General features: G+C 40.2%; 1 protein-coding gene across 2 annotated transcripts; it reads right to left on the bottom strand.

Moving 5' to 3' along the window:
* Window positions 1-12,193: 12,193 nt before the first annotated feature.
* On the bottom strand, window positions 12,194-43,140 carry B4GALT1 (beta-1,4-galactosyltransferase 1). Of its 2 annotated transcripts, none has more exons than XM_053462025.1 (7): window positions 42,864-43,140; window positions 42,259-42,533; window positions 20,268-20,503; window positions 15,476-15,663; window positions 14,638-14,760; window positions 13,379-13,483; window positions 12,194-12,442 (listed from the first exon to the last, which is right to left on the bottom strand). In XM_053462025.1, the coding sequence occupies exons 2-7, from the start codon at window positions 42,530-42,532 to the stop codon at window positions 12,307-12,309; spliced, it is 1,062 nt and encodes a 353-aa protein (XP_053318000.1). In that variant the 5' UTR covers window position 42,533; window positions 42,864-43,140; the 3' UTR covers window positions 12,194-12,306. The 2 variants fall into 2 exon arrangements, with proteins under 2 accessions (XP_053318000.1, XP_053318010.1); XM_053462035.1 differs by lacking the exon at window positions 42,864-43,140 and adding an exon at window positions 42,753-42,830.
* Window positions 43,141-72,089: the final 28,949 nt, after the last annotated feature.

Here is a 72,089-nt window from a genome sequence, read left to right on the forward strand (position 1 = left end):
GAAATCAAAAGTATTAAAAGGCCCAAATAAATTAAGGTTATTAGACATAATGGAATCAAAACATTTGCCACTGCAAAAAAATTTGCATAAAGTTGCATATAACTAAGTTCAATACGACTTGGTCTGCCAGTGCGGGTGTAAAGGGGTCTCCATTAACAGGAAGGGCTATGAAACCAAAGAAAAAAAAAAAAAAAAAAGTCACGGGCGAATATAGTGATATAATACTTACCTTTTTGTTTGCAGCTTCCCAAATAACACTATTCCTCAAAGTGTGGGCACATCGATATACAAAACAGTTGGGGCGCAGAACATAAACGGGGAAAATAAAAATAATAGTGAAATATTGCAATCAGATACTAGATGCTACACACTCCATCTAGTGTCTGATTACAATATTGCACTATTTTTATGATTTCTGGGCCTAGAAAGTTTTGTCCTCTGATGTGACTACAAATTCAGGAAGGTGTTTTATCTTTGGATAAGTAAAAATTAAATTGTTCACTTTATTCCTACAGTAAGTAAAGTTTAAGGAAACAGAAGATCAAGCACACAACAGGATAGGCCCTGCCACACCAACACCCAAACACAAGCACCAGGACCAGGACACGGATCAAGACGGGTTAAGCTACACAAAGCATAAAAGATGCTTCACCCTTTGTGTATTGATGCCCCAGCCAGGCCTCCCCTTTAGTATTAATGTATTCCCCCTACACCGTTGTGTATTGCCCCTGCATGTGTATTTATGCCCCCACACCCTTGTGTATTGATTTATGTGATGCCCCCAGCCAGCCCCTCTTTGTGTATTGATGTTGTGTACTTATAACCCTCTGCCCCCTACTTTTTGTATTATTTAATTGTTGTCCCAAGGCAACCCCCCCCTTTGAATATGGGTCCCCTTCCACCTATCACCCCAACTTTTTTCTTTTTTTGTTCTTGGCTTTCTTTCCCTGCAGGCTGCTTTCCTTCGACATGACCTTCGAACTTTTCTGTCTCAGCACCCCCCCTTGAGCATTACATCATGTTTTGAAAGGGGCAGGATGAAGAGCCTCACTGAGGCACGCCGGCAAAACAACCCGAACAATTCCCTATCAACTGTATTTATAGGAGTGCACTTCTTGTTCTTTTCGAAGATCAAGGATTTGTTTTGTTGTTGTTGTTTTTTTTTTATTATTTTTACTGCTCTGTCCAAGCTCTTTTGAAGAAGTACAAAGAAATGAGCAATGAGGACGGTAGATGCTATCTTTGGCCGACCACTACGTCTGAAGTCCTCTCAGGCCTCAACATCGACAGCCTTATCTCCTGTTCACCAGTAGGGATATGGTTCTGCCTGAGCAAAAAGGCCATGATGCCTCTCGCATAACTGAAAATGGAATATTGTCTCAACATGCACCATTACATTCCATACTGCTGTTCAATAGTTTCCTTCTCTCTACAAACCATTGAAAATTAACAACAGAAGTTAGGGCAGAGACCCATAAAAGGATCTTTTTTGTGGTTCTACTGATCTATTGAATCCCCAAACTTACTATTTTTATTTAAAACTAAAATCTGATAATACATTAACAAATTGATCATGTTATTTCCACTACTTTTTCCAGGTCCATTGTTATAGCTAAACGTAATTTATTATCAGATGGATACACGAGATTAAGGCTTTCCTGCAGTTTTTGAGATATCAAACGAAGAACAAATAGAACAGGAGCTCAATACCAAGCCTAGAGTAAATAGTTATGAGGTTTTAGTATTGTATTTTGCCGAGGATGAAACGCTCACCTTTTATACCAAAGAACTCCATTTGAATGGTATTTCTAATATTGTTTGTATATGCCTTAAATATATCTTAAAGGTAAACTAAAGCCTGTGTATTTACTTTAACGCACATGACAGCTGAGTCACCTTATATTTTACCTTTTTTGCACGCAAATATGAGATTCATCAGATTTTTTATCTCTATAGATTTCCTCTGTTTCTCAACGTCCAAGCTACTTAACTTGCAGGTGGTATGTATAGATATATAGATATATATATATATATAGATATATATATAGATATATCTATATATATATATCTATATATATATATATGATATCTTTTTTGCACTGAACTGTTTTGTTCAGGCTATCATGCAATGTTATTATCTAAATTGCTGAATTTTTTTTTTTTGTTTTGACATTCTTCCAAATTCTAGTAAAGAGGTTGCTAATATAATCATTGTAAACTACAGACATCAAGCATATTTTATAAATGTTACTTCAATGTAACTTTCTGTAATTCTTAAATGTGGCATACTTGAAAACAATGCATTTTGAGCATGTACGGGCTTTGTCATTAAGGGGTTAAGGTCCACACCCTAGACACATTTTTAAAAACACGTTTCCTTTTTTTTTTGTTATTTGAAATGTTGGAAAGTACACATATATGCATAGTGAGTAAAATTGTGCTTTTGCCATGTTCGTTTTCGGGAGCGTTTTTTCTTTATAAAGGAAAAATAGTCCTGGGACATTCCCAAAGAAGAAGTCCCCTGACATCTTCTGGGCCCACCTTTCATTATAGAAATAATGCTGATTGGCCAGAGTAAGAAAAGTAAGGAAAAACAGGTTGCTGGAATCAACCATTGCAGCCAGGCCCGGACTGGCCATCGGGCACACCGGGCAAATGCCCGGTGGGCCGGGCAACGGCAGGGCTGCATTGACTTAGGGGCTGATGGAGCTGCAGCTCCAGGCCCCTACCCTACCTACGGCCGCATTAACGCAGGGCATAAGGGGCGCCTGCCCCTTAGGCCCGCCGTAACTGCGACCGGGTCCGCCACTCTAAAGGGCCGGGAAGTCCCCACCAAGGCCGGCCTTACGTGTCTGCGGCCGCACAGGATTTAAATTAAAACATCGGGGGTTTTTTTAACTTTATTTAACATCCTCCATTTCACATGGAGGATGTTAAATAAAGTTGAAAAAAAACCCCGATGTTTTTATTTAAACCCTGTGCGGCCGCAGACCCCTAAGGCCGGCCCCTTAGAGCAGGGCCGACCTTTGGGGTGTGCGACCGCACAGGGCGCCACACTCCAGGGGGTGCCAACCTGCGGCACCTGGCACCCCTCCAGAGACGGACAGTAATGTCCGCCGCTGGAGGAGCAGGCTCGCAAGGGAGCGGTATCGGAGGTCTTTAACAGACCTCCGGCTCCCTTGAGTGATTTTAAGCCGGGTTCAACCCGGTTTAAAATCACTCAAGGGAGCCGGAGGTCTGTTAAAGACCTCCGATACCGCTCCCTTGTGATCTGCGCGGCAACAGCTGCTGTGTGCCGGGGTTTCTTGCCAGATCCCGGCGCACAACACTGAAGCCGCGCCCACCGCTGTCCGTGCCCTCTGACCCGGAAGAAGACAAGAACTGAAGAAGAGGATCGAAGAGGAGGAAAAGAAGCTGAAAGAAGAAAGGAAAGGTAGGAAAGCATTAAGTGAGAGTGGATTGGTGTATATGTGTGTGGATTGGTGTATATGTGTGTGGATTGGTATATGTGTGGATTGGTGTATATGTGTGGATTGGTGTATATGTGTGGATTGGTGTATATGTGTGGATTGGTGTATATGTGTGAATTGGTGTATATGTGTGGATTGGTGTATATGTGTGGATTGGTATATGTGTGTGGATTAGTGTATGTGTGTGGATTAGTGTATGTGTGTGGATTACTGTATGTGTGTGGATTAGTGTATATGTGTGGATTGGTATACGTGTGGATTGGTGTATACGTGTGGATTGGTGTATGTGTGTGGATTGGTGTGTATGTGTGTGGATTGGTGTATATGTGTGTGGATTGGTGTATACGTGTGGATTGGTATATGTGTGTGGATTGGTGTATGTGTGGATTGGTGTGTATATGTGTGGATTGGTATACGTGTGGATTGGTGTATACCTGTGGATTGGTGTATACCTGTGGATTGGTGTATATGTGTGTGAGAGTGATGGGTGTTATGCTGTACCATTTCCAATGTCTTTTTCATGATCTAATTATGCTCTAAAAGTACATCATAACTCCCATCACTCTATACTGTTCCATACAGTGGCAGAGCTGGGAGGCAGAGGCCTTGCACCCCCACCGCAGGACTCCTGAAAGGTAAGTGAACTTCAAAGAGGGAGAGGGTAGATAGTTAGGAGGGGGTAGTTGCGGCGGGCTTAAGGGGCTCTGCGTTAATGCGGCCATATAGGACCAGTCAGTCCGGTCCTGACTGGGCCTATTTTAAGGTGGGGGCCTGGAGCTGCAGCTCCATAAGTCAATCCTGCCCTGGCACAGGTGCAGTCGCAGTTGCTGCTTGCTCCGGCAACAAGGTAAGTAGGATGAGGGAAGGGGGTGCAGTGAGAAGGGGCAGAGGGGGGTTAGATAGTGAGAAAGGGGGAGAGGGGATAGATAGAGGCGGTACATATTGAGAAGGGGGTTACATAGTGAAAAGGGGGAACATAGTGAGAAGGGGCAGATAAGATGAAGAGAGGGGGTAGTGTGAATGCGTATGAGAATGAATGAATAAATGTGTGGATGAATTGTGTGAATGCGTATGACAATTAATGAATTCATGTGTGGATGAATTGCTTGAATGATTTGTGAGACTGCATTAATGAATGTGTTAGTGATTTGTGTGAATGATTAAATGCAAAGATGGTACATGAAGGGTGGGCTTTAACAATAAATAAATAAATAAATATGGGCTGCTCAGGCTTAAATGCCCGGGCCTATTTTTTGTCCCAGTCCGGGCCTGATTGCAGCCATTTCCATCAATGGGACCACCCTTATTTTGCTAGTTCTAACTATCAGTTATTGATACGAACTCTCCTATACACAGTCCCTCCAACTCGTCAACGAGCGCCAAAACATCTTTTATGGCAGCAACTAGACGTGGCGACTAATAGACAAATTAGTTTTTTTTTTCGGCAGGAAGGGGGCCCTTGTTTTCATTGATTCGTAGGATTGCACGAAACAGGCAATTTTTGTTAAAAAATTAAGTGTGTACAAAAAAAATGAACAAGTCTAGTTACCAATGTGACAATGCATTTTTTTATTTATATAAAATTTAAAACTTCAAAAATAAAAACTAATGGTGCTAAAAACCAAACTAAGTCGGAATTGGGTTCTAATCCATATTGTCTGACATGGCATCAGTACGGCTTTCCCCTCTTGCAACACTCCCTTCCAATGCCTACACAACCCCTACACCCTTATAAGACATTTTCTTTGTGATGAAAAGTAAAGAAAGTAAATGACTCCCATTTGCTAGTTTATAGTTTCTATATACGATTGTAGTGCTTCACATGCCAGCAGCATATGATATGTATATACACCCTGTGTATCCAGAACCAGGAACATTTGAAACACGCCAGTCTTATTGTACTGTAGCCACATTCTCTGTCAGTTAAGGTACCCAGGTCAGGTAAATATGATAACATTTTCTGGATCAATAGTAAATCATTATAATGTAATTTTCACACAGAAAATAGTTCCATGTATCTCAAACATTTTGCTTGCAAATGATATACTGTACTTGACTATAAACTATTACCGTTTGGGTTTTTTGTTTTCTGTCTTTTGTTCCAGAACTTTTTACAGCATAATTTAAATGAAAACACTCTTAATTACAATAGACAGATCCTGTCTAACAGGATATGTCAATTCCTGTTCAGTATTATTTTAACATCGCAATCTTTAGATTAGAGGGTGTGATGAATCCTAAAATAAATAATTTCATTTCAATGTGACTAATCTTTGTAAACTCTTACCACCTGCAAAACCCACTTTGCATTTTTTTTTATTCATTGTTCTGTCGCACTGGATAATTTAAGGATGTCTCTGTTTGAATAAAGGATCTAGAGATATGGAGGGAGTACTTGATCAGAGCCAGAGACTATACAAGAAAAACAAACGGATGATATGACAATTCAATTGGAAAAAAAATCTTGGAAAAAAAAGATGATAAAACACAATGTGACATTTTGACTTTGGAACAATATTTAAAATATAAAATTATTCTTCCACATTTGATAAAGATGATAACTGGTTAATAAATTAATGAAATTTTATACTTAAAAATTGTACCTCAAATGTAATTAATTTAATTTAAAAATGTAGGAAAAGGGCACTTCGTAAATTGGATCAGAAAATAAATAAGACTAGCTTGCACCATAAGGCAAGGTAAAAAAGAAGCCATTAATATAAACAATAAGAAGTATGATGGAGATTCCAACATTTCGATCTAATTTTAGGATTAGTGGTAAGTCTACATTTACCGTATTTGCTCGATTATAAGACGAGGTTTTTTTCAGAGCAAATGCTCTGAAAAATACCCCTCGTCTTCTAATCGGGGTCGTCTTCTAATCAGACCTTAAATAGAGGTCTGATTAGGAGACTAAGATCCAGATCCCCCGCACCGCTGCAGGGGACCTGGATCCTCCTGTCTCACCTGACCACCCCCCCCCATCATACACACACTTACCGGTGCTTCCTGCTGTGTTGCCGGGGCAGCGGGTTGACGTCTACGCGATCCGCGTAGACAACGTCCGCTGCAGCCGGAAGGAGGTGTGGCTAGCAGCGGGGGTTGTCTGCGTCCGTCGCATAGACCTTCCCCGACTGTCAGAGATCAGAGTTCCCCGCACCGGTGCGGGGAACTCTGATCTCTGACAGCCGGGGAAAGTATACGCGACGGACGCATACAAACCCCCGCTGCTAGCCACACCTCCTTCCGGCTGCAGCAGAAGGCGACGTCAACCCGCTGCCCCGGCTGGAAGCACCGGTAAGAGAGGGGGGAGAGAGGGGGGAGAGCGGGGGAAGGGGGGTGAGAGAGGGGGGAGAGAGAGTGTGTGTGTGTGTGTGTGTTAGTTAGTTAGTTAAATGGGGGTATAGGGTGTGTGTGTGTGTTAAATGGGGGCATAGGGCATTTCTGGAGTGGTGTTAAGGGGGCATTTAATAGAGCACTCTGCCTCCTGAAATGCCTTATACCTCCCTATATGCCACTCTGCCCCATAATATGCCTTTTAACCCCCTAAATGGCAGAGTGGCATATAGGGGTATAAGGCATTTCTGGAGGCAGAGTGCTCTATACAATGCCTTTTAACTCCCTTAATGCCACTCTGCCTCCTGAAATGCCTTATACCTCCCTATATGCCACTCTGCCCCATAATATGCATTTTAACCCCCTAAATGCCAGAATGGGATATAGGGGTATAAGGCATTTCTGGAGGCAGAGTGGCACATAGGGGGTCAAAAGGCATACCATGGGGCACAGTGGCATATAGAGGGTTAAAGGGCATATCATGGGCCACAGTGCCATATTGGAGTGGCAAGCCTGGGGGCAGATGTGCGTAACTGGGGGACAGGTTGGAAAATACAAGAAATAAAAACAAAAAAAATCTTTTTCTCAATCATAGCTTTTATTAAAAAAACTAGTTCACATGAATTAACATTTACTGGTAAAACTTTTTTCCTTTGGGGTCGTCTTATATTCAGGCTTTTTCTTTTTTTCCTAAGTTAATATTCAGATTTTGGGGGGTCGTCTTATAATCGAGCAAATACGGTAATAGGAGGAGCAATGGTCATTTTAATTTAGAAAGGCACAAAGAAATAAAGAGGTTGTACATGCAATCAACGCTATGACTACACATTCAACTCTAAAACAGTACAAGGCAGTTCAATATAGTGGCATGTGAAGCATGTAAGTGTTTTTGGAATATTAAAATATCCAAGAAAAAAAAACCCAAACATTTCAACAACAAAATTGTAGTAACTCTTAATATGTGTGCAGTATTCAGCAAGGTTAGTAACCGTAAGTATTATGGTTCTGATAGCACTCTGATTATACAGTTGTCCTTTGGTAGCACACTGTAAAGCAATACCCTGTAATCTTGCACCAGAAACTCGATACAAATGCTCACTTCTGTATGGTAAAATGAAAGAAAATCTTGTATACTCGTAATGGTTGCCGTCATGAAATGTACCCCCTGGGAGGATTAATAAATGCACCTGGCTCCACCAAAGACAGCCCCCCCCCCCGAGGTTGAGTAGGCAACTGAAACTAAGGTGAAGTAGTAAGGGATGAGACTGATTCAGAATACAAGACTAATTGAAAAGGTCAGGTAGGCCACAATTAAGCCAAGGTATTGCATACAATTATTATTAACATAAAACATACCCAGAGTATGAGCTAATTAAACTTCCAAATGAATACTAGCGGCTATGGAATTTACCCAGACGCTTATGTCAGGATTGGCAAATCAAGAAAAGATGCAATATAGCTGGACTAATGCACCTAATTATGCATGGAACTGCATCCAAGAGGGTTACAGCTCTATAGCATGGGATGAGACGTGTGAGCATTGGGATTCGATAGACATGACAGGTGTATGCACCTATCTTAAATCAAAAATGTTATGCCATTTCATCAAATGTTACCGATACATGTAGATATGCACATTTTATGGCCTGTTTGAAATTTCTACCCACTGCCATTAATGTAACAGGTACGAATAAGTGAGAAACTTCACAATCAAAATGAGCGAGCAGAGATAATAAGATGGATCAGAGGAAGTGTAGCACAGCATTTTACCTATACATGCAATTAATAAGCAAAAGGTAGATTTAAGCTTGACTGCATATATCTGAATTCAACATCTCTATAGAGATTGTAAGTCATGGTGAACCTTTTGCTGGTTTTCATGAGCTCATTAATAAAAGCCCCCATAATATATGGATTTTGTTTTTACTCTGGAATATAGCTTATGCAAAATAACATCCTATAACGCGTCTGTTTCATCGCATTAAGGTAAAAATGAAATATCCCTCACCAGATCCCATAGCAAAGCATTGGTAATACACTAAGCCAAGCATTAATGTGGTAGGCCTCTGCCCTTAAAAGGTCCTGCCTGTGCCATCACTGGTCCAGGGGCCGGCCGAGCAGACGGGCACCTAATACGGTTTCAGATAAAATAAAATACATCTGGGTAGGTTAACCTTTCCAATGCCAAACCCCTGTGTTAGCCCAACACAAGCTTTGCATGACACCTCTCCCCTTTATGATGGTGACAAAGCAGTTAAGCCACAAAGCCGGTCCTTTTGTCTACCTACGCTCTAGTCTCTCTCTGACAAAGCAAACTGTCAGCATTCTCATGGAATCTGATCTTCCATGCTGCCCATTAACAATATATTGCTGTGGTCCTAAATTGCATTGGAGCAGCTTGCTATACTTTTCAGATACTCTGTCCAGGGAGGGGGACTGTGAGAAGTTATAACCAGGAAGTTACAAGCACACAAGCATGGCTGTAACATCTGCAAATCCCACACCATAGCTAAGCACTCACCTCCATTCCATGAATCAACCTCTTCCTTTGGCAGTAGTGTCTTATTTATTATTGGTTTCAAGGTCCAACACATCCTTTTCCCTGTCCTGCTTGAGATATCTGAAAGTGAACCATTTTCAAGCAAGGCAGCAAACAGGTGTCCTTTGGACTGAACCTCCTGTATGGATCCCAGGCTCTTGGCCTCACTTACACACTCAGTGTGGCTAAGAGTTCCGTGCCGACGAGTCAACGGTTTTCTCTTTTCATCAATCCATACTATATTATCCGCTATAGTCCCAGCAGCTTGCTTGCTTGTTACCACAGCTACAGTGGAAACATTGTTTGTCCCTACTCAAAGAACACGCAAAAGGAGTAACAGGGTGAGAATTTTCCTCCCCTTTATCTCCTCATCCTGCATCAGCGCAAGGGTTAAATCAAGCCCTCCCCCTAGAACATTTAAACTAGGTCTTGGCTCTTGACATACATGGACATCACATTGCAAATAACCCTTGTTGTCACTTTGATGAGACATTACCGATACTGCGTTAACCCAACACAGGCTCTGCATGACACCATTACAGGCACACCTTTCCAGTGTTGTGTTGCTTAGATCTTATGTTTTTTCTGTATCTTGTGTATCTTTACTAAATCAATAACATTAAAGCCCTTTTGACAAGAATAGTTTGTTCATATAGTGATTTATGGTGCGGAAATAAGAAAACAACTCAAACATTGTGAATGGAAATTTATTATACATTGTACAAAAATAACTTTGCATTTGTATGCATATTTTTAAAGTAATGAACAATCTATACCAATAGATATATATTGCGGAACCTGGATTTTTTTTTAAATTCACACATACAGGGAGTTAAGGCTCACAGAAATATTAAGTCTCTGTTTTGCTCCCTGCAGCATTTGTACATAGAATATCAATTATTGTAATCTGCTGCACAGACACACAAGCATTACCCTTTAAATGCTGTGCACAAGTGTGAAATACTGCAGTCAGCAAGGCACATGAAAAGTTAGAGGGTGAACCTTTGATTCCTTTAAAATTAAAAAGTAAAACACGATATGGATTTACATAACACATTAACATATATAAGGCACTTCAATATTAACGACTACTGAAATAGGTAAACTAAAAAAAAAGGGTGGTGACCAAACATCCCTTTTTCATGAATAAACGCAGTTTCAGTACTCAAACATGTGTAAAAAATGAAAGCATGGTTATATACTTTTAAAAAGGAGAAGTTGATATCTTCATATTGTTGTTAGTTATTAAAGGACAGATATTACGTGTCCATAAGCTCTTTAGTGTCTTTTGGCTGTTTAGGCAGTAAGGTTGTATATTACTTACTACTTATATATGATATCTAGTAAGGGAGCTTAAAGTGAAACCGAGGGTAAAAAAAAAAAAAAAAAAAAAAAAAAAAAACACACTCAAGACCACCAATTGAAGAGCAGATTCTATAAAATAATTGAAGTGGTAAAGTTTAAAGACACAGGAGAATATTTATGCATTCATACAACTTGTTTGTCAAAGTACGATGACACAATTTTCTCTATACAATTTTAATCTAAACAATTCAAGGGGAAAAGTCACATCGGACTAAGTCAAATAGACTCAAACACTGTACGTATGTTATTTCTAGTAGACATTTCATACATACATACACTCTGATCTATAATGCCCTGCTCAGAGCTGGCGGGGGGCGTAGAGTAGCAATTTAATAAGGCAGCAAGATTGCACATCAAATACAGAATGCCCCAATAGTAAATAGGTGTGGGAGAAAAACAACACACACATCTGGAATGTGACTATACTATATTATATACCACCTCAACTGCAGATTACTCTATCAGGCCCTTCAAGATAAAGCCCATACATGTATGGGCTCACAATGAACAGTCTTTAATGGGTTTAAGGACAACCTTTTGTCCTTAAGGGGTTAAACAGAGTCCTGTAAGGGAAAGATCACAGTTGAGAGGATGCCATGGTTTTAACTGCATGACTTAATGTTTGCATTCAGAAATGTCCATTAACCCCTTAAGGACAATGGGCAGTCCCAAAACCCATTGAAAACAATGCATTTTGAGCCCGTACATGTACAGACTGTCATTAAGGGGTTAAGAATCCTACATATCCTTAATGGGCTATTGTTGCCAATGACTACAATCCATAAAACAGTAAGCTAACAAACTATATACCATTTATTGAAAAGCTTGCATACTAATTAAATATATGTGCACATATTTTGCACCCTATGCAAGCATAGGGTTTTTCCCCCTGAATTCAACAGAAGACCTGGATTCACCATGTAACTACAGGGTCAGTAAGATACCACTCAAACATTGATATGTAGGAAATCTGACCAGGTAGCCACATTTAATACAAACACACAAACTCAACACTTTGCTGTTTGTGACCTTCCAAAACACCATGCGTCACTCACCCCACGCTCGCCCTCCCTCCACCCACACGTCATCCCAACACCACAGGAGGGTGAAAAAGGAAAAATTCTCACAGCTGTTGCTGGGTGTGACACTTCTGACACCCAAAAGATTTGAGCACTTCTTAAAAGGTTTCAATTTCCCATAACAGAAATGGCTTTGAAAGTTATTTCTATAAAGCTGCTAGGATACAAAGGATTCAAAGTAAATGTTCTGACGGTGAATATTACCTTGTAACATTTAAAGCTGTGTGATCATGTAAACATACAAACTGTACATAGCAGCATTGTCTATACAGAAACACTTGGCTATATGATTTCCTTCCTGGTCAGAAATAGACAAGTTGGTTTTAAGGCTTTCTAAGCCACTTAAATACGAACAAACAGCACACTGTAGATCTTAAGACCACAGAACACGTGCAGATGCTTATCACAGTCCACAACATCACATAATATAAAAATAGGTGGCAAGTTTCCAGCACATTGATTGATAGAAAAACTCCTGAATTTTCCATTTGATTGATTGATTCGGTTTCAGGGAAGGTTAGCTGGGTGAAGGACCAACATCCACTGTGATTTTTGTGTACAAAGGATACTTTTCTGTTTTGATAACCTTGTATGTGAGAGAGTTTAACCCATCAGAATTCATGGTTAGTCTTGTTTTTCCTATGAGGTCAAATCTGCACATAAAAAAAATTAAAAAAATTACAAATATATAAATCTGAAACATTAAATACCTCATTCAAATGGTGCAGTATACAAGAGTTTGTGACTTATAGCTATTTCTGTAATTCAACACATATAAGAATATAAATCTACTTAGTTTCTATTTTTGCTAGAAGAAGAAAAAAGTGTGATTGTTGCTGCTGAAAACCGGCATTAAACATTTAGGTTTAAGGACTATTCTTTTCCACAATCACATAGTGCTGCTGGTTTAATTGCAAAACTAATTGTGGGTTGTAGTAAAGAAAATGTTTTTCTTTTATTAACTTGTGCATTATGTGGAATATACAGAAATGCGTTACCATATGTTTCAATAAAATAGGTATCTTACATAAGATAACAAAACCAGTGTGGTTACGCGCCCGCAACGCATCAGATGCACATTTGAATTTTTTTTTTAAAAGTCAGTATAATAATAAAAAAAGCTTAGTCTATTTCATAATTTCTATTTCAGAAGTCACAGCACTTTCAAGGAAAATACACTAGGGGCATTACAATGTTTTGACCGGGATTGGCAGCGTAGGAGTTCTGTTATTGCACAAAAACTGATGGCACATGTCAACAAAACACCTTATTTGCTAGCAATGCAAAACCATACCAAATTTGTAGTATTGTTATTTTCAACACGTGGTAACTATTCCGCCTTCGGGATCAGAATTCTTTTGTTCTACACTTTGCCATGCTTTTATTTTTGGATGTATACTACATAGTTGCAGGTTTGCGATTTCCTCTTATGTAAAACAAGCAAGATCTGGCACGTTTTTTTTTTTTTCTGTGGTTTTTGTACTGTGCCACAAGTAAGAGGAAATCCGTCAAGTGACCTAGCCAACTGGATAACAACGAAAGTAGCAACCCACTGTATGGCTCAAAGGGAGGGACAATATACAACTTACCTTTTAGGGTTTGGCTCATTTTTTGTATCCCGGTTATGACGGATCATTCTGCATTTTCCAGTTATAGCATCTGGACGGGAGATTGACATACCTCTGCTCACAATACTGTAAGAAAATTTAAAGTACAAAAAAACTAAAATTACATAGAGAAGTAGACATAGAAAGAAAGAAATTAGGTAGTAGAGTACAAGCTAGGGCAAATATAACAATATTGTCAAACATTTCCTCGAGGCTGTCATTCACAAATGAAAAGTGTATGTCGAAAAAGGGGCGTATGAAGTACGTTTGTGAGTGCACTTAACACATTTATTTAAATTTTGTTTTGAATTTATTACACTATTATATATTTTTTCCACATGTTCATGCGCCCCTTTTTCGACATACTAATTTTGTGAACACTTGTGAGTGGTGGTGTTTGGGAGCAGCAGAACGTGTAGGGTATATATTTATTTACTTATTATCGCATTCACGTGAAGGTGGTTTCTTTTGTTTCTATATTCACAAAAGAAGAGTCTGGATAGATTTTTTTTTTTTAAAACATTCTTCTCACTGTCTCACTTTAACCCCTTAAGGACAATGGGCGGTTCCTAAACCCATTGAAAACAATGCATTTTGAGCCCGTACATGTATGGGCTTTGTCATTAAAGGGGTTAAAATGTACTTTTGTGCATTAAAGGCAACCATAAATGTGATGTTTTATAATTTCTTATGATCTATGCATTTTCCAGCCATTTGTCTAGGACAAATAAAAATACCTTGCAACCTTGCCGTTTTTTTTTTCTTCCAAGTCTTATTTTCATTCTAGTCAATTACGTGTTCAGTATTTGCAACCTCTCAGCTAGAATCTTATACATTTGGTTCTGTCTTTTTTCTCTCAAGAGGTTAACGATTCAGGACATACACAAACTATAAGGATTTTGTATAAAGAGCAATTCTGGTGCAAGTGGTTAAGAGGTGCTACACTGTAAAATTTGAGTTTAGGGGAAGCGAGGTTCACTTATACACCTATTATGAATGTGTATAACGTGAATTTATACTTCCTTAACTTTCCAATATATGTATCATTTTTTTGAAATTCTTTCCTAGCAATACATTTCAATACAAAATAAAGACTTATTTTTAGTGCTATAAACGAGATTCACTAAAACACAAAAGGGATGATTAATTTGCCTCGCTTTACACTGAATGTTATTTTAAACGTATTTTTCCATTTCTTATAGATCATTAAATACAAGATGCTGTAAAGTAATCTCTCTCACCGGTTGTATATATCATCATCTTCGCCACCCCAGCCCCAATAATCGTTGGGAAATCCATTTATCCTTTCAAACTGGTTCTTGCTTAAAGCAGATACACCTCCAAAATATTGATTGTAGGGCAATCTAGAATGAACAGGGAAAAAAGCAACATTGCTAGAATTACACATACTTTGTAGAGATGGCAATGGAAATTGTAAATGCCTTAAAGGCACCCCCTGAACATAATACTCATTTTACCCAGCAGGAAGAAGGGGGGGGGAATACAGCCACTCAAACTGTTATTCACTGGCTTTTTCCTTTTTTGTGGGGTTAAACAGTAGCATGATTTTTAGCTCCCCTCCCCCTACTAATGATGACGTATGTACGTGGTTCTGCTTTTTAGCTCAGATCTCAACAAACTATGCTCAGGGCTTTCACTACTGTATACTAAATTACACTTCAAAGTCAGTTGCTTTTGTGAACGGTCCAGATGTTTACAGGAGGTTACCCAACTATAAGGCTTGTCCTGCATTATTTGATTGCGTTCCCCTTGCTTTGTACAGGAACGATGAGAACATTGATTTGGTATGTTAAACACTTGTAACATTTAATACAGAACGGTTTTAGGAATTAACTCTCTAGAAACAACAATTTCTGAACCTCAAAACATACAAATACACAGGTAAGCAAGATCAAGCAAAAACTATAAGAAAGATAAAAACTCCAGTGAACGTAAAGTACTTCCCCTATCTATGACAGAGAAGATCCCCAACCCCATATATGATCATCTTGGAATTAAAAGGAAGATACAAGCATAATAAAGCACTAAGTGCTGCAAACAATATAAATGGTTACTTACCCAAATCCAAACTTATCCATGGACACAGACAGGTGCCTGGGCTGGCTAAAGCACTTGTAGATGTTCCGGTCATCCATCGGGATAAGGTCAACATCACTGAACACAAAGCAGTTATAATCGTACTCTTTCAAAGCTTCCATGTATCCAATATTTAACAGCTTAGCACGATTGAAAGTACTCTCTCCATCCTTGTAAAGAAAAACAAAAATAGTTTATAAGACTATCCTTCAAGTTGCATGCACAAACTATAAGATATGTTTTCATGAACATTGGCAGTCATTTCTTACTAATGCTCTTAAAATCCTTTAAGTGCCTTCATTTACGGGTCATTTAAAAACCATGTAGGCTATTGTGCCCATATTTCTATTTACCTATTTATTGGCTTTAGCAGCAAACACTTTAAACATACCTTTTGGTATATTAACTAACCCTATTGAGGAGATGTGGCCTGTGAGTTAACTCAACAAATCTGTCTGTATGCCTTGGATGCAATTGGAAAACCTGTAATCTAAAATATTTTCACAAAAATTCAGTTAGTGATCAAAATTTTTTTTTTTTTAAATCACGCATAGCCGTCAGATTTTTTTTTTTTGTATTTCTCTGATGATATGATTACTACTCACTTCAAAGATTTCTCAAAGAAATTAGACAAAACTAGGTCATGTTATGAGATTAAAAAAACAAATGCTACCTGTAACAATAATATCTAGTTTGCTGATGTTGTATTGTTTGTAATCCTGTATTGATTTTTGCACTGTTTAAGATAAAATAAAAATGGGGTTTAGGGTTAATTTAAAAAAAAGTGTCATTATACATAGCATTTATAAGTAAATCAATATTTAAAAGGGACAGGCTAATGTCCCTCCCGAGTAATTTAATATGCATTCTTCCAAAATGCATAGGAAACCAGACTTCCTGGTCTGGCTACTTGCTGGTAGGCAGGAAGTGTGAGAGACCGTGACACAGGGAGGGGCGAGCTATCCATAGAGGCACGGCTACGCACAGACTTTGAAGAGATGGGTGAGTTGCTAGGGGCTGATGCTTCACCTAGAGACTGCAGGCTCCCAGGTGTATTTTAAAGACAACCTTAGTACTACATACAGTGCTGTGCGACAATGAAGAAAAGCAGGTTTTATTTTATATTGTCCCCCAAAACATTTGTCTGCAGACCTACACATAAGTTTCCAGGCTTAGCATTTGTAAATAAAACGTTATTTATTAATACATTTTTTTTTTCCTGAGATCTATTTCTTGTCCCAACGTTTTTACGCTTTGGGGTGCGTTTATACCCTTTTCTATGGCTCATCCTCTCCTTGGCGTTTCTTTCTCCTTGGTTTAGTCACAGCCATAGTTTTATGGACTTTGTGCTTGCGCACAGCATTCGCTGGATCTTGGACCACTTGCTCACAATTATTAATTCGCAGTTCTCCTGAAACACCTGCAAGTGTTTTCGCGTCTATTCCGTATTCTCCATCCTGGGCGTTGGACGTTCCTGACACAGGGCTTTCTCCATGCTAAACTAACTGAAGCTAAGTAAAATGATCACATTTAATTGCATGAACACTGAGATCTGAGCTAGTTTGCCGACATAAGGTATATTCCCCCGTCAGTTTACACCCTTCTCAACCCAACCGTTATTGGCTGTTTGTGCCAATAAGAGTTAATAGGAGAATGATTAGCTCTGTGATGAGACATATACATACTGTATGCAATAAAGAAAGATTCTCATGAAACATTTAATCTTTAGCTGACTAACTTCATAGATATTCTTATTAATAGCAATTCGTATTTCTGGAGCAAAGTCCCAACATTCTAAAAAATACCATTTATAATGTATAGTTTAGTGAAATGCTGCATGCATTTTTTTTTTTTAATGATAATAAAGTTAATATATTAAGAACAGTCTCCATGTGCCTTGCTGAATGTTTCTCTGGCTTCATTAGCTAAATTACATCTACATACAGCGGAATGGAAAATTACTGTGTTTTTTTTAAAGCAAAAAAAAAAATTACAAATACAAAGCCCTGGTGCCATGCAAAAAACCCACCAAGCAACTATAAAGAAACAAATGGAGCACTTGTGGGAAAGAAAACATACATGGAAGAAAAAAAAAAAGTTTTGCAAGTGTCACTAGTACATTATATTAATGTACGCAAGAGTATTTTTAATAACGCATTTAAAATGCACCTGCAAATTTGCTTAAATGACGGGTTCACATCGTCAATTTGAAGCGAAAACAAGGATGATTTACATTCTTTTCTTCCTGCATGTCCCTGTGACTAATTTGATAACCCAGCCACTATTTATCCATGAACAAGATTTCAAAAATTACACGCTTCGTATCCCAATGGTATCTCCACACCCTCTACACGCAGGTTTCCAAGAAACACAATACTTCAGAGACACAGGTTGCACCATGTTCTTTTCTACATTAACCACCACATTAACCACCACACGTCAGCTACATGCTTTATAGAAGTATCGTTTTTCTTTCAACAAGAAGTTTGGAACAAGAGCACCTACAGGGGAAAAGTGAGCCTATTTATTTACACAACACAAATTCACAGCCATTGTCTGTAAAATGTATTAATGCTCCAGGTTAACAATGTTCCAGCCATGCCATCAGATTCTGGCAATATGTCCAAAGGTGCATAAAGCATATAATAAGGGCATATCTGCACGGTCTGCGTGGGGTTACTATATATGGCTTATTAAGTAAACCTAATTGAGGGAAGGGTATTATGCAAGTCTGAAAAGTGGTCTTCTTACCATGGCAACCAACAAAACTTTAACCGCAGACAGTACAGTTTCATTAGTTGCTATGGTGATTAGGCAGCTTTTCTAGCTGCATTGAGTAACTGTCTACATAATGTTAAAATTAACAACAAAATTGGTAATTTGTCTGTTATTGTTAATTTTCATCCTCCCTATATTAGCAGCACTACGGAATGTGCTGGTGCCCTACAAATAAAATGTAATATCACCCAATGTGGAAAGCCCTGTGTTGAGCAACCAGTGGACTTTACTGCTGTGAAAGTTTTATTGTATGGGATAAAGGGATGTTACATGACTGTTGCCACCCAATAAATATACTGAATATCAAGCATTTGATGTGTAAGATAAGATGTAAGATAAACATAAGACCTACAAATCAATATTTTTCATTGACCACTGAATACAAAGCTGTATGCATAGTGCAGTTTAGCAATGAAGAACTTACTTCTAATATTTTGTTGGAAGATTCCCTTTAAGTGACGGAAAAAGCTTATTTACTGTATTCTGGTGCACTCCATCGGGCATCTTTTCTGCCCATAAACTAGATACCAGTGTTTCAGCTGAATCAGCAAACAATTCCTTACTTTTAATGGTAACTACCCACTTTCACCAAAGGCTGCACCTCGTTTAGTCATTAGGGAATTTCAGTTTGTTTGAAATTGCCTGCATTAGAAAAAAAATTCTAAAAGGACATGCAGGTCAGCTCAGGCTCACAATGGTCAGGGGATGGCAAGCATTAAAATAGATTATTATCAAGGTGAAGACCAACAACCAACCAGAACTATGGGGACTCAAAACATTACCATTATTACTTGTGCATGATATTGGTACTTGGAATGGATATACGGGGGTGTGTGTGTGTGTGTGTGTGTGTGTGTGTGTACACATATTTTTTACACATACATACACACACACAGTTTTGTGAATACTCAAGCCATATCAACCCCATACGATAGGGTCATTATTTTTTGTAAGTTAGCATTAGGGAGCACCCTATCCAATGTTGAAGCCAAGGCTGTTGAACTCAGTTGGGCACAAGTTTCTGGGGCTACACATACGTAAATGCACTTGGCACTCCAAAACAGCTCCAAAAAATCCAACAGCTATGTTTAATTATAGGATGCAAGAGCATATTTTCCTTTTGTCAGGCACTTCACTGTATTTACACAAATTACAGTCAGACACAAAGCTAGTAGCGTTAAGATGTACACAACGAGACGCAAAAAACTCACAGCAATAACACAAGAACAGAACGCACATTGTACATAGACATATAACCCACATCACTCACAATCACTTACACAAATACCTGGTAACCCCCCTTGCAAGATGAGGTCTCACCAACACCAGTTGTTGGAGGGGAAGAGGGGCATGCCGCAACCCAGAGAATAAGCGCTTCTGCATGAACTTCTTGTGCGAGGCTACCAGGAATGCTTACACAATGCACATAAACTCACACAAGAAGTCACAGTGCTAATGTGTAGAATCAAACAACCTACTTACAAACAATTACACACGGATAGTCACAGGCACGGATTTCCATCCTTCAGGCTTCATTAGCTCAGCCAGCTACTGGCTCGGTTTCTTTCCAATTTAAGGGTCCAATTCAACTTAGAAACCTCGTCAGCAAAGTTGTCTGTGTTTCATCCCGACACTCAGCGCCGGGTGGTAGAGATCTGAATCCGAAGAATCAATCTCCTCCAGCTTGTAAGCCAAGCTGAGTGCAGCCTTCAGTGCCGTTGTTCATGATGAAACACAGACCTCCATATTGAGACATGCAGGACTACTAGGCCAGGAGGCTCTATTGAGTGTTGGAGGGGGGGAGGGGAATGTGAGCTTTATCCAATATATAAATGCTGTTTTATATCCTTGTATAATTCATAGTTAATTCACAGTTAAGTCACCGAGTTCCAAGTAATCGAACTATGAATTAGGCAGTTTCAGCTACCCCGGGCTGATAAGATTAGTCACAAAACAGAAAGTTTCAGTTAGGTCATAAATGCAAACAGTATAGTACCTGATTTATAACGTATACTCCATAATCCAATTGCTGTCTCTGGAGAATCGGATGCAAATAATACAGCCAATACTTCAAGTGTTCATCTCTGTTCCTAAACGGTATGATAAGTGCTACTTTCTGCAGAGCTTTACAGTCCTCTGGAGTGTAGCGACCACCCTCTCGAACACTTGGATTAGTCCTCCTTACTTCTTCCAAATCCACAGAGATGGAAAATTCAACACGGAGAGGGCCAACTATAACAAGAGAGGATAAACAAGGTTAAACTGGAAAAAATACATCGCTATTTTATCATTTTAAAGCCATAATAAAGTGAACGCTGAATTAAAGCAAGCAGACAGCTGCATGAACACTTCAGTTGCAAAGGCAAAGTTGCATTAGCAGTGTTTAACCAACAGTTAAGAAAAAAATCTAACATTTTACTTCTCGATTTATGACATCATTGTATGTCATGATATACAAGTAAAATCCACTCTGTAACCTACATTCTCAGTTTATGCATTTTGCCCTACAGGAATAAAGATAAATATTTTGGTCTATTCTACATTACCATGTACTTTCACAGAACTTGCTTTCTCTATTCAGTCAGTGCTGCCACTTGGGTCAGATCATCGTATAGGAAGAAGCCAAGCTGGCTGCCAAAAGCTCAGTCACAAGGCTCTTCCCTATGTTTGTACACAAGGATATTCAATAGGGGGGCACTGAAGACATTGTCTCGAGCAGAAGACATTCTAGGGCCAGCTCTGAGTGCTACCAATGCAGCTTCCTCTGGTTCAGAGCAGAAGCCAGCCCCCAATACATTAATACCACTGAAAAGCTAATCTACTGAGCAGACCCACTCGCTAGTTCACCGAACAGAAAGACCCCAAGCATCACTGTCCGGCATTTTACACCAAAACAAAAAAACTGCATTGTACAGGGAGGCTGTAAAACAGTTTTACTGCTCATTCAAAATGATTTGTGATTGTTTTTAACAGAAATGTTAATCTTTGGAAAAATATAAACATATGTAGTTTTAGCTACTTCTGTACTAGCATACAAAGGGCTAATTGGAAAGCTCAGCTCTAGAGTGCTTCGACGCTTGTGCCTGAATAATGTAGAGGTCAATCTGACAAGCTGTCTTACAAATAAACAGCGAGATAACAAACACGCAACTGAAGCCATTACACTCAAGTTTGTTTACATTTTTCTCGGATTATTAATCAAACTCCATATGGCGGTTCTAGAAACTAAACTATCCAAAAGATTAGGGAGTATCAAGGCATCTTGTGCAATTGTATAGGTCACAAACGTACTGAAAGGCAAGGAGGAATGTGCCCCCAGTTTGGTTTAGGAGAGTACTCCTAGAGGTCACCTCTACAGCACTACTTACTGAAGGCTAAGGCTTTGTTCTGCAGTGAGTAACGTTAAGGATATTAATTACGCCAAATACTACAACTGTGGAATTCCTAATATTCCAGAGAATTAATCCCTTCCAGGACCAGGGGGGGTTTGTTGTTGTTTTTACCATGTTTCCCCATAATTGACCAGAGCAGTGTTTGGGTTTTCCTATGTCTTAATTCAACTGTGATTGACTACTAGCTCATTAAGTGCAACCCCACAAAATCTCTAAACTATCATTTAGTATAAGGAAAGGAAAGAAAGAAAAAAAATAAAAGAATTCTGGTATTTACCTGGTTTTTGGAAACACTTTATATGCCTGGTATGGTAATCTATTTTGGAGTTAAATATTAAAATGATGCACATCACCATTTCTAAACAAGTTTAAAAAAAAAAAAAAAAAGTAGGGCTGCAACAACTAATCGATAATGAAAGTTGTTGGCAACAACTTTCATTATCGATTGGTTGAATTGATTTTTACTGATTATAAAATGAGGGTTTTATAATCCATTTCATTCAGTGTGACTCACAGCAGCAGTTACTACTTACCAGTCCCTCCCTGCAGTCACTCTGACGATTGGCCATGCCCCTTTCTGCCTCCCAGTCCCTCCCTGCAGTCACTCTGCAGATTGCCCCCCCATTTCCTTATAGCAACTCATCTAACCGAGCATAACATTTATACCGTATTTACCGACCCCCCAAAATCTGAATATTAACTTAGGAAAAAAAGAAAAAGCCTGAATATAAGACGACCCTATAGGAAAAAAAGTTTTACCAGTAAATGTTAATTCATGTAAACTATTTTTTTTAATAAAAGCTACGATTGAGAAAAATATTTTTTTTGTTTTTATTTCTTGTATTTTCCAACCTGTCCCCCAGTTACGCACATCTGCCCCCAGGCTTGCCACTCCAATATGGCACTGTGGCCCATGATATGCCTTTTAACCCTCTATATGCCACTGTGCCCCATGGTATGCCTTTTGACCCCCTATGTGCCACTCTGCCTCCAGAAATGCCTTATACCCCTATATCCCATTCAGGCATTTAGGGGGTTAAAATGCATATTATGGGGCAGAGTGGCATATAGGGAGGTATAAGGCATTTCAGGAGGCAGAGTGCTCTATTAAATGCCCCCTTAACGCCACTCCAGAAATACCCTATGCCCCCATTTCTCTCTCTCTCTCTCTTTTATTTGTTTTCACACAAATTGTAATTTAGTTATAGATATACAGGTCCTGGTATATGCCACTGTCAAACAACCCCCCAATATGTGTTCAGGAACATCTCCTGAGTACAGCGATACCCCACATGCATGGGTTTGTCAGATTGTTTGGCTGGTAAAAGGCTACTTTTGGGGCATGCGTAATTCAGGTGGTCATTTGGTCATTCTGCCTCCATCTCCTCTTTGGAATATCTTTGAAGCGGGTTAACTCAATTTAACCCATTCAAACCATATATTTTTGAAAACTAGACACCCCAGGGTATTCCAAATGCTGTTATTTTAACCCTTTCCATGCACCAATTATAGAACTAGCCTCGGTCCCACAGGGTACAAAACGAAAAATGAGCCCGGTCCTTAAGGGGTTAACTGCAGGGCAGTTTTACAGTTGCAATTGCCAGAACCAAGAGTCAGTCATGAACACCATTATCTCCACCCTTAGTTCCTGTTTCATTTAGGAAGTAAGCTGATACTAAAGACAGTATATCTAGACTGCAGCACAGTTTGTAAAAGGTAGTAAGTTCCTTTATAAGATGAATATTAATAAACGCTAGCAGAATTTATTATGTCAGTCTGTTAGAATCACATTTTTCATATATAAAAAAATGAATACGAAATTGGAAGAAGACTGTAAAGCACCACTTATCTGGGTCACTAAGGGGAAACTCCAGGACTCGGAAGCGGCATTGTGGCATGCCCCACTACCCCATTAAAAATAATGGGGTAGTGGAGCATGCCTTTATCCCTTTATGACCAAAGTGTACTCATCTTCTAATGGCTACATGCAGGATAATGGTAATGGTCACATCTCAAACTGGTTTCTTGAACATGACAACGAGTTCACTGTACTCCAATGGCCTCCACAGTCACCAGATCTCATTCCAATAGAGCACCTTTGGGATATGGTGGAACTGGAGATTTGCATCATGGACATGCAGCCGACAAATCTGCAGCAACTGCGTGATGCCATCATGTCCACATGGACCAAAACCTGAGGAATGTTTCCAGCACCTTATAGAAAGTATGAAAGTAGAAGAATGAAGGCAGTTCTGAAGGCAAAAGGGGGTCCAAAGCAGTGCTAGCAAGGTGTACCTAATAGAGTGGCCAGTGAGCATATGTCCCTGTGGTGAAGCACAACTGCAGAGAAGGCTGGGCCCATGCTTTGCCCCCCTTCACTTCAAACAGGTCAAGAATCCATGCTGGGTTTTGCAGCTCCAGTCCAAGACTGATGAAGCTTTGAAGTAGTATTGGGCTCCCTGTGCAAAGAGGTCCTCAAAGAAGGCTGACAAGACAAGTGTAGCATTACATTAACCTAGACTTATGTGTGTGGCAGGGGGGGATTAGATGAGAGGGTATTTAGTAGGGCTGAAACAACTAATCGATAAAATCGATAATAAAAATCGATGTCAACGATTTTCATCATCGATTAATCGGATCGATTTTTATCGATTATAAAAAGAGATTTTTTTCAGAGCAAATGCTCTGAAAAACTCCTCTCCTTATATAATCCGACCTCAAACAGAGATCGGATTATAACACCGGAATCCAGATCCCCCGCAACGCTGCAGGGGACCTGGATTCCCCTCACTGTCGGCCGGTCTCTCACTTCCGTCTCTCTCCCTCTCCCATACATCACTCTGCCTCTCTACCCGGCACCGTTACTGCTAGGCACTTTCCCTGCAGCTTCATAGAAGCCTCAGTGTAAGTGAAGGTGAGTAACGGAGTCTGTCTGTGCGATGCAGACCCCCACCGGCTGACAGAGAATCATCCTCTCTGATAGCCGGTGAGGGTCTGCATCGCACAGACAGACTCCGTTACTGCCCTTCACTTACACTGTGGCTTCTATGAAGCTGCAATGAAAGTGCCTTCAGTAACGGAGCCGGGAGAGAGGCAGAGGGGTGTATGGGAGGGGGAGGAGGCAGAGGGGTGTATGGGAGCCACCCTCCAATACACCACTCTGGCTCCTCCCCCTCTCATACGCCACTCTGCCTCTCTACCCGGCTCCCTGGTGTCTTGTCAGAAACAGAGGTTCACAGGAGGCAGAGTGGAGTATGGGAGGGGGGAGGAGGCAAAGTGATGTTTGGGAGGGGGAGGAGCCAACGTGATGTATGGGAGGAGGCAGAGTGGAGTATGGGAGGGGGAGGAGCCAGAGTGGTGTATGGGAGGAGCCAAAGTGATGTATGGGAGGGGAGGAGGCAAAGTGATGTATGGGCGGGGGAGGAGGCAGAGTGGAGTATGAGAGGGGGGAAGAGCCAGAGTGGTGTTTGGGAGGGGGAGGAGCCAGAGTGGTGTTTGGGAGGGGGAGGAGCCAGAGTGGTGTATGGGTGAGTTATAGTGGTGTATGGCGGGTTATTATGAATTTTTAGGGCATATAGGGGGTATAAGGCATATGGATATTAGGAATATCAGGGGGGCATAAACATATCTGGGGTAAAAGGTATATCAGGGGGCTCAGTGGCATATAGGGGGTAGAAGACATCGATATTAGGCATATCAGGGGGGCATAAAACAAATCTGGGGGTAAAAGGTATATCAGGGGGCTCAGTTGCATATCACTGGCATATAAGGAGTATAAGGCATATCAGGGGCACAGTGGCATATCAGGGGGCACAGTGGAATCTGGCATATAAGAGGTATAAGGCATATATGGGGGCAGAGTGGCAAGCTGGGGGTCAGATGTGCATAACTGGGGGCAGTTTGGTAAATAAAAAAAATTAAACAAGGCTTTTTTCTCAGTTTTTATTAAATATGAAAAATAGTTAACATGAATTAATATTTACTAATAACTTTGTATTAAAACCTAGTTTGAGAAGCACTGTGTTTGGGTTCTTGTAGCTTTTATTATTATGTCAGTAAAATAAGAAGGTGAATAGAGAGAGGCCAATGCAATAAAGAGATGAAAGTGTAAATTGTACGTTTTTTATTGCAATTTTTCTTCAATTTAAAATAATGTATTTTTTTTATCCGATTAATCGACAAAATAATCGGCCAACTAATCGATTATTAAAATAATCGTTAGTTGCAGCCCTAGTATTTAGGCTGGTCAGCATAGTAGAGGTCTTTGATTGAGAGCTGGGCTTTTATTTTTTCCTAAGTGGAAACGTTTGAAGAAACAGAAAATTGCCAGAAACATGTTGTTCCTAAGCCTTACTACCTTAGAAAACCATGCTTTAAGATCCAGGAATTGGCTTTGCTGCCTCTCAGCTAAAAGGGATTTGTCTAAATATAGTTTTATCTGTTATATCACAAAAAGTTTTTCAATGTAAAGTCTGAAGGGTACATACCCTTAAGGTAAGAAAATGGCTAATAATTTATCCACATCAGAAGAATGAGTGCAGCCACTGCAGTTCAATGGTGATAGAAAATGAATAATAAACCACCCACAATGAATGCACTTGGGAAAGAAAAACCTAAAGGCAGGACATATTAGGGTTGTTGTTGGTGACAGATGAGAGTGGTTTAGGACCAATATCTGAGAATTTGAAGGCAGCCAGACCCATTGCTCACAAAGTAAACACGCAGTCAATAACCGTATGCCTTTGGCCCCTTCCCCACAACGGCGCTTCCATGGAAACTGCAACTCCAGCACAGCCAGTTCTCATACAGGCTAACCTTTTATTAAATTTTAACTTACCCACGTGTAACAAAAAAAATCCATACACTGTACAGATATATATTAAAAAAAAACCCTACACAGTAAACATTAAACTGTGCTTCTTGAATAGTGTTGCTAGAAGACAGATTACGTCTGTTCATACATGAAAAGAGCTTTTAACTAGAGTTTAGGTTCAGAGTCTCTGGGTGCTTAGCATATGAACAAAGATTTGTTCATTGTTTTGACTTGACCATATTTCTAACATGCAGTACAAACTCCTAGGCAGTTCAAATATTTCATGTGTTCCAGCTCAAGCACACTTGGCGCAACTAATGAAGCCCTTGATTAGGTGCATCTGGTTTGCATATTTGTGGCGTTGTGAAGGGTTCTATTCAGGGGGTGAATCATTTTCGTTCTCTTGAGCTATCTCAAGCTTTTGTTTGATTTGTTCATTGCAAACAGCTGAAAGTCTAAATTTGTACAATAAACCTGATTTGCAATGGGGGTTGAATAATTTTTATTGCAACTTTATAATGCCTAAAATGCCTATAATGCAAGTGTTATGGGAGATCCTAAAAAAGTTTTATAAATCATAAGTATGAAATACATTAACATTAGTTTTGTACAGTAATTTTCATGACTTTGTAACAGAGAAAAAACACTGGGCAGGTTGGTAAAATGTACGCATTTATGACTACAGATATTAACTAAGGCATATCTATACAATGACTTTGATCTTTCAGCATATGTTCTTTTGCATGCAAAATAAGTGCTTAAACAGATTGTAAACTCATTTGAGCAGGGCCCCCTCACCTGTTGTCTCTGTAAGTCAATTTGTTATGTTACATACTACTTGTTTTGTCCTGTCCACCCATTGTACAGCACTACGGAATTTGATGGCGCTATATAAAAACAATAAATAAGATTAATAACCCCAGAGAGATTCTCCCACAAGTAGTGCCGAGTTGTCTCCATAAAAACGAAACATGAGGGAAAAACCTCTGACTCGTATTCTTGCATAAGGAGCTTATCGTGTTTGTCCTTTCGCAATGGACAGCCAAGTCAGAGAGTTTAAATGGTTAAATCCCCCTGAAAAGTCCTGGTTGAGCAACGCATATACATGTTAAGAAATCAGAATTGCATTGTACTGTTAAATACAGAGCAGAGAGATATTGATTTGGTATACAAAGCTGTCAGGATCCAGCTAGGCAGGAAACTCTTAGCAAACTCCCTGAATTCTAAGAGGAAGCAAAACGCATGACTTTTTCACTCTTGGAGGAAGCAGGGCTACCTTAACACAAAACCAAGCAACAAGTCTTTAGGTCTTACAGTAAGTAGAAAAACTAGATGAAAACTAAAACTAGACAAACTAGATGAGTCAATATGTTTAAGGCAAATAACATTTTACACCCAGAGTTACTAACGTAAAAGGTAGCATTAACAACCAATTCTAACAATTTAAAATATCAGACAAGGGAATTACTAAACAAAAAAAAAAAAAAAAAAAGAAGAATATATGGGGGTGTATGTTCGTTATTTAACACTATGTTATCCTGTACTTTTTGTATGACCATTTTACTGTGATATAGAAATTACTCAGTTCCATCTTTTTGCACTATTTTTTTTAATTCATAGCTTTTGGGGATAGCACGTGTCATGTTATTTTTTCTAGCATTTACAGTACTAGAAGTCATGTTGCTTAGAGCTTACCATTTTGAAGAATGTGAATCCATGGCTGGGTTATAGGGAAAGGCATTGTTGTCATTGAAATGCAACTCTTGTCGGTTTGCACCAGAAAAAGAAATTGGCTGTCAACCTGGCATAATCTGACTATAATGATACCATTTATTAAAGACAGTAGTGATTTTAAGCAATTGTTCTACTGAAAAACACTAAAATTATCCAAGATGTTTATCAAAAAGCAGGAGGGAATTTTAAACTGGACTAAAAATGAGTAAAATCTTATATTGTGTTTTTAAGTTGTCTTCTCATTTAATTATAAAGATTTCCTGTAATTGTACGCTAATAATGTGTCCAACTGGTTTATTTTCTTGTATATTAGGCTGCATCAATTTAATTTTTCTATTTTTTGTTTTTCTCCTGTATATATTTTGACTTGGTATAACATGTTCGTTATTAACACATTTATTAACACATTTTTCCCGCACACCAAGATGTATCTTCCATCAAAGATTTTTGAAAATATTTTTTCAGTTTCCCAAAAGTGCCTTTCAGTACTCTTCCATAATTCCATTGATTAGCCGAAGAATTACAGTCGGCCCTATAAATAATGTTGTAGCCATCTGAGTGCCAATTTTTTCCCTTAATACGTCATTCTGGTTTTATAGTTAATTGGTTTTTAATCCTAAAGCACCAGGGTTTTTCCTGGTTCAATGACCAGTGCAATTTTTTCCTTTTTCAATATGCGGTTGTTTGGTTGTGTTGACAGCGTTTAAACATGTTATATGTTGCTTTGAAAAAGACAGCTTTCTTGGAATACCACACATAGCAATTTAGTAATATTATATATATATATATATATATATATACATACATACATACATACATACATACATATATATAACACATACATACACACACCGTATTTGCTCGATTATAAGACGACCCCGATTATAAGACGACCCCCAAAATCTGAATATTAACTTAGGGAAAAAAAGGAAAAAGCCTGAATATAAGACGACCCTAAAGGAAAAAAGTTTTACCAGTAAATGTTAATTCATGTAAACTATTTTTTTTAATAAAAAGAAAAAAAAAATTTTTGTTTTTATTTCCTTGTATTTTCCAACCTGTCCCCCAGTTACGCACATCTGCGCCCAGGCTTGCCACACCAATATGCACTGTGGCCCATGATATGCCTTTTAACCCTCTATATGCCACTGTGCCCCATGGTATGCCTTTTGACCCCCTATGTGCCACTCTGCCTCCAGAAATGCCTTATACCCCTATATCCCATTCTGGCATTTAGGGGGTTAAAATACATATTATGGGGCAGAGTGGCATATAGGGAGGTATAAGGCATTTCAGGAGGCAGAGTGGCATTAAGGGAGTTAAAAGGCATTGTATAGAGCACTCTGCCTCCAGAAATGCCTTATACCCCTATATGCCACTCTGGCATTTAGGGGGTTAAAAGGCATATTATGGGGCAGAGTGGCATATAGGGAGGTATAAGGCATTTCAGGAGGCAGAGTGCTCTATTAAATGGCCCCTTAACGCCACTCTGCCTCCTGAAATGCCTTATACCTCCCTATATGCCACTCTGACCCATAATATGCCTTTTAACCCCCTAAGTGCCAGAGTGGCATATAGGGGTATAAGGCATTCCAGAAATGCCCTATGCTCCCATTTAACACACACACTTACCGGTGCTTCCAATTTCCTGCTGTATTGCCGGGGCAGCGGGTTGGCGTCTCCTTCCGCTGCAGCCAGAAGGAGGTGGAGTTGGCAGCGGGGGTTTGTCTACGTCCGTCGCGCATACCTTCCCCGGCTGTCAGAAATAAGAGTTCCCCGCACCAGTGCGGGGAACTCTGATCTCTGACAGTCGGGGAAGGTATGCGCGACGGACGCAGACAACCCCCGCTGCTAGCCACACCTCCTTCCGGCTGCAGCGGACGTTGTCTTCGTCAACCCGCTGCCCCGGCAATACAGCAGGAAGAACCGGTAAGTGTGTGTGGGGGGGGTGTTAAATGGGGGGGAGACAGGAGGATCCAGGTCCCCTGCAGCGGTGCGGGGGATCTGGATCTTAGTCTCATAATCAGACCTCTATTTGAGGTCTGATTAGAAGACGACCCCGATTAGAAGACGAGGGGTATTTTTCAGAGCATTTGCTCTGAAAAAACCTCGTCTTATAATCGAGCAAATACGGTATATCACTATTTTCCACATTCACTATGCCAGGGGTGTCCAACCTGCGGCCCTCCAGCTGCTGCAGGACAACATCTCCCATACAGGATGTAGTCCTGCAGCAGCTGGAGGGCCGCAGGTTGGACACCCCTGCACTATGCTGTGTTGTGCTGCAAGGAAATACCCCGATATATGTTCAGCAACATCTCCTAATTATAGCAATACATTTAGTTATCCTGCACCTGTGTCCTATTGGGGACATTTTTAGCTGGCCAATTCAGTTTACCCCCATTCAAACCATATATTTTTAAAAACTAGACAACACAGGGTAATTCAAACAATGGTATTAACATTTTCCATGCACTAATTCTACCACCAGTCTGTCAAAATTCAGGGTAAAACACGGTAATGGTAATGTGATGGTGTGGGGCTTCTTTGGTGCTTCAGGACCTGGGTGACTTGCCATAATTGATGGAACCATGAATATTGCTCTCTACCAGAAAGTCCTGAAGAAAAACAGCCATCAATTCGGACCGAATGCTAAAGTGCAGTGGTGTCATGCAGCAGGAGAATGATCAGAAGCACACAAGAAAGTCCACCTCTGCATCAGCATTGAAAGAGTTAAAAAATAAATAAAAAAAATAACAGCACTGACCTGAAAGTCCATAATTATTACCTGATCACTTGTCGGTGACATTTTAAGTCACTGATTATTGATCGGTCTCCCTGGTCAATGTCAGTGGCCTTAACTTGTCACTTACAAACCTGAAAACTGTCAAAATTACCCTAGTTGAGCACCTTGACTTGTCTACTGTTCATAAACATACTTTTATGGGGTAATTTACAGTGGGCAGCTTCCAAAATGTCCCAAGTGGGATATGGGCCCAGCAAACCAATTTCTAAAAAAAAAAATGCGCATGTTCCAGTTTTGGCCTCATAGCTTCCTCAAAAAAAGCATTAACCATACATGCGAGGCCTTGTTGGAACCGGGGGATGTTGGTGAACATAATTTGGTTGTACACCTTGGCACCTAGTTGTACACCGGTTCATAAACATATCATTTTTGGGGGATAATCAGTATCTGTGACAACTATTGCAGTTATTAGCCTACCATGCCAAATTTGAAAAAAGATTACATTTTAAAAACGTGATGCCTTGCAATATTTGCCCTATACTGGTCAAAATAGATGACAATCCTGGCTTTATTGGGTGGTTTCCAAATCAGGACAAGTTAATGAATATATTTTGGATAATACATCTATTTTTTCCCTCACCTTTTCACATTTATTTCAAACAAAACAATGTACTACCCAGCTTAACCCCTTAGTTCCCCTATAGACGTACCGGGACGTCCAAAAAACGCCCACAAAGAAACCCCTATGGACGTCCCGGTACGTCCAGCCTTTCGTGCAGCGTCAGGGACACATCCCTGCCGCTGCACGGGAGACCAGGCTGTCGTTTGACAGCCTGGACTCCCCCCTGGCAGCAGAAGCCGGCATTGCCGGCTTTCTGCTGCCCGATCTCCCGTAACAGCTTCCGGCATGAAACGCTGCATAGAGATCACAGTGTGATCGGTGCAGGGGGATCGCGGGGAGGGGAGTGAGAAACCATCTCTCTCACTCCCCCTCCCGTCCTGTAAGAGAAAAGCAGAAAAAAAAAAAACGGTTAGTCATTTAAAAAATAATATTAAAAAAATCATTAAAATATTAATATAAATAATACAAAAAAAAATTATAATGTGGGCTGTGATGTCATTGTGACATCACTGGCATGTTCAGGAGGTCCCTAGGAGGACCTCTAACCATTACTGTGTAAAAATAATATATAAAAAATAAAAACAAATGTAAAAAAATTAAAATAAAAAATTTAAAAAAAATATATAAAAAAAGATAATAAAAAAATTATTAAAAAACCTTACTTCCCATTGCCCTAGCATAACATCTAGCCAGTATAACCCTCCTGCCCCCGTTCACAACCCCCAAACCCGTTAAGCCATAGGCATAAAAATTATACAAAATTGTACACCTAATAAAACGCTCCCTGGTGCTAGGAAAGTCTGGAAAATCTATATAAATTAGGTATTTCTGAAATCAGGACACCTGAATTAATAAACTTGGAGGGGATTTTCCATCACTTTACCTAATTTTGTGAGGATTCAGAGGGAAAAAGTAAAAAAAAATTAGTTTAATTTTTTAATCTTCGCTAGTTTTTACTAAATTTCTCATTCTAAATTTCCAGCTAATCATCCAACTATGGTATCAAACGAAAGCTCTATCTCTCCTTGAAAAAACGATATATAGTTTATATGGATACACTATTCACAGGAAAAGAGAATCATCGCTAAACCGACATACCCCAAAAATGGCAAAATTGCTCTGGGCTTTGAGGTACCAAAAACCCCTGGGATTGAAGGGGTTAATATGGTTTCAAACGAAAGTCCTACTTGTACTGAAAAAAAACAATATATGATTTGTGTGGGTGCACTAAATGATAAGAGAGAAATTACAGTCCAAGAAAGACATAGCAAAAACGACTCCGGTCTTTTAGCGTCACCTTAGTATCAAAATCCCGGTCCTGAAGGGGTTAATTCATGTGGAATTACCTTGAGGGCTGTTCACACAACACCCCTGGAATATTTAAAATTCCTCCAGAACGTTGTGCAGTTCTGATCCACAGCTACCGGAAGAACTTGGAGGTTCAACCAGTTATTAATTCTAAGGAATCACTTACCCCCCCCCCAGCATAATAAATGTTTAATGGGTGTGTCAAAGACATATAAACAATGATAATGTTTCCTGTTTTCAGCTTAAGCTTATTGCATTTGGCTATATTTGTGACTAAGATGTAGATCAAAAACAGGTTATTCCAAACGGTTTGCTTACTATTTCTTGCCACTGTATCTGTGTTGATTTGAGTTTAACCCCTTAAGGACAATGCTGTTTCTTACTCGTAGTATATTGTGGGACGATGGCTCTTAACATTTCAGTGATGCTGTTTAGCTGTGATTTTCTTCTCTCATTTCGTGCTCCCACACGTTATATATTGTTTTTTTTCCAGGACAAACGGGGCTTTCTTTAGATACCATTAATTTTATCATATCTAATTTACTATAAAAAAATAAAATATGGGGATTTTTTGTTAAATTACGGTACTTTCTCTCACTTTTTAAAACAAAAACTTTTACTCATCTGCAAAAACTAATGAAAAAAACCTTCTAAATAGATACTACTATTTGTCCCGAGTTTAGACATGTTTTTATGTTTTTTTCTGCACATTATGGGGCAATAAGTACAGGTAGCGTTTTGCGATTTCAAAACCATTTTTTCCAAATCTGGTATTGTGCCATCTGCCATTTCAGGTATCTTTGAAGCCAGCCAATGCAATTTACCCCATCAAATCATATATTTTTAAAAACACCCCAAGGTATTTCAAATGCTGGTATTTTAACCATTTCCATGCTCTAGTTCTACCATCAGCCTTTGTCAAACTTTATGGTAGTAAAAAAAAATTTGTATTTTTTTCCACACTCGTTGTACTCCAGGTATAAATTTACAGCGCCTGGTATATGTCCCTGCCAAACAATACCCCAATATGTGTTCAGCACATCTCCTGAGCGCAGTGATTATATATACACACACACACATTATATTATATAATATATATACACACACTGCTCAAAATAATAAAGGGAACAACACAATGTAACTCGAAGTCAATTACACATCTGTGAAATCACACTGTCCACTCAGGAAGCAACACTGATGGACAATCAATTTCACAAGCTGTTGTGCAAATGGAACAGACAACACGTGGAAATTATAGGCAATTAGCAATACACCCCCAATAAAGGAGTGGTTCTGAAGGTGGTGACCACAGACCACTTCTCAGTTCCTATGCTTCCTGGCTGCTGTCTTGGTCACTTTTGAATGCTGGCGGTGCTTTCACTCTAGTGGTAGCATGAGACGGAGTCTACAACCCACACAAGTGGCTCAGGTAGTGCAGCTCATCCAGGATGGCACATCAATGCGAGCTGTGGCAAGAAGGTTTGCCGTGTCTGTCAGCGTAGTGTCCAGAGCATGGAGGCGCTACCAGGAGACAGGCCAGTACATCAGGAGACGTGGAGGAGGCCGTAGGAGGGCAACAACCCAGCAGCAGGACCGCTACCTCCGCCTTTGTGCAAGGAGGAGCAGGAGGAGCACTGCCAGAGCCCTGCAAAAATGACCTCCAGCAGGCCACAAATGTGCTTGTGTCCACTCAAACGGTCAGAAACAGACTCCATGAGGGTGGTATGAGGGCCCGACGTCCACAGGTGGGGGTTGTGCTTACAGCCCAACACCGTGCAGGACGTTTGGCATTTGCCAGAGAACACCAGGATTGGCATATTCACCACTAGCACCCTGTGCTCTTCACAGATGAAAGCAGGTTCACAGTCTGGAAACGCCTTGGAGAACGTTCTGCTGCCTGCAACATCCTCCAGCATGACCGGTTTGGCGGTGGGTCAGTAATGGTGTGGGGTGGCATTTCTTTGGGGGGCCGCACAACCCTCCATGTGCTTGCCAGAGGTAGCCTGACTGCCATTAGGTACCGCAGGGCTTGACAAATTTGTTGTGAATCTAGGCGCCAGCTAAAAAAGTTAGGAGCCAGGATTTTTTTTTAAACTAACAGTTGGTCAGGAGTGATCTGATCATCATCAGCCCACTTACTAAACTCACAGCGTTTGACCTGGAAGCACCCTGGACTTTCAGGTCAGTGCTGTTTTTTTGGGTTTTTTTTTTTTAAATATATATTTTTTTTTAACACTTTCAATGCCGATGTTCCATTGGAGCACAGCATTGATTGATATTTAGTCCCCACAAGCTTGTGGGGACAAATGTTAACCCCTGCAATGCCACGAATGTGTTATAAACAATTGTGGAATTGAAGGGGTTAACGCTGCACTGTCGCTCTCATGGAGCGATCAGGCAGCAGGGGGGTGTTGGGGCTGGTCTCCACACTCACCAAAGAACCCTCTCCCCCTGTCACTGAAGCTGCCTCTGGCAGCTGGGAATCAATTGCTGGTCTATAGACCAGCCATTGCAGGGGGGAGTCTCTGATGACTGCTGTAGGCTTCCATGCCTACAGGAGTCATCAAAGGGCTTGTGGGGGCTCGTTTTTGCTGTTGCTGGTCTGCCTGGACTTCCAGGCAGACCACCAGCAGCAGAGCCCCTTGAAAAACGGGAATTAACCCCTAAATGCCGCGATCGCGGCATTGAAGGGGTTAACGCTGCCCTGTCGCTCTCATGGAGCAATCAGGCAGCAGGGGGAGTGTTGGGTCAGGTCCCCACACTTGTGTGGGGACCCAATCAACACTGAACCCCCTTTCCTGAAGCTGCCTGTGGCAGCTGAAAACGCTATTGCAGGTTTCTCTGCAATCGCGGTTTCAGCCTACAGGATCACTCCGTGGGAGTGATCACAGGCTCGGGGGCGGCTCGGAGTGGCTGTGCTGTCTGCCCAGACTCCTGGGCAGACAGCAACAGCAGCGCCCCCGCGTGGTGACACGGGGGCATTTTTTTGTGAATGTAAGAGGCTGACAAACTCCTAGGCGCCAGGACAAAATTCTGAGTCGCCATGGCGACCTGGCGCCTGGGATTTGTCGAGCCCTGAGGTACCGAGATGTGATCCTCAGACTCCTTGTGAGACCATATGCTGGTGCGGTTGGCCCTGGGTTCCTCCGAATGCAAGACAATGCTAGACCTCATGTGGCTGGAGTATGTCAGTAGTTCCTGCAAGAGGAAGGCATTGATGCTATGGACTGGCCCACCCGTTCCCCAGACCTGAATCCGGTTGAACACATCTGGAACATCATGTTTCGCTCCATCCACCACCGCCGCCACGTTGCACCACAGACTGTCCAGGAGTTGGCGGATGCTTTAGTCCAAGTCTGGGAGGACATCCCTCAGGAGACCATCCACAACCTCATCAGGAGCATGCCCCGGCGTTGTAGGGAGGTCATACGGGCACGTGGAGGCCACACACACACTACTGAGCCTCATTGTGACTTGTTTTAAATGACATTACATCAAAGTTGGATCAGCCTGTAGTGTGGTTTTCCATTTTGATTTTGAGTGTGACTCCATATCCAGACCTCCATGGGTTGATCAATTTGATTTCCATTGAGAATTTTTGTGTGATTTTGTTGTCAGCACATTCAACTATGTAAAGACGGAAGTATGTCATACGATTAATTCATTCTGATCTAGATGTGTAATCTTAGTGTTCCCTTTAATTTTTGGAGCAGTGTATATATCAAACGAAAGCCCTACTTGTGCTGAAAAAAAAAAAACTGATTTGTGTGGGTGCATTAATTGAGAAGAGAAAGTTTACGGTTGAAGAAAGACACAGCAAACACACAAAAACTGCTCTGGTCTTTTAGTGCAAACGTAGCAACAAAAACCTGGTCCTGAAGGGGTTAAAAAAACAAAAAGCCCCAGGTAAATATGTTGGTTTTGCATACCATGGTATGGGTCCCTGGAAAAGAGCATCTGGGGAACAGGGTGGACCAGTCTTTCAACAAGCTCTAGCATGGATTTCACAGGACCTCCACGGGTGTGGACTAGTTGGAGCTTACCTGTGGCTGATCAATTAGCAGGCAGTGTGTAAATAAGGGAGGGGGTCAGTCTGATGCTAGAGAGAAGCCATTGTTATGCTAGCTAGGAGGGCCGATGAACTGATAAGAAGTTTCTCTCTACAAAAGTGTGTTTTGCTATTGAACGCTGAATTATTGGAAAGTGGGAATCCCATTCTATTGGATACAGGTGTTGTGGTGCCTAGCAAGTGCTCAAGCAAAGAGCACTAGTTTGTTTTGTTTGATTTTTGTCTGCTGCTGTTATTTTCACCTAATGAATGTTGATGCCCAGGACATGTCTAGTCCAGTTTAACTTAGAAGACTATGGTATATTAAAAAAAAAAAAAAAAAAAAAAAAAAAATTTAAGCAAAACAATATATTTTATACTGAGGATACACAAAGTAGAGCAACATCAATTTTTTCATGGCTACAGAGGGCTCCTTATAAGTCATTATGTTTTTCTCACATAGGATTGTTTAATTTGAGGAAGATGTCTGGTGAAGGAGAATTTTATTTTCTCTAAGGCAAATGGTAATGTCCTTAAAGCGTCTTGTATTGCTTTTGTGGTTGTAGACAGGTCATTAAAGAGGAGCAGATCTTTGTATTTGTCAGGTCCAGGTATGACACTAAAATCTTTAATGAACTGATCTTTAATAAAGACATTACTAAAACATAACATCCCTGGGTTTATCATGGAACTGTGGGCGTTGCTGCTACGGACTGTTACGTGAACTTCATACAATAAGCCTCAAACTTTTCACTTGGTATAGATTATGGAATTCCTCATGTTTCTCCTTCTTGACCTATCTCCAAGCTGTATAATTTGCCTTTGAGCTTGCACAGGTCTTCTTTTCGTGCAGAGTTTTGATTTTGAAGGACGTCCATATCCAACCGGACAAGCTGTAGCTTTTTGGCTTGGACAGTCATATTGTAGAAAATCTGAAACATTTCTTGTTTTAATTAAAATATAACCTTAAAATCCGATTTTTTTTTTTCCAAGAAGACTAACAAAGGATAAAGTTAGCATGGAGCAGGTAACATTACTGACTGAATGATTTGCCTCTTCAGGTTTTGCTTCATTAGTAAATCAATCAGGTGACCCTACTGAGTTAAGCAACTGTTTTCAGGAAGGGTTGTTTACTTTTGGGAAGTAAAACTGATTATTTTTGAGCTCTGATTTTAATCCTTGTATTTTTTTTTAATACATACAGATTATTAATGTGGATTCAAAGGACAATGCCTTCAAAGTCACTATGTTATTGAGCCTATATATGCTACATTAATGTCCCCAGCGAGACTGAACATATTTAGATAAAATGCTAATTCGCACTGTGTGTAAACAAATTAGATTAGATTCGCATGAGGAAAAGTAACCCCTTGTAGGGAAAAATACAAGCGAAGCGTACTTTAACAGATTTATACTTTCAACCAGCAACCTTACATTGAATCATAAAAAGGTCCAAAATGCAATTAGTCTTAAACGAGCAATCTCCTGTTGATCCATAGCCAAATCCAGAGAGCCTTAACCGTCAAATAATATCAGAAAACAAACCTCTGATAATTAGATTTGAGTCCAGTTTTGTTCGGCTTCTGTTTATGTCCTCATTTCTAGTGAGACTCTCAGTGCCTATGATTTAAGCTAGGGTCTAGGAATCATTTGAGGCTATTTCTACATCCTCAGCTAGCCCAAAAAGGGATGCAGAGAGACAGTTTAAGAATATAGAAAATATAAATGGGCGTACCCAGTTCAGCTACATCGCATGAAGCCAGTTAGTGGCCGAGAAGTGCTCCGGCTGAAATTAATCTGAGCGGCATCTGCATTGTTAGTCCCTCTGGAACTCAGGTGATGGAGCTGTGTATGCAGAGACAAGACAGAGGTGTTTTGCCAAATAAATTCTCCTTCAAGGAAAATGAACTGGGAGTCAGGGAAGGAGAAATGCATTGGGAGATTCTGTAGGATAACCTCATACACTAGCAAGGGGAGAGAAAAGCCCCTTTCTAGAAGCTGCATTCTACCTCACAGAGAAAAAAAAATAGTTTTGTAAAACTATCCATTGTAGATTCAGCTGCCACATGCACAAGGAACTATCGAACACAGCTCCACAAAAGAAGAACTAGAAAAGCAATGTGTATCCAACAAAAACAAATTACGGTAATCTCATCAACTAGCTTGGCACAAAATTGGGCCATCCCTACATAAGGGTTTTTTTGTTTTGTTATTTTAAGCATATATATTTTAGTGTGCAATCGCACCATGGAATTTATCATGTGAGAAAGTGGCATGTCTGGTTAAAAGCGGTTATGATCAGTTTTGTCACAATGAGTGTTGAAGGACAAGTAAGGTGTCCTCTATTACCATTTAGTAATTGTAAATACTTTTGTTTAACCCCTTGGCGACCGGGACGTACCTGGTACCTGGCACGTCACCACAATCGTGGTGTTTGCGAGGGCACTGCTGCTGTCTGCCCAGGTGTCTGGGCTGAGCAGCACAGCCATCCAGAGCCTTCGATCACTCCCACAGAGCGATTCTGTAGGCTCAAAACGCTTCAGGGAAGTAAGATTATAATAAAATGCCTATGCTGTCAAAATACCAGCAGATAGGACAGACACAGCAGCAGCCAAGAATCCCCTTACAAAGACAAGCTGATCTGATAAAAATATTTGAAAAACAAGTTTAAAATTGAAATGTGCACGTTCCAGTTTTTGGCTCCACAATATCTGAGAAACATGACTTATCTATGCATATAGGGTATTGCTGTACTCGGGGGGGGGGTGTTTCTAAATACAAATCACAAGGATGTTTCAATAATTTCATGTACCCCGGGGAAAAAAAATACTGAAATACTGTGTTTGGATAGAATGGGTTTGTTAAAAATGAGAAAAAAATAAAAAATAATAAACACTTACTGCAATGTTGAGGACAGACTGGCACTAAAATGGTTAAATCAAAAGTGTTAAAATGCCCCAAGTAAAATACTTTGGGATGTCATCTTTCAAAAAATAATGTACTTTGGTTGAGCAGTTTTTCTTTTTCTGGCCGCTATTGGGGCGCAACTCCCAGCATACCACATTTGTAAAAAATCTTGTTTAGAAACAGTGATGCGTGTCATTCATATTTAACCCTGTAAATGCCAAAATAAATGAACACCAAGCATATGAGGCGTTTCCATAAACAGGACAAATACCTAAATACACTTTTGGAGGGTTCCCCCCCCATTTGCACTGGTTATATACTAGTTTTTATAGACGAGACTGAAAATATTTCCTTTTTTCCCTCCCTTTACTTGTCATACTTAATGATGGTATATATATATATATATATATATATATATATATATAAATAATATTATATATATTTCAGAAGAAAGCCCTACTTGTGCTGAACAAAAACAATATATGATTTGTGTGGGTCCACTAATTGAGAAGAGAAAATTTACAGTTGAAGACATATCAAATATTAAATACAAACAATTCAAACATTGTGTTTCACTTTATATGGGGTGGTTTTTGAGGTCTGAATGTAAGCTTCCTTTCGCTTATTTATCTTAGTTTCATCCACTTAAACGCATGCAACTGTTACACTTACAAGGTTTTTTTTTCCTTTTTTTTTTTATCACTTTTCTAGTGAACTATGCCTCTTTTGCTCCAATATCCAATCACAAAATTACTGTAATAAAAATTATAAGGCCTTAGTGCAATCACTACCAACTCTTTAAATAGGAGTTGTCGCCCAGATTACTTGGTGCACTTTAAAACCTCAGCGAGATCAGAGCTGCTATTTTGTAAGCACAGAGGAAGCCGACATAGGTCTTATGATCAGACAGAATGCTAATAAAAATCAGTCATGTATATCACATGCACACAAAAATGTAGTCTGCTAACTTTGTATGATGTATATGATAACAATGCAGTTGTTACGTATCTGTAACACAAGTACAAAATGAGTGTTTTATGTTACTAAGCAATACTAAGGTTGACAAGTCGGCCATGGTGGAGTACCATCAACTTCCCATGTGAGTTTCAGGCCCGGCTGACAATTACTGTATTTAAAAAATACTTTAAACAGTGTCATGATACGTGGGGTGTGTGTGCAGCCACCAGCGGTGACTCAGATCACAGCTGAAGACGACAGATTTATATCAGACAATGGAATTTATCTAATAATAATAGGAATTTGCCAAGACAGTTGAACACTTCACCCTCTTGACAGTGCACATCAGGAAGGACCGATACCAGTGACCTAAATTCAGCCCTCTTGCGTAAAGAAACTTGGCTGGAGCTTGTATCATGCCATAAGTAGAACCCACAGCGTTTATAAAGGCGGTAAAAGGCATTTTATACTTATGTTGCCCCAAGCACAATTCTAGGCATAGCTTTGTATAATCTGTTCATACATACAACTGTTATAATTTTGGAAGCCACAAGGTCCTTCCCTTAAAGACGGTTTAAGCAAACCATGCAAGATAATAATAATCATCAGCTGGTATTTTAACAGCATAGGCATTTTATTATGATTATTCACTTTTATTGTTTTATATAGCACCACCAAACTCCGTAGAGGAATAAGACAGACACGACAGCAGCCAAAACTCCCTTTACAAAGACGCCAAACTTTTCTGAATATTTTAAGAGCCTGCATTCTGAAGTAACAAAAACAAGCTGTACTTCTAATCACATATGTGGTACAGAACAGTAAAATCGGTTTCCCAATGAACAAACTAGCTTTTATCCAAAATGTATCCGAGCATTAGAAGTGTACCAAAAAAAAAAAAAAAAAAGTTACTGAAAAGATACGTTTCTGCTGGTTTATGGAATGTTTTTCTGGATTTTTAAGTAAGTGGGACACCATACCTAAAAACATTAAATAAAAAATAAAAAAAAACAATAGCACAGAACCACAGAAGATAATGCAAACAGGAATATATCCACTATGGATCACTTATTGAAACTTATACATGCATTTTTTAATAAAGGGTTTACAGGACAGCCCTGTGGTATGCTTTGTACTGTTTGTATTTGGGGGGAAAAAAGGAAAGTTTGGAAGGGGATGAGCCAACTTTAGCATAGTTTTTTGTATTCAGGGAAGCAGTCGACTCCAGTATGTTGTGCCTTGAGTGAGTACTGCTGCTCATCGGTGGACAGAGCTGCTCGGACAGAAGGTGGCGCAGAGTGTGACTGACCTCATACTATCCACCCCCCAGACCCCAGAGACCTAAACTTACCAACGTGTACATAACGATTAATAGATAACCCAGAGGACAAGAATAATCATTAATCCCAGACTCGTCCATCACCATTACTACCGAGTAGTTTTTTTTTTTTGTTGCTTACCTAGGAAGGGGGGGTCCTCAGGACAGTCAAGCAATTCCTTGGACGTATTTGCAATCTGGACAGTACTCGGGGTAGAGTTGGCTAGATCGCGATTTTGGATCTGTTGGTTTTCTGTAAAGTACTGAAATATATTTCGCTCGCCTCCAGAAAGGTAATAGACGAGGGTAACGCTGAGATGGATCACACAGAAGAGAACCAAAAACTTGCAGACTTTATGAAGAGAGCTTCCTGGCAAAGGCACAGCGGGGCTTGGCAATAACGGCGCTCTCCTCATGCTGGATAAAAAAAAAAAAAAAAGAAGAAATAAGTTTTTAGAGCCGAATTATAAGGAGGAGGGGGGGCACTTAAGTTTGCCAGACAAGAGGAAGAATCCTGTTACAAATACTGTGAATACCCCACCGGCACTCACAGGGTTAACCAACGAGCCCCCGGTTAATAAGAGCAAACGCAACAGTTTAGAGTATGGCTGTCTTTACGGATAAGAAAACACTTACTCGAATACTAAAGAGACGCATACAGCCCAGAAGAGTATATTCCGTTAACTTTAATCAGATGGGTATGAACATGTCGGGTTTTTTTGCGGCTGTTTGGTTTCTAAGGCTTACGTTCCAGTCAGCAGGTAGCGTTTGTAAGTTTGGTGCCGTTGCTGCGAGCTCTTGCTGCATTAATAGTGGGTAGAGCGCTTGCTCGCTGTTACATAGAACCGCCCGGGGAAACTCTCATCATGACGTCAACAAGTTGGAGGTGTAATGGTGGTGGGGGAGGAGGGAAGGCATGTCTGTACAAGAGGGACCCTTAGCTTCGAGGCACCGCCTATGTGTCTTTTATGCAGAGGTGCTGAGGGCTTTCTGGTTTCCAGGTTTTCAGCTTCCTCCCCCCCTCCCCTTCCTCAGAATTAGCGGTTTCCAGTTTTCGTGTACTCATTGGTGGGTTCGTTAAAGTTTGCCGTCATCATGGCGGCATGTAAAAGCTGATAAGCTGCGTATAACGAAAGGCACACCGAATACAGTATTACAAAGTCCCGTGGGTTTATTTCTTCGGAAAACAGAAACTCCTAAGTTATTAAGCGGCAATTACGCGAAAACTAGCTATATTTAAAACCAAATACGTTGATAGTGTGTTTTTTATTTTAAGTCGTTAAACTTTTTTTTTTACTATTAGGAAAATGTAAAAGAAAATCCTTTTTAAAAAAATTAAGTAAGGTTTTTGCATTTATTATCAAAAGAGACTGTGGAAAAAGGCAAAGAAATTCACCTTCGATGCCTCTGGGTAGAGCTGATCACCTAAACGATAGGGAGATGGCAAGTGTCTGTATGGGCTTTCAGATCCGCAGGTTTTTGCTGTCCGCGTCAACGGCCTGTTTTATCCAAGTTTGGTGTGATGTGTTTTTAGAAAAACTTTGGTTATGTCCCTTACAACCTCATGATCGCTTCTAGAAACCAATCCAGATTCTATATGAGGTCACGTACCGAAGCAAAAAACAAAAATAAATAACTAATAAATATATAAAACAAGTGAAACGTACCAAAGCTAAACTTTTTTTTTTAATTTGTTCTGCGGAAGACAAAAGGGCCATTTATTAGTGGTAGGTCCAACCAAATCTGCACCCGTTTGTGAATTTATGTGTGTCCTGGTATTTTCTAGTTCTCACCTATGCTTAGCGAGAAAGCCTTTTTTTGTTGGTTTTTTTGAAAGCTGATGGAAACCCATTAGTCATTGTGGCCAACCCTCGTTATCTGCTTAATAATTGATTACCTTAACATTGTTTGTTTTGTCACTGTAGATACTAGCAAGAAAATTGTCACTTAAGTATAGTTATGAAAAGGTTACCATCAATGTTCCCTCTAATTTTTCTTGGTGGTGTGCGCAGAAAATTTCTCTTGTGCAAAAATTTTCCCAGAGCCAAAATTTTGTGCGCACAATATGCTTCTGCAAATGTTAAATTTAAATTGTTATTCTATATTTTTGGTAAAGCTTGCTCATGGTTAATAACACTACATTATAGTGTGATAATGTAGTATTAGTTACTCAACAGTGTTACTTACTGTAATGTTTTTTTAAAGGTGAAATTCTCACTGCATAAGTAAATTATGAGCGAATCAAGAGCGGAGGCTCCAGGCCGCATAAAGGATAAAAAAAATTGGGAAAAACTGTTGTGCGCAGGGGTGTACCTAGAGTATTTGGCACCTGGGGCGGATCCTGTACATGGGACCCCCCACACACACACACACACACACACTCTTTAAAACTGCATAGCTTCTATCGTTAGGCAAACATTGACAGGGGTACAGCATAACTTTTTATTTACTAAGGCAGACATTGACGGTGGTACAACATAACACCTATCACTATATACTGAATATACTTTTAGCTCGGCTGATGGTTATTCCGGGACATAGCTGGCCCTGTAGGTTTATTTAATGCCTCTTTGTAAATTTTGAGATTATGTAATATTTGTGCCACTGCGCTGACAGACCGATCTTTAATATTGTATAATCATACCACAGTTTTGTTACAGTGATATCTTTAGATCATATAGTGTCTGTATTTGTAGTACAGTGTTGATTTTAAACTTGTGTACACTTTTTTATATAATACATGTATATCTTTGTAGTATATTTATCTCTTCGCCTTCATATTTATTCATATTTTTAATATAATGTTATTTATTTATATATACACATTGACTGGCTATCTTTGCACTGTCACTTTATATATAGACTGGTCAGTTTGCACTGTCACTTTAAATTGTTATGTAGGATCGGGTGTGTCCGACCCCTTAATCACTTGCTGTTGCATAAATACTTGAATGTGTGCACTAATGTTTCTAAGGCTTGAGAAAGACCTGTGCGTCGAAACGTTGCCTGTGTGAAATAAACTCACCTTATCATTTGAGTGCTGAGCCTCTGCTTCTTTATTTTGGATATATACTGAAGCAGACATTGACCGTGTTACAGCATAACTGCTATCATTATATACTGAGGCAAACATTGACAGTGGTACAGCATAACTGCTATCATTATATACTAAGGCAAACATTGACGGTGGTAGAGCATAACTGCTATCATTATATACTAAGGCAAACATTGACGGTGGTACAGCATAACTGCTAAAATTATATAGTGAGGCAAACATTGACAGTGGTACAGCATAACTGCTATCACTATATACTGAGGCAAACATTGAGGGTGGTACCGCATAACTGCTATCATTATATACTGAGGCAAACACTGACGGTGGTACAGCAGAACATCTATCACTATATACTGAGGCACGCACTGATGGTGGTACAGCATAACACCTATCACTATATACAGAGGCACACATTGACCGTGGTACAACACAACACCTATCACTATACATTGAGCCAGACATTGACAATAATGCAGCATAACCCCAATCACTATATACTAAGCCAAACATTGATGTGGTGTAGGCCTACCACTTTAGTGTCTGGTCTAGTATCTATATATATATATATATATATATATATCCATCTATCTATCTATATAGATTGATATATATATATATATATATATATATAGATATGCATAATTCTGGACCTGAAAATTTAGCATTCACTTGACTGAAACCAAAAATGACCCCCCACACACCTTTAAAAACAAAAAACAAAAAAAACACTTTTATTAAAAGTAACACACCAAACTTAGACAAAAAAATCAATAACATATATATATATATATATATATGTACATACATACATATATATAGATATATGATAAACAGCAATCACACTCCTATCATGTCCAGGTTCTAGCATGTACTGGTTGCTTGGGCATGATAGGAGTGGGATTGCTGTGAGCAATCATATATATATATATTAATATTGTTATCGAATTTTTCTGTCCAATTTTGGTGTGTTACTTACTTTTAATAAAGATGTGGTTAACACACCAAAATTGAACAAAAAAATAGAATTGCTAACAGCAATCTCACTCCTATCATGCTCAGGCAGCCAGTACATGCTGGAACCTGAGCATGATAGCAATATGATTACAGCCTCCCTATGCCATGCTATCCCCCCCACACACACACACATCCTTGCTATCACACACACACACATCCTTGCTATCACACACACACACATTCACAAACATTCAGTTTAAACTACACCCATCACTCTCACACACTTACTAATTCACACTCACAGAATGTTTTCCTACCTGTCACTTTTCCTCCTCTTCGTTCTTCCTCTTCTTCGTTCTTCCTCTTCTGTGTCCTCTTCTTTCAGTGCAGTGGAGGCGGTGGGCGTGGCTTCAGTGCTGTGCGCCGGGATATGGCATCAAATCCCGACGCACAGCATCAGTTGCCACGCGCATCGCAAGGGAGCAGGATCGGAGGTCTGTATTAACAGACCTCCCGCTCCTTTGATTTTTTTTAAGACGGTTAGAGGGAGATCCTTGATCTCCCTCTAACCGAGCCTGCACCTCTAGCGGCGGACATTACTGTCCGTCTCTGGAGGGGTGCCGTGCACACAACCAGTAGCAGACCGCCCCCCCCCGTTCGGTACGCTACTGGTTGTGCGCACAATTTTTGTTTGTGTGCGCTCCCTCTTAAAGCTATGTGCGCGCGCACAAGCGCACAGCTTAGAGGGAACACTGGTTACCATCATTATTATTATTAGGGGAGAGTGATATAATGGGTGTTACCGACCAACCCTGTGTTAGTTGAGCAGCTGCCATGCAAACAGCACAATGTGAGGTAACAGGGTAGGAGGGGGGCTGTGGGAGATAGAGTGTGAGTATGTGCATGTATGTATATAGAGTTAGCGTGAGTGTATGTGTTAGCTTCAGTGTGTGCTACTGTATGACATCAAAGTGTGCATGTGTCAGTGTATGGTGTTAGCAAGTATGACCTATGCTGTAAGTGTGTGTGCACATGTGCTGTATGGTGTTATGAGCGTTTGCATGATGTTTGAGTATCAGTAAGGTCTGGGTTTATGTATGTGTGTAGGTGAGTGGATGTTTAGCTTTGCATGTGTACATGTTTTAGTTGTGAGGGGTGCTGAAGAAATAATACACTTAGGCACCCCCGATTTTTGGCGTAAAACACTTAATACATATACAATAACAGACAGACCAATACATAAAGTAAAGAAAGACATGGTCACATACTTACAATTTAACAACATGTCTCTATTGGTTATGGTCATATATCTGCTTATTGGAAATACGATATCGAGTTTATACTCGTAGGCCTTTCCTTTTTTATTTCTTTTTCGGTATATATTTGACTATTGGTAACTTGGTATTGAACTCATATTCATAGGTCTACAACCTTATAAGACAGAAATACATCTGTTAGCTGCTGAGTAGTAAATAGATCTACATATTGTAACGATTGGATGAGGAGGACTCCGGATGGCGGAGTGAGCCAGGTAAACAGGAACCAGGAGTAGCCAGGAGAGCTGGAACTGAGAATCAGGTCTGGTAAAACCAGCAAAACGGGAAGCCGAATCAAATCCAGAAGAGTAGTCAAACAAGCCGAGCCAAATCAGAAAACAGGAGCAAAGTCAGCAAGCCAGGTCAAACGAAGAAATAGTCACAGCAAGTCGAACAGGAAAACCACAGAATACACCAACCAAGGGTGATCCAGAAGAGGAAGTCCAGGTTTAAATAGGGACAGGTGGAGGTGTGTCCTGCATTAAGGAGGTCACCCGAGGTTATAAGAACACGTTACAGATGTAACATGTAATATTATGTTTTGACCACACGGTGCTACCTGTTTGCCGTGTGGTCGGCCACGCGGTGAAGACGCCGACCGGGTAGCGGTGGTACTCGCTCCCCGGGAAGCCGGCCAAGGAGGAAGCGTCGCGGGTAGGGCCACAGCGCGGGAGCGGAGAGGCATGTAAGTCCTTACAAATATATTGCTTGTAATTTTGTCTGGCTTTGAGCTGGTATTATTATATCCAAATTATCTCCAAAGAGATGCTATTCAAAGCTCTTTTTCGATTCAGGAGCCTACAACTAACTAATAGTATAATATTAATTGCCCTATCGATATTGGATAATATCCTAATATTTATGAGTTTCTGACATTGGGCGCAAGGCCTGATATGGGAGATCTATGTAAAATTACTTCCATATTGAAGCATTACCAGTTTAATACACTTAATGGAATAATTACATATGTTTGTGCTAACAGAATATGATAATGTCTAATATTTAAGGGATCTCATGGGTACACACTTACCTATTGGTATATGACATTGCGATCAAACTTCTAAAGGTTGGAATTATCCCTGTGGTTTAGATGTGCCTATTTTACGAATATGTATTAGATATAGCATATTTGATATCTGTATATTAATAAGAAAACTGGGACGGCAATGCTTATTTTGTATATATTTTCTAAAGGTGCTATGTATATTCTAAAGATGGTTGTGAACTTTTTTCTTTTCTCCTCTTTTCTGCTCCTCTTCCTTCTTATTTTTTTCTTAACCCCTTGACTGCTAACGACGGCATGGTGCCGTCGCTAGCAGTCCCAGTCAGGTGCTAACGACGGCACCATGCCGTCGCTAGCACTATCTTACCTTGATGGAGGTCTGTGGACCCCCATCACCACCTACCCCCAAATTAAATTATCTAAACATAAACTAGTTTAACGTTAAAAAAAAAAAAAAAGTTTAAGTATTCTAGCTAAATGATCACTGTGGTAGCCAATGTTACTACAGTGATCATACAGCTATAAAAAGTCACATTCCCTTTTTAAAAATGGCCGATACTAAATTTTAACCCCATGATCCCTTTGATCATGGGGTTAAATTTAGCCAATGGTAGAGGAAGGCAATTTTTGAAATCCTGATGAACTGCAAATATTATTAAAGTCAGCCATGTAGCCTGTGCGGTACGTGAGTAACCATCTCATCGCTGGAGCGCCTTGCATTTTTACTGCAAAACTTATTTTTGCTGTAAAAGTGATTTTTTTTCTCCCTTTACCATCATTTCTTTGCGATTGTAAGGGGAAAGAATGGTGTGTGCTTCTGTGAGTGAATGTATGGAAAGAATGGTGTGTGCTTCTGTGAGTGAATGGAGATATGAAAGGCGTGTGAATGGTCAGTAATTAGGGTTAAAGCCTTGACGTGGCATTACTGTTTACGTAAGAAGTTAAATTATGGCACAAAAAGTACACATTTGCAAAAACGACACCCCTTGGCGCATCAAATGAGGGGCTGCATGTGTTTCTAGTACAAACCTGGAGTGCGCAAGACACAAATGAACATGTCGCTATGGTTAGAAAAAACATATTTTCTAGCCAAAGCGACATATTCCGTTTATTTGTGCACTCAACTTTTGTCCTAGAAATACATGTAACCCCTCATTTGAAGCTCCAAGGGGTGTAGTTTCTTGAAATATGTACTTTATGTACCCTAATTTAACTTCCCAGATGTCTAGACCACTTTAACTTCAGATATGGCAGATTGGAGAATCTTTTTAAAAAATTGTCTTAAAACATTTAGGGGTGATGCCTGCAATTAGACAGCTCTAGACAGCTGGAAAGTTAAATTATGGTACATAAAGTATATATTTTCAGAAACTACACCCCTTGGCGCATCAAATGAGGGGCTGCATGTATTCGTAGCACAAGACTGGAGTGCGCAAGACATAAATGAACTTGTCGCTTTTAATTTAATTTTTTTTTATTTTTAGAAGTGTGATATTCACTTATTTGTTGTGCACGTCAGATTTGTGATACAAATACAACTAAGACCTCATTTGCTGCAGCTGGGGGTGTAGTTCCTAAAAATATATAGTTTTGTTGGCATATTTTAACATCCCGGGCAGCTAGAGCTGTTTAATTGACGCCAGCCATGCATTAAATTTAAAGATGTCTTTTGTGATAGTCTAATAAATTTAACTTTTAGCTATAAAATATTAGAAAAACACAGTCTACTATTCTCAATTTCTGTTTATTTTAGACCAGTTACCTACTACAAATATTTAGCAACACAGCTTTTGATATTAGAGTTTAGAAAAATAACATTACGAACCAGTTTTTATTGAGTCGGAAGTGAAAAATTACACTTTTTTCCCATTTTTGCCTTTATTTTGCAAACCTAATGAGACATACACATATAAAAATGGTATGTTTGGAATCTGCTGGGTGTGCTGAAAAAAACAATACATGGTTTGTATAGTTTATTCCCAAGAAATTTACTTTTAAACGCGAGACGCACCAAAATGCCGAAAAACAGCTTAGCACCAGGGTGGGAAATGGCTTAGCAGCCAAGGGGTTATTTAATATTAGCATAATGATCTCGTTTAGCTCCTCAACAATGTGGATGTACTATGATCCCGGAGAGTTTGGGGATTTCTTTCCGGTGCTCGAATAGTATTTGGGTTTCCATTATTTTGATTGTGGTTTTTGTAAGAAAGTGATATGTATGGATTGTATGTATGCATTAGATGGGAAGTCTTTAGTCAAGCTTAATCAACTATGTGCTATTAGTAAAATTTGTATGAAATATGAAAGAATAATTTAAGATTATCTCGCTGAATGTCCAAGGTCTTAATCTGCCTCATAAAAGATACTCGTTGCTTGATTATATAAATAACGAACATGTATGTTGTATTCAAGAAACACATTTGAAAAATGAGGACATTTACAGATTGAATAACAAAAGATACACAGTGTCTGAGTACTCATCTCTATTTTATATTAAAAAAAATGAGGCGTTGCTATCTTAATTTCTAATAAAATTAAAGCTGAGATTATCCAGGGAACCTTTTTGTGCATGGAGGACTTTAACTGCGTCCCAGATTTTGAATGGGATAGTACTAGCATCCAAAGACGAACTGTTAGTCGAAATCAAGCTACTTTATCTAAAACACTCTGTGATACTTTAAGCAAATATAAACTTTACGATATCTGGAGGACGCTTAGACTGTCAGATAAAGATTATAATTTTTTTTCATGCCAGCATAAGGTATTTTCACGCATAGATTTAATATTAACCACCACGAGCGTGATTAAAGATGGTAAAAGCATAAAAATAGGTAATGTAGCTTGGTTGGATCATGACCCAGTATGTCTGGAAATAAAAAAGAAATATTATTTAAGTCCTCGTCCTTGGAGAATAAATTAATCGTTACTAAGCTGTAGGGATTCTCTTGCCTTTATTTCACAGATGACTACTCAGTTTTTCCAAGAAAATCTGACGGACGATGTTAGTCTCGGTAATATATGGGGAGCTTACAAAGGCGTCCTGAGAGGATATCTAATTAAAAAAGGAGCATATAATAGAACTAAGGGAAAAGAAAAATTGTCTGATTTATATATATCTTTAAGTAACCTAAAAAGAAAGAGCGGCCAAACCCAGGATGAACAAGATATCTTGAATATGATCAAAATTAAAAAAGAAATTGAAGAACGTTTAATAAGTAAAGCAAATTATAATTTGATTAAGTTGAAACAAAAGTTCTACTATGTTGGGAACCGTGCAGAGACACAGCTTACTAATCAATTAAAACATAGAAATTTAAAAACCAGAATATTTAAAATCATAGTCGGGAATAAACACCTATCTAGTCCAGAAGATATCGGGAGGGCTTTTGGTACTTTCTACTCAACTCTTTATAATATTGTTGGCCAAGTTCAAGATAAGGAACAGATGAGACAATATTTGATAGATTCCAGATTGTGGTGGAACAATTAGATATTCCATTCTCGGAGAGCGAAGTATGTGCAGTGATAAAAAAAATTAAAAATACCTAAGGCCCCAGGCCCTGACGGATACACTGCTTTGTTCTATAAAAAATTGTAGTACCGTATTTAACTTATATGTTTAATGAAATCAGTTCAACTAAGACCTTCCCTAATGGCATGTTGGAAGCTGTCATTCTCCCTATACCCAAAGTAGGGAAAGTGTCTTTTTATAGACCAATTTCTTTGAGAAACTTGGATACAAACATTTACTCTTCTATATTGGCAGACCGTCTGAAACCTGCATGTCTACAGTTAATTCATAGAGATCAGACTGGGTTTATCAAAGGAAGACAAGCTAACGACAATGTTTGAAAGATTATGTTTCAAATCATGAAGTGGCCTCGATTTTCTTGGCCTTGGATGCAGAAAAGGCCTTTGATCGGGTTAATTTGACTTTTCTAGAACAGACTCTGAGGGCATTTGGAATGGGTGAAGGAGTTATTGGTGCAGTTATGGCTTTATATACTACACCTACCGCCATGGTAGCAGGGCAAGGTTTAGACTAAATAATGGGACCAGACAGGTTGGCACCCATTCTTTATATACTTAAGCCATTAACGATTAGAATCAGATCTAACAAAGAAACTAAAAGTATAAGAATCGGTGATTTGGAAAACAAAATTTCCCTATACGCGGATGATGTACTATTATCTTTGTATGATCCGTTAAACTCAGTTGATCGCCTGATGAGTGAAATTAATTTATTCAGCATTTATTCAAATTATAAATTGATCATTTAAAAGTCACACACTGTAATGATGAATCTTTCTGCCACATTAAAAGCCAGCCTAGAGGAATCACTTGGGATGCACACAAGATTGATTTTTTTGGGAGTTGTAATTCCACTTAAGATCTCTGAAATTATAGAAGTTAATTATAGTAAATTATGGGATGAACTGATAAAACAAACTAAGGAGTGGAAAGGCCTTTTTATTTCATGGCTTGGGAGAATGATTATTATTAGATCATACATAGTTCCTAAATGGCTATACTTGCTCCGAATGATTCCGGTCAGGCTCCCGCCTTCTTGGACTATAGTCTTTCAAAAAAAATATCGAAAACTTTATCTGGGCAGGTAAAAAATCTAGAATAGCAAGAAAATCTCTAGCTGCAAGTAAAAGAAAGGGAGGACTTAATGTCCCATATTTAAGTAGATATGTCCAAGCGAGTTTGCTTACGCATATTTTGAAACTACAATACAAGAATAATAACAATGAAGGCTGGTTTTTAATAGAACAAGAGCTGACTGGACTTTCGAACTTAGAGTGTATACTGTGGCTACATCACCTCAAGCTAAAATCACTTAGAAATATTTTACCTATCACCCTCCAAAGTTCTATAGAATTCTGGGGTCATATTAAATCCCGTTTAGGTCTTCATAACAAAATAGTTGCTACAGCTCCACTTCTCCAAAATAATATTTCCCAATTAAAATTGAGAAACTGGACTAACTTTAGGAGCAAGAGGATCATAGATATTTTGGTCCGGGATAAAATAAAAACTCCCAGCTTTCGGAGGAATTTGAATTCGACAATCTGGAATCCTTCAATGTTTTTAGGATAGGTTACGATATAAGATCTCACTTGCAAATTGCAAATTGCAATTACAAAAAGCTTTAAAAAATGGTACACACTGCTTGAAGAGCTAGAATCTCCCTATGTTTACTCCGCCTTGAAAACATGGCAACTAGATCTAAAAATTCAGATTGATCAAAATATCTGGATAGACAGTCTTTTAGAAATTAATAACATTTCGCACTGCTTAAATATGATTGAATTGTATTACAAGATCATGTGGAGGTGGTATATAACCCCAGTGAAACAGGCAAAATTTAACCATAGTATGTCCTCTCTGTGTTGGAGATGTGGACTGACATCAGGATCATATGCTCACATTTGGTGGGAATATATAAAGATCCAACACATCTGGCAAGATTTTTTTACGATTATCTCTGAAATTTTTAATTATAATATAACACCCTCACCACAAAGAGCTCTTTTACATTTTGTTTTGAACTGTTTTCAGTTTAACCAACGGGCCCTGATTATACAGTGTTTGCTGGCAATGAAGATAGTCTTAGCTAGACAAGGGTTACAGTCATCACCAATTTCCCTGGATCACGTAGTTAACCAAGTCCGTCACCAGTGTCTAATGGAACGTGGCTTCTTTCAATCCCATCAGAGACTTCATAAATTTTACAACATTTGGAGAGCATGGCTGGATCAGCATCCTAACTTTCTTTGTTAGTCGTTGATTCTAACATATAATTATATAGTCTATTAAAAATTAGCTTGACTGTATGAATGAGCTGTATGGCTGCTGCAGTGTGAATGAGGGAGGTTTGTTTAGTTTTTTTGTTTGTTTCTACTTTTTTTTTTCTTTTTTTTTCTCTTTCTCTCTCCCTATGTTATTGAAATGTTGGTTCTGGGGTCTTAGACTAGGCGGACTGTAGTAGTCCTAGTCTAGTTATTCTATATATTATCTGTATACTATTTGTATGTTAACTGTCGCATCTACATTTATATGTGAATCTACATTTGGATGTTTTATGCTTTTGTAAGTATATTTATAATTCGTATGATGCTGATGTGATGTTACATTTAGAATATTGAATTAAAAAAAGTGTATTTAGCACTGCTTGAAGTGAGGGTGTCTAGTTGAATATCAAAGTGTTTCAGGCTTTCAATTTTCAAACTTTAAATCTATGGTGGTGCACTCACCTCTACTGGGGATTCTCAAGTCACCAATTTAACTACAGGACCAACCCCAGTGAGCTTCTGAAGAAGGGCTGAGGTGTGTTTTTTCAAGAAATCTTGTTGGTTTATCTATGAAGTAAGCAGGACTTATCCCTTCTTGCATGCACTGGTGACCCTTTGTTCCTGTCTCCTCATACCAGTTCAAAATAGTTTAGAAAGAGGCCTTCTGACTTGGAACGCACAGGACCAGTTTGGAAGGGCCCTTTCTAAACTATTTTGGACCGGCATGGGGAGACAGGAATGTATCAGAGTCATGTGATGTTATTTTGGCTTCTTGGAGCCTCAGAGCACACCCTCTTGTTTCATTGGAGCTATGGGGGAGAGACTGCCTCTGTGGGAACTGGGAAGTGCAATGGCTCTGCCTTTTCGTGGAGAAAGAGAGGTGAAAAACACTTTACTTTCTCTGTAAATCCTTCTGCAATATTCTGGCATGGTTAACTGCGGAAAAAGGAGAGAACTAGTGTGCATCAGGTATATTCTTGTGTGCGTCAGGGAGGTGGGAGAAACATCCAGAAGACTTGGGACCTCTGAGCGGAGGACCTAGAAGATCCTGCCCTCCTTTAAAAAAGGATAGAGTGTAGCCCCATAAGACTGCTTACAGTGTGGCCATAGAGCACTTGGAGCACCAGTCACCTGGTTTACACATGACAAGGGGAAGGCTCAAATACCTTAGAATGCTTTTCTTCTACCATCTCTACCTCAGTTCAGTCCACTAAATGAAAGAACATCACCATGTTGCCATCACTTGTCTGATTGCTGCCTATACAAAATTCATAGCTGGGGAAACAAAGTATTTATTTAGGGTCTCTATGTGAATAATACATAAATATGCAAATGTATTTGATATTTACTTATCTAAGCCTATCACTCTACAGAGGCAAGGGAGATACTTAAGACATACTGAGTAAGATTATGAAACAAATAAGGTTATAGAGAGTAGCTTGTAATTGCTGAGGTAGCATGGATGTCTTTTGTAGCTTAGAATCCTTAGGTGTTCAGGCACCCTGTGCAGACTACTTCTCTGGCACCCCCTCAACAAAAAAGAAGGGGGAAAAATCTAGTTTTAATTAGAGATTATTTATGTGCAAAAAAGCACAATTATATATAACTGGAAACACTGGTAACAATAATGTACCTTAAATACATTATATATAGGAAAAAACAGCTAATCAAAACATTTTCCCTTTAAATATTGGAAAAAATGGACCCTAGGCAATTATTTCCTTTGCACCCCCTCCACTCCCACACCAAAAAAAAATATATTTTCCACACTGACTGCAGGTTAGGGGAAGACTGTGAGAAACAGTGCAGTCTTCCCTCCTTCTGACTACTGTGACTTTGAAAGATCCTCTTTCCCAATTCCCTTTGTCCCCTCATTCACTAAACCATACCTCTCTTTTACTTACTCCCTGTAGTTCAGATATAGATCAAATAAATAACACATATAAACCACATTTGTATGTATAACATTGCAGGTATAGTCCAACAGATTAACACACAAACCCAGCTTTGCAGGTATATATCAACTGGGGATCACATGTAAACACAGCACTGAAGGTATAGATCAAATAAACAACACATGGAAACAGGACTGCAGGTATAGATCAACTAAATAGGATATACAAACCCAGGTATACATCAATAATGTATGGAAACATAGCATTAAAGGTATTGATAAAAAAACTAAATTACAGGCATAGATCACAGGTTGCACACCCAAAAGCCAGCCCTGGTGTCCACATAGAATTTGACCAGCATCCAGTTTGCACACACAAATTACAGCCCAGTCTGAGTCATCTTTGTCCCCAAACAGCCTTCCCTGTGCCATCTTTGTCCCCAAACAGCCTGCCCTGTGCCATCTTTGTCCCATAAACATCCTGTCTGTGCCATCTTTGTCCCATAAACACCCTGCCTGTGCCATTGTTGTCTCATAAACACCCTGCCCATGCCATATTGGTCCCCAAAGCTTAAACACCCTGCTTGTGCCATCTTTGCCTTTCCCCAAATCACTTATATATCTATCATACACACAAAACACTTATACACTCACTCATTCAATTCAGTCATTTACACAATTCCTTCACACAATTATTAATTCTCTCACTCATTCACACAGCGCATATATGTATTGAACATGGCAACCTAGGTTAGGTAGATGGCAATCTTTTTATACCATGTTTCTGTGTTATGTACCACAAGTTATAAACAGTGATAGGATAGATCTGTCACGCTCTACCCAGGCTGCGGACAGTGTTCCCTCTAAGCTGTGCGCTTGTGCGCGCGCACATAACTTTTAGAGAGCGCACACTTCATAAAATTGTGCGCACAGTACCTGGGAGAGCTGGGGGGATGGGCAGTCCGTCCAGGGTGCCGCTCATCAGCGGGGGTGTCACCGCGCTGGCACTCCTTCAGAGTCGGACAGTAATGTCCGCCGCTGGAGGAGCAAGCTCGGTTGGGGAGATCAAGGACCTCCCTCCAACCGGCTTAAAATCAATCAAGGGAGCGGGAGGTCTGTTAATTAATCAACTGGTTATATTCAGTGGCGTCTCCAGCTTTCATATTTAGGGGGGCACATGGGGGGCCAGGGACCAAAGTAGGGGATTATAAAACAGTACATATACACTATATATATATATATATATATATACACACACACGTTAGACGTGCATTTTTAACTACATAATATGTACTTAGTTATTTTTCATTCTTTAATATTAGCCCGTGCTGACTATATATATATATATATATATATATAAAAATATTAGACCCTGCTGCCGATATATAGAAATATTACACCCTGCTTCCGATATATTAATATTAACCCCTGCTGCGGATATATATTGATATTAGCCCCTACCCAAGCATTCCCTTGCATGCAATCACTCCCTCCGCTAACACACCAAAAAAAAAATATTTGCCACACTCACTGCACATCAGGGGAAGACAGTGAGAGTCAGTCCTGCACCGAGAGGTCCTCTCCCCTGTAATCATCCCCAGAGTCCCTTTGTCCCCTCATTCACTAAACCATACCGCTCTTTTACTTACACCCTGTAGTTCAGGTATAGATCAAATAAACAACACAGGGAAACAGCACATGCAACTGAATAAGATAAAAAAAAAACTTATATTTGCAGGTATACATAAATAATGTATGGAAACATAGCATTGCAGGTATAAACCAACAGAACACACAAACCCAGCATTGCAGATATAGATCAACTGGAAGTCACCTGTACACTCAGCACTGAAGGTATAGATCAAATAAACAACACATGGAAACAGCACTCCAGGTATTGATCAACTGAATAAGACATACAAATCCTATATTTGCAGGCAAACATAAATAATGTATGGAAACATAGCCGAAACAGATCAACAGAATAACACAAAACCCAGCTTTGCAGGTATATATCAATTGAAAATTACATATAAACTCTGCATTAAAAGGTATAAACCCCCCTAAAATATAGGCATAGATCACTGGTCGCACACCCCAAAGCCAACCCTGGCGTCCACATTGCCCACATAGAACCTGACCAGCACCTAAATTACACATACATAGGACGTGCCATCTTTGTCGCCAAACAGCCCAGCATGAGTCAACATTGTCCCCAAACAGCTGAACGTACACCATGTTTGTCCCATAAACACACTACCTGTGCCATCTTTGTCCCCGGTGTTTAAACACCCTGCTTATACCATCTTTGCTTTTTTGACAAATCAATAATACACCTATGATTCACACAAACACTTTTACAGTCACTCACTAATTCACTTTCATTCAATCATTTATTCTTTCACACAAATTATTTACACATATTCATTAATGCATCCACACATTAATCCATTCATTCTCTCTCTCATTCTGACTCTTTATTTCAATATTCTTGCCACCCTCCCTTCTCCCTATCTATCCCCTCTTCCTCCCTATCGACCCCTTCTCCCTCCCTATCTACCCCCTCTCCCTCCCTATCTAGGGAATTTAGAGTTTACTTTTTAGAATTTAGAGTTTGTATGACCTGCACTAAGGGCAGGGGAGGGCTGGCAGCCTAAGGCCTGGGGGTCAAGTCTAGTCAACTGGCCCATTGCGCCAGCAAAGCAGCTGCGAGCGACATTAAAAGCAGCCGCCGTGCGGCAGTCACTCCACCAGCACCTAATGAAATAAAAAGCGGCCGGCGTGCACGCACCGCACCGCCCGATGGCCGTGCCTCAGCTCTTCATCCCTCCCCTTTTAAGACGTGGGACGAAGAGCACAGCCATTGGGTCTGACTGCCGCACGATGGAGGGGTGTACCTAGAGTATTTAGCACCTGTGGCAGATCCTGTATGTGGCACCCCCACACACACACTTTAAAACTGCATAGTTTCTATGGTTGGGCAAACATTGTCAGGGGTACAGCATAATTGTTATCATTATATACTTAGGGATTATGCGGTACCATCGTCAATGTGTGCCTATACATTGAGCCAGACACTGACAATACTGCAGTACAGCCCATATCACTATATACTAAGCCAAAATAGAAAAAGGCTCCAGGCACTCAAGGGTTCCATCAGCCAAACATTGATGTGGTGTAGGCTTACCACTTTAGTGACTGGCATAGTATATAGTAGGGATGCACCGAAATGAAAATGAAAATATATATACATATACATATATATATACATATATATACATATACATATATATACATATACATATATATACATATATATAACAACAATCACAATCCTATCATGCTCAGGTTCTAGCATGTTCTGGCAGACTTAGCATGATAGGAGTGTGATTGCTGTTTGCAATTATATATATATATTAATACTGTTATTGAATTATTCTGTACAATAAAAGTGTTAACACACCAAAGTTGGACCAAAAAAATAATTGATGACAGCAATCACACTCCTATCATGCCTAGGCAGCCACTACATGCTGGAATCTGGGCATGAAAGGAATGTGATTACATCCTCCCTATGCCATGCTATCCATGCTATCTGAAACCCTCATTCACAAACATTCAGCATAACACCCATCACTCTCACACACTCACTAATCCACTCTCCCTGAATCTTGTCCTACCTTTCCTCTGTCACCTTTCCTCCTCCTCTTCGTTCTTCCTCTTCTTCTTCTTCTGGGTCCTACTGGCTACTGGGTCCTATACGCTACTGGCACGACGGCCGCATTCAATCCCGCTCGCAGCCGCTTAGTTTTGAACTTTGCGGCTGCATTGACTGCTCGTCTGCCGGCCGTCCATCCGGCCCATCGGTGTTTCAACTGGGGGGCACACGGGGGGCACATCATGATGTAGGGGGGGCCATGGCCCCCTCTGGCCCCCCTTCCGACGCCACTGGTTATATTTGGTTAACCCTCTTTCAAGCCATTTACTTATATCTAAGTCTATAATGTTCACTTCGAGCGCTTTTAATGAGGTGTTTGGCAGTAGAAGACTTATTATATTTCTTAAAGGAGTTCCAAATTTTCAGTAAATTATTTAAAATTTAATTATCTGTATTAATATATTTATAATTAGCACTTAATAAATAGCTCAGCTCTTTAGCGTTAAGGCAATTAGATTCGATTTTATACCAAATCTCCTGGTCTGATGTGTCTGTCAACCATCTTGAGAGATGTACGATCATTGATGCGTCATGATATTTTTTAATTTTTAGTAGGCCTATCCCACCTTGTTTAATGTTTTTTACTTAGAATTTTTGCAGAAATTCTGGGGGTTTTACCCCTTTCATTGTATATGGCAGAGATAACATGAACATCCTTTTTATTGGTGTATCTAAGAGCTGGAATTTAATGATTATTGTGCTGTGCTTTTGTTTTGGGTACACCAATTGCTGAGGGAAACCTTTGTGATTTTTCCAGACTGTGCCACTTTCTGCAGTGTCGAACAAATATAAAAACTTAAATAACTCTGGGCTGGTATAGTAATTACCATATTTGCTCAATTATAAGTAGGGCTTTCTTTTGAAATAAGTATATCTATAAGCCATCATTTAGTATGAAATTTAGTCTGCGTGTGGAATGTAGACAACTTCCGCTGCTACCCAGTGCTTCCGCCGTGGCATCTATGACTGAGCCCTTGAAGGTCATGTGCTCCATCATAGAAGCCCCATTGGAAGTACCGGGCGGAAGGGGGAGGTTGTTTGTACACATAGTGCAGACATTCATTGGCTGTCAGAGAGAAGGATCTCTGTGAATGTCTGCACTATGCACGAACACAACCTCTGCTTCTGTCCGGCACTTCCGCTGGGGCTTCTATGATGGAGCACTGGAAGGTCATGTCGCGCTAGCACTTGGTCATAAAAGCCCCAGAGAAAACAGGAAACTTGATTATTGAGGACAGAGAGAAAGCTGACATCTTAAACACGTTTTCTTCTTGATCCCTTTCTAAATATGGGCACAACATCGGCCTTGTGCCAATCTAATAAAACTATGCCTGAACTGAAAGAATCCCTAAAGATCAGTAATAATGGTTGGGCCAGAATTAGGCTTAGCTCCTTAAGTACCTGTGGGTGTATGCCATCCAGTCCAGGGGCCTTGTCTACCTTAACAGTATTTAATTGCTTGAGCACTTTTTCTTCTGTCAGCCAATCCCATGTTTGCTGTAATGGTTCCTTAAAATTAGCCAGCAGGGGCTCTATCATTGGTTCTTCTTGGCTAGTTTTGTCTTAAAAAAAATGCTAACAGAATTTAGAGTCCTCAGAGGCATTCATATAAGGTATAAAGAAAGGTTTGCTAATTTCCCTGAATTCTGCACATTTTTACATAAAATACCTCATATTGGAATTAGTAAACTGGATGCCATTGACTTTCATGGTTGAATGCAGTACCTATATTCAACCAGCAGAGTTCTGATGAGTGACATAGATCTCTATCTACACCCCTTTAAACTCATGATGTGCCAGGGACATCAATTGTCGACAATGGGATGTTTTTTCTGTGATGTGCCTCACACGTCAATTGTCGTCAAAGGGGTAAGGCAGGTGGCTCAATGAACTGTATACAAATGTAAAAAATAACAAGCCAATGTTTCCATGAGGTTAACACATTTCAGTAAATAGAATTTTCCTGGTGGGCTATTTATAGGAGATTATGATACTTCACATGCATAGGATTTTATATGTTTTTGTGAAAGTTGCAGCACAAATTTATTAATACTTGTTTAGGATGTTTTTCAGGTCATGTGCCTATTCAAAATAACCCCCAAATGTTCCTCTTGTTTTACAAAGTCAGTAACTCAGTTGCAGCACCCAAACTGTTAATGCAAAAGCAGAACAATATATATTGAAAAAAAATATTTTTAGATTTGATATGAAAGTCCATTAAACAATTGTCAATGCAGAGTCCTGGAAGAGAGGGACTAGAGGGGCAGTGGCAGGAGTCCCTCCTAATTCCTTTTTTTATAGCAGTGTCATGCCACTGCATGCGTTAACTTGGCATAGTTACTAAGTGGTCAACTATATAGATATCCCTAAGAAAATCTGTGGGGCGGATTGAAGAGGAGAGTCCACCAGCGTTGACCTTGAAATTTGAAGGATCTGGAGGGGTTCTGTATGGAGGCATTGTCTCAGATTTCTTGCCATGTATCCTCCAACCTCATCGGGCATGATGGGAGAAGATTCATGACTGTAGCACACAGCATTGACTAAAGAGTGACAAAAAATATTATTATTAAGTATTATTGGAAGAAAAGTTTTAACAATACATTTTTCACCACCTTCTGTGTTCATATTTACCAAGGGTGCAAATGTTTGTGCAGGGCACTGTATGAGAACTCACTATAAACTATATATTGCTAAATATTGAACGTACTGTATATTTTCTTCTCCCTCACAGAATTAATATTTACGGTTGTACTACTGTCGGAGTGCAATGATGAGTGCAACAGTTTCTCTGTAGGAGCATTTACTTGGGCGGCCAGAATCTCCTCACCTAGAGGTCAGGTAAGTACAGACAGTGGCTAATTTTTGGTCTAACGAGACAGGAGGGCGTCTACTAATGATTCAGACTCATCGCCTTCGAGTATGAATCGTAAGGCAGAGTTATGGTGTACCAGTACCAGACCTGCACAAAAGCATCTTTGAGGGCTTCAAAAGCTTTTAATGGCTTTTTGACAAGATAAACTTTCCGCTGTACTACAATGGCCTCTACCTATGAGTCTTCACCCCATCCTTTTTTTTTTTTGGTCAAACCTCTCACAGACACGACCAAGAGAGATGCCAATGTTGTGAATTGCCACTATATGTAAAGTTCAATCTGCTTCTGGTGACTTACCAGCAAGGAAGCTTTTAATTGTGTCAAGCAATTCGGTTAGCGTAAGCTTTCTGCTTAAACCCACTTGATCATCAGATTGTAAAAACATTAGTTATGCCCCGACAGAACTTATTTTAAAAAGGAGTCTATTTATTGTAGACTTTCATCAGGACATGATGTCCTGATGAAAGTCTACAATAAATAGACTGAAACGTTGATTAGAAAACTGGAGTTTCTCGTGTAGTTATTTGAAGAAGTCCCTGGATTGCCGGTAACTATTGTTGGATATTATATGATTTGCTGTTACAGCTACTTGGCACCGGGCAGAAAAAGTGGTGTTTGGAGTGCAATTGTTAATCCTGGACTTTATATATATATTTATATATATATATTTACTCACAAAGTCCATTGCACACCATTTCAAATTTCCCAAGCCTGGTGTTAGTAACCAGCAGTTGAAAGTGCTTTATATATATATATATATATATATATATATATATATATATATATATATATATATATATATATATATATATATATATATATATATATATACCGTATTGGCTCGGATATAGGCCGCCCCCGTATTTAGGCCGCACCCTAAAAGTTTGGTGCTTTTTTAAAGAATTTTTTTTAATAGACATGCTGCCTCTCCCCCCCCCGAGATATGCTGCCACTCTGTCCTCCCTCCCCCCCGAGATATGCTGCCACTCTGTCCCCCCCCCGAGATATGCTGCCACTGTCCCCCCCCTCGAGATATGCTGCCACTGTCGTCCCCCCCCCCGAGATATGCTGCCACCGGAAGTTGTATACGCGTATTGCGTAGATGTCCCCCGCCGGCCCCGTAAGACACCCGGGAGTCTGCTCTGGTAAGTCTTGGGGGCAGAGGTAAAACGCATCGTGCGGACGTTCACCGGCTGCGGCGATGCGCGTAAACAACCTCCGCTGCCGGCAAGTCTGCACGATTTGCTTTAACACTCTCCCCGCAAGTGAGATTGTTAAAGCACATCGTGCAGACGTGCCGGCAGCGGAGGCTGTTTACGCGCATCGCCGCTGCCGGTGAACGTCTGCACGATGCACTTAGACAACCTCTCGTGCCGGCACTCTCCCCGTGGGAAGTGCTGGCAGGGGAGGCTGTCTGAGCGTATCAGAGAGTAGGATACAGGTCCCCTGCTCCGATGCGGGGGATCTGTATCCTAACCCTGCTGCCCTGCCCGGCGCCCGGAACTGCATGCCCCGGGCGTTGGGCGCTAGACCCCGAATATAAGCCGCATCCCCACTTTAAAGACTTAAAGTGGGGGAAAAAAGTGCGGCCTATATTTGGGCCAATACGGTATATACACACACGCCGGCCTCTACCCGCTGCCTCCACACATTTTGGAGTGTTGCTTACTTTTTTAAAAAAAGTGTGGTTAACACACCAAAATTGGACAAAAAAATCTGGGCATGATAGGAATGTGATTACAGCCTCCCTATGCTACCCCCCTACACTTACACATCCATGCACACACACACCCATTCACAAACATTCAGCATTTACTACAGCATAACACCTATCACTCTCACACACTTACTAATCCACTCTCACTGAATGTTTTCCTACCTTTTCTCTGTCACGCACGCACAGCATCAGTTGCCGTGCGCATCACAAGGGAGCAGGATTGGAGGTTTGCATTAACAGACCTTCCACTCTCTTCACTGACGTTAAGCTGGTTAGAGGGAGATCCTTGATCTCCCCAACCCAGCCTGCTCCTCTAGCGGCGGTGTCCGTCTCTGGAGGGGTGGTAGCACCCCCGTGATGAGTGGCACCTGGGGTGTACCTCCCCGTCCCCCGCTAGCTACTGGTCTGAGGTCCCCATCTGAAAAGGGGTCGGGGGAAGAGCAGAGGCACGTCCATTGGGCGACGTGGTGCGTGCATGCCGGCCCCTTTAATTTGATGAACGCTGGCCTCTACCCGCTGCCCCCACCAGACACCAGGAAGTCAGAAGCAGTGGTAAATCGGGGGGGGTATATGGGGGCATAAGGCTTTTCTGGGGGCATAAGGCTTTTCTGGAGCCAGAGTGACCCGTGATATGCCTTTTAACCCCCTTTATGCCACTCTGCCTCCAGAAATGCCTTTTAACCCCTATATGCCACTCTGCCTCTAGAAATGTCTTTTAACCCCCTATATGCCACTCTGCCTCCAGAAATGCCTTTTAACCCCCTATATGCCACTCTGCCTCTAGAAATGTCTTTTAACCCCCTATATGCCACTCTATCCCATGATATGCCTTTTAACCCCCTATATGCCTATATAGGGGTATAAGGCATTTCTGGAGGTATATGTGTAACCCATTATGAATAGTGATAATATTTGTTATAACCAATTATATGTTGTCCAGTAAGAAAATAATAGCTGTATGTTCAATTGCAATTTCTAACTAATTTTTATCCATCAATTTTAAACAGGGTGTTTAATATAGTGAAATGTTGCTATAACAGCAGCTGATCAATGCCACGTGTAACTTTTAACCTGAAAATGTTTTATTGGATGCAATGAAGATAAGATTGTTTAAAAAGGTTTACCAAGATTACTTTGTATTGTAGATTCAAAGTATATTTACATTTCATTTGTCCGTGCCAAGACAGTTTTGCTAGTGGCACCTCATCAGCTGTTCTTATATCCGCTAGTTTGGTCATGTGTGTGCATATGTAACAGCAGTACCTGTGCTAGCTAAAGGTGAAATAGGTAGTACTCCAGTCTCTCCTGTCTTAATCTCACATGTTGTTTGCTTATCTCCAACTTGCAATAGCTTTTGCAGATCAGCAGCCTAAGACTTGGTTCACAAGGATGTCTGGAATGTAAACCAAGCCTTTGTTATTTAACGTGGTTTACTTAAAGAAAAGTTAACCTACTGTAAAAGACTTTGATTGGCATTGTTAAATTCAAGTGCTAAATCATTGAGCTAGTAAAACTTTAGTAAATTCTTGAAGAAACAATATTATTTGAAGACTGGGAGAAAAAGAAGAGTGTCACATACAGTTTTACCAGGAAGATCCATGATGCAGAGCTGGACGAGATCACTAATGCCACCAAAAACCACAGATATTAAATTGGAACCAGGAACATGAATCAGTATCAAATCAAGGCAATGGCATAGTTAGACAGGCCGCAATCAAAACACACAATGTAATGTATATATATATACACAGTATATATGTATGCCACAGAATAATGAAACAGAGAGGACAATAGTCAAGCTGAGTCAAAACCGGAGAATCAAATAATCAAGGTATCAGGAATGCTGGTTAAAGGCAAACGGGCTCTATGGTGGGATATCTGTTTTAAGCATTTCCCTGCTTCCAGCAGGCTTCCCAAGCAATTTACTGAAAGTAGGTGAGGTCCCTTTAAGACTTACTGTGTTTCACACCCATCGGTATCTGATGGGAAGAGCATCACGGACCCCAAGGATGGCACCCTTAGGTATCTCCCCTGCCTATAGTTAAGTCTGGTGGATTGTTTACTTGTTGCGAGGGGCCAGATTAGTGGTTGCCCACTGGCGTACAGGTGATAAAGGGTCCTTTATTCTGATCCTTGTTAAGTAAGGAGGGTTGCATTGGCAGGGAGCAGAGTTAGAATATGTCAGTAGCTTTAAGCATGACCATTTTGAAAATATAGACAAGCAGGGAGAGTTGTGTAGGTGTAATCCATTTTGATTACTTGTTGTAACTGCTTGTGGTACTACCTAAAATCATTAGGCGCAGGGTTGTTGCAGTTTTGTTAGTGTAATCATTGGTCTTTTTCTGGCCCAAATTAAAAGCTTATTTTATAATAAATCCTTGTTTTTTTATTTTTGTGATAAGTTGGATGTCACTACCGCTTACACTAAGGCGCACACCGCAGAAGTTCTTCTGCCCAGAAGCCCACCACAAAGTGGTAGGGAGCTTGCCAGATGCAAGCGGATAAATATAGGAATGAGTTGCAAGGAGCAGGAACAGCAAATGCAGGAACCAGGAACTAGTACAGCAATGCCAGAGAAACAACGGACAGGAAGGTCAGGAAAGCCGGGTCGGTAACGGAGCGGGGAATCAGACGAGCCAAAACTGGAAACCAGGAGACACAGGACACAGTACAAAATCGTAAGGCTAAGGATGGTCAGGCAGGTAAAGGGTCAGAAATCCGGAGAAACTCAGAGAACTAGACGACAGGATACAAACAGCAACGAAGACCACAACAGGGTACCAGTCAATGCATTTCTGGGGTATTTAAACCGGCACTAAATCACAAGCTCCGCCCCCTGACCGTGTCACAGTAGCTCTGGAAGATCTCCCAGAATCCCGCCTCCGAAGCAGACCGGCCGCATCCCCTTCATTATTGCCAGGAATGCTGCCGGACCGATCTCGGGTAAGTACAGAATACTGGGAGTCACTGCTTCGTCAGGCAATATGATGCCTGTCGGTAGCAGGACTCCCAGACCACCAGCATCGGAGGAGCTACTGAGGTACTCGTCGAGAATGGATTGGACCTCATATTCTTCTTGAGAGTCCACCAACAGAGCACGGGGACGAGGGGTATACTTATTACAAACAAGAGATTTAAGGAGAGAAACATGAAACGTACGAGGAACCCTGAGAGAAGAAGGGAGAAGCAACTGGTAAGTAACTGTATTAATCCTACAAACAATGCGAAACGGACTGATGTATCTAGGAGCCAACTTCATGGAAGCAACCCTGAGTTTTTGGTGGAAAGCCAGACTCTATCGCCCACAGTATATGAGGGAGCTAGCCAATGATGTTGATTAGCCTTTAGACAGGGCCAGATGTACGGACTTCCACAACGGGGGCAACTGTTTGACATAATGGTCAATCGCTGGAACGGGGGAAGTGTCAAAAGAGTCAGGTAACACCACAGGGTGGTAACCATAGGTACAGGAGAACGGAGAAACTTTGGAGGCTTTATGGATGAATTATTCCTGGAAAATTCCACCCAGGGCAACCGTTGTGACCAATCATCCTGATGGTCCCCCACAAATAACCTGAGAAATTGCTTAAGAGATTGATTGGTTCTCTCAGAAATACCGTTAGATTGGGGGTGGTATGCAGAGGAAAATGCCAAAGATATATTTATGGATTTGCAAAAGGTCCTCCAAAACAAGGCCGTAAACTGAACTCCCCCATCAGATACAGTTTGCTGAGGGACACCATGAAAACAAATGATTTCCCTGATAAAAATAGGTACCAATTCAGGAAGGCAGTTTAGCAAGTGGCACAAAATGAGCCATTTTGGAGAAGCGATCAACGACAATCAGAATGACGGTATTGCCTTCGGATGAAGGCAACTCTATAAATAAAGTCCATCACCAAGTGAGACCAAGGGTGCGAAGGAACAGATAATGGATGCAGGAGGCCCATAGGTTTTGAGTGAGAACCTTTGGCAGTGGCACAAGTTATACAAGCGGCAACAAATTGCTTACAATCTTACAATCCACCAAAATGTTCTCCCAATAATCTCTTTGGTATGACAAGCACAAGGATGACGCGAGGGCAGAGACGCATGGGCCCAACTCAATACCTCATCCCTATAAGCCTCGGGCACGAACAAGGTATCATCAGGCCATTTGCTGTGAACTAAAACTCTAGACTGTAGCTTAAGAAGACGGGAAGTCACGCGAGTAGTAATAGAAGCAATGATCTGAGAGGGAGCTAAGATGGGTTCTGGAGGGGATGTAGCATTAGTGACAGCATCAAATTGTCTAGACATAGCATCGGCTTTGATATTCTTAGAACCAGGTTGATATGAAATGATAAAGTGAAACCTGCGGATAAAAAGTGACCATCTCGCTTGCCGAGGATTGAGACGTTTGGCCCTACTCAGATATTCAAACTTTTTGTCTCCATTCCTGAAAAGTCATAATTAGATTCTGCCAAGGAGAACTTCTTGGGAAAAAAATGCACATGGGTGAAGTTTATCATGAAATTCCCTTCTTTGGGATAATACTGCTCCGATTCCTATTTCAGAGGCATCGACTTAGAAAATCAAGATGTCTTAAAACGGGCGCGGCGGTGAATGCCTGTTTTAACTAAAATGCACTTACAGCTTCTTCTTGTCTCCCAAAGATAAAACCCTGATTAGGTCCCTGGCACTCATCGGATTAAAGGGATTCATTTTGGTCAGGCAATGTATCAAGACATAGTTTAAAAAATAAGGAAGATCGGGGATATTAATCTTAACGGCCACGATAGCAAGGAAGCAACTTTGTGTCAAGGTGTCAGTTTCCTTTGATCTTTTCCTTCACGGTTGGTTTACATCGCAACAGCATGAATTGTCCAAACATAATCATTTAATCTCTTTAGAACAATGTGTTTCTTTGCTTCAATGTTTGGGGAAAGACTTGCTTCTTGAATGAATCTCCACGTTATATATCTTTTTTTTTTTTTTTTTTAGCATATATAAAGAGATATTTGAGATGTAACTCTTTATTTACTCTGATTAAAATGGACAAATGGTTAAAAAAAAGTTTTTTCTTTGGTTTTACTATAACGTATAGAAAACTAGTGCAGCTAAAGAAAACTGCCTCAAAATACATTAATGAATTTGTCCTGAAATTGGAAATACCCCACAATGCCTAGGATTTTTATGTATATGGGTTATATATTTCAAGGAACACATTTTGTACATATTTTGACCATAATAGGCCCATGTTTATTTTGGGACCCATGGCAGTCCCCAAATTCAATTTACCCCACCTTGGTAGTCCATTTATAATAATAGACCTTCAAGGATTCGTGGCATGTTGTGCCTCTTCAGGTGGTAATTGCTTAACCATTTCTTGACAAAGTTTTTGGTGATATTATTTTCTCCTCTTTACTGTGATTGGGAGGTTCAGAATTTTTTTTTTTGCTTTCCTGGATAGCCACACTAGTGAGGCTTCCAGGAAAACCACAATGCAAAATCACGCTACCACTTACATGCAGGGCCAGCCCAAGACAAAATGCCGTCTGGGGCGAAGTTTAAAATGCCGCCCCCCCCCATTATCTACCCTTCCTCTCCCTCCCTCCCTGCCGCCCCCCCTATTATCTACCCCCCCTTGTACTTACCTTTTAGCAGTCCTGCGGCGACTGTAGTCTCCCTGCTCGGTCTCGGTGCCGGCTTGTGATGCTGAGTGCCGAAAATGACGTCATCTTCTGGCGCTCAGCATTACAAGCCGGCACCGAGACCGAGCTAGAGGGCTCGCAGACAACTTGGTAAGCGAAAATCACTCGGCGCCCCTCTCTCTCGCTTAAAAAAAAAAAAAAAAAAATGCCGCCTGGAGCAGTTGCCCCACTCGGCTCCATTGTCGGGCCGGCCCTGCTTACATGTACGGCATTGTCACTCCGTAAATGATGTCTTTATATTCTGTAGCATTAACATTACCCTCTGATGTCAGAGATCAGAGGAGAAAGGGTAGACTGGTTCAAAATGACAGAAAGGCAACAGTAACTCAAATAACTTGTTACAACCAAGGTATGTAGAATGCCATCTCTGAACGCACAACACGTCGAACCTTGAAGCAGATGGCATACAGCCACAGAATTACACAATTAGAGGCCTAACCATACCAGGGCATGATCGGATATGACTAAAGAGACGATTTGTGCAGCAAAATTTCAGTGATTTAAAAATAATCTAATCTGGAAAAGGTGTCATAAGGGTGGGATTAGGATCTAAATTAGGATCAACCAGTAAATTAAAATTATTATTATAATAATAAGATTATGTTAGTCACAGAGATTTCAAGTAAGACAGTGTAAAGCTTGGCTAGAAAGGACTATTGCTCTAAGTTTGGGGCATATACATTAACAAGGGTAAGAGTTTCATTTCCTAACAGAACCTTTAGGATGGTATACCTTCCTTCAGGATCATGGACCTCGGCCTCCACCGAATACAGCAGATGCGTTGAAAGTATGATGGAAGTGCCTCTGGATTTTTTTTTATGCATAGCAGAATAACAATCGTCGATCTATGGGGTTTTCAGTTTGTTAGTTGTTGAAGCACATCAATGCATTTCTTGCAAATACACAGTATCAGGTCGGGGCCTTTTGACATATGTATTTTTTTTAAGCCTGATCGGGGAGTTTTAAGACCCTCTACATTCCAGGAAATAAAATGAACAGAATTACAGTATTTGCTCGATTATAAGATGACCCCCCAACATTTTAATATTAATTGAGGAAAATAAGAAAAAGTATGAAGAAGGCTACCATATAGGAAAAAATATTTTTTTCATATTTAATAAAAACTATGATTGAGAAAAATGCATTTCTTGTTTTTATTTCATTTATTTGCCACTCCGCCACCCAGATATGCCTTATACCCCCCTATATGCCACTCTGCCCCCCCAGGCTTATTCATGTATCCCCAGACTTGCCCCTCGTGTTCCAGACTCCCTGGTGTCTAGTGGGGGCAGTTGGTGGATGTTTGCACAATGTGTGTAGACAACCTCTGCTGCCCAGCACTTCCGCAGGGGCTTCTATGACGGAGCACCGGAAGGTTATGTCACGCCGTCATAGAAGCCACATGCAGCTGTGGAGGGGGTCTGGATCTTAGTCTTTTAGTCGGACCTCTAATTGAGGTTGGATTATAAGAAGACCTTGAATTTAAGAATTTAAGACGAGGGGTATTTTTCAGAGCAAGTACGGTAATAGTGTGTACTTTGTCTTTAGAACCTAACAGGGAATTAAAATTGGAGGCTATCAACCTACACCCAGTTGGGGAGATGGAGGTCTATAGAGACCCATTGCTCCAGGGGTCCCAGCAAGCTCCTATAATAGCCAGTTTAAGGCACAAACAAGCACAAGTTGGCATTTGCCTAAACCGAAGGTATTTTCTCTATGTTTTTCTATTAACCATAAGCAATAAACAAACTCTTGGATGATACTTATAATCAAATCTCGTCAACTGCATTGATTTGAGGAAAAAGGGGCCTATGTGGTTTAGAAGGAAACAATAAATATATTGTAACTTCATTAAGTAAGAAAAGACCGGTGTGATCTAGGAGAACTTATGGGAGAAGAATGAACAAGAGAAAAGGCAAAGGAGGGAGACCCGGACAGCGCCGTAGCAGGGTC

Source organism: Spea bombifrons, chromosome 1 (assembly GCF_027358695.1).
Source record: "Spea bombifrons isolate aSpeBom1 chromosome 1, aSpeBom1.2.pri, whole genome shotgun sequence".
Lineage (NCBI taxonomy): Eukaryota > Metazoa > Chordata > Amphibia > Anura > Pelobatidae > Spea > Spea bombifrons.

Bases quoted from the DNA above. Each gene is read 5' to 3' on its own strand.
- B4GALT1 (XM_053462025.1), bottom strand. From the start codon at position 42,532: ATGAGGAGAGCGCCGTTATTGCCAAGCCCCGCTGTGCCTTTGCCAGGA. The intron at 20,504-42,258 runs GTAAGCAACAAA...CTCTTGTTATAG, and splicing joins TGAGGACCCCCCCTTCCTAG to TTGGCCCTCTCCGTGTTGAA. The intron at 14,761-15,475 runs GTAAGTAACCAT...TGTTCATTCTAG, and splicing joins ATGGATAAGTTTGGATTTGG to ATTGCCCTACAATCAATATT.